The sequence below is a fragment of the Rhamphochromis sp. 'chilingali' genome (assembly GCF_963969265.1).
Source record: "Rhamphochromis sp. 'chilingali' genome assembly, chromosome: 13".
In the NCBI taxonomy this organism is placed as follows: Eukaryota; Metazoa; Chordata; class Actinopteri; order Cichliformes; family Cichlidae; genus Rhamphochromis; species Rhamphochromis sp. 'chilingali'.
The window spans coordinates 37,231,298-37,303,386 of NC_137940.1; the positions used below are offsets into that span (position 1 = coordinate 37,231,298).

Sequence of the window (72,089 nt, forward strand, 5' to 3'; positions counted from 1 at the left end):
CATTGTAGATTCTCACTGAAGGCATCAAAACTGAATGAACACATGAAATTATGTAGTAAACAAAAAGTGAAATAACTGAAAACCTGTTTTATATTTTTGATTCTTCAAAAAAAGCCACCCTTTGCTTTGATTATTGCTTGGCATTCTCCCGATGACCTTCATGAGGTCGTCACCTGAAATGGTTTTCCCAGAGATGCTGAGCAATTTTCGGCCCTTTTGCCTTCACTCTGTGGTCCATGGGATTAGGTCAGGTGACCGTGGAGGACTCTCCTTCTTGGTCAGATAGCCCTTGCAGAGCGTGGAGGTGTGTTTGGGGGCCATTGTCCTGTTGAAAAATAAATGATGGTCAACTAAATGCAGACTGGATGGGATGGCATGTGGTAGCCATGTTGGATTGGTGAGCCTTCAATTTTGAATCAATCCCCAACAGTGTCACCAGCAAAGCACCCCCCACACCATCACACCACCTCCTCCATGCTTCACAGTGGGAACCATAAATGTAAAGACCATCCAGTCACCTTTTCTGGGTGGCACAAAGACACGGTGGGTGGAGCCAAAGATCTCAAATTTGAACTCAAATTCCCTGTGTTTCTTTGTCCAAAAAAATCTCTTCTACTTGTTGCTTTTCCTAAATGTTTTTTTTTTTAGCATCTGTTTGACCATAAAGACCTGATTGGTGCAGTCTCCTCTGAACAGTTGATGTAGAGATGCGTCTGCCACTGGAACTCTGTGGCATTTATCTGGGCTCGAGGTGCTGTTAACTTGCAATTTCTGAGGCTGCTGACTCAAATGAGTTTATCCTCAGCAGCAGAGGCAACTCTTGGTCTTCCTTTCTTGGGGCAGACCTCACGTGAGCCAGTTTTGTCGTAGTGCTTGATGGTTTTTGGCAACTGCACTTAGAGAGACACAAGTTTAGCAATTTTCCAGACTGACTGACCTTCACTTCCTAAAGCAATGATGGACTGCTGTTTCTCTTTACTTAGCTGATTGGTTCTTGCCATAATATGAATTCTAACAGTTGTCAAATAGGGCTGTCAGCTGTGTACCAGCCTGACTTCTGCACAACACAACTGATCCCATCCCCATTAAGAAGGCAAGAAAGTCCACAAACGAACCCTGACAAGCACACCTGTGAAGTGAAAACCATGTCTACATCATGAAGCTCACTGAGAGAAGCCAAGGGTTTGCAGCACTGTGAACAAAGCAACGGTGGCTACCTTCAGGAATCTAAATATAAGACATATTTAGAGTTATTTATCAATTTGTCTTTGCTACAAAATTCCATGTATCTTGCTTCATATATTTGATGTCTTCAGTTTGTAACTATAATGTAGAAAAAAGTCAAAATAAAGAAAAACCATTAAATGAGGTGTATGCAAACTCTTGGCTGGTAGTGTATGAACTTGTTGCCTTGTGTAAAGAATATATACAGTGCTTACTAAATGTATTAGACCACCTGTCATAAAAACAAGAAAATAAACACTTTAGAAATCATAAATATTTTCAAAAATAAGTGAATTCATGCTTTTATAGTCAAATTTGAGCTGGTATACTGGATTTAATTAAGGTCCAGTGTGTTTAATTAACATTTTGGTCACTAAAAGTAATTTTTATGTTCAGAACTGAAAGTAAATAGCTGTAATTTGGCATGTTAATCAAATGTGCCTCACAATTTTTTCCAGGTTTATTTGCAAAATAGTAAATAAAACTCTCAGTAAATTAAAATAAGTTCAGTTCAGTTCATTTTTATTTCAAACATTTCAAACATGTGCCTTCACAATCATTACAAAATATCATTCCATTATTTGTTTGAAAAGGAGTAGGCTGAAGTATTTACTTATTTGTCCCTACCCCCTCAAGTTCTACCTCTCATTCATTTAATTTTTTTTTTGTCTTAAATTAAACAAACAACATATGAAACATATAAACATATGAAGTAAAACAAAACATAACATACATAAATCAAAAACAAGAAATTAGCAAGCCCCACCACAGTATAGTTTCTTTCATATGAAAAATACAGAATGTGTATATTTGCAGATACACAAGTTATGGAAAAACAACAAAACAAAACAAAACAAAAAAACAACCAAAAAAGAACCACAACACCATTACCAGCAACATTACTGTCCTGGGTTAACCCCGTTTTCTTCATTCTTATACTTATTTAAAATTAGGTTTTTATATTTTACTTTAAACTGTTTTATGTTTTGACTGTCTTTTATTTCTTCTGTTAGACTGTTCCATAATTTAACTCCTGCAATTGACATAGTTCTTAAAGTTGTTCTAGCACTTTGTATTTTTAAATTCCATTTCCCTCTTAAGTTATACCCACCTTCTCTTTCTATGAACAATTTACAGATTTCTTTGGGAAGCAATTTATTTCTGACTTTATACATTATTTGCGCTGTTTTAAGCTTCACCAAGTCTTGGAATTTAATAGCTTGCATTTTGACAAAGAGTGCATTTGTATGGTCCCTGTACCCTACATTATTTATTAATCTAATGGCCCTTTTCTGTATTATAGTTATTGTTTGTGTGTTACTTTTGTATGTGTTTCCCCAGACCTCTACACAGTAGCTCATATATGGCAGTAGTAAAGCACAGTATAAAATGTGCAGTGCTTTCTGATCCAACATATGCTTTGCTTTTCCCAGGACGGCAATGCCCCGTGCCAATTTCCCCCGAACATAAGTAATGTGTGGCTTCCAGCTCGTGGTCAATGATCACCCCAAGAAATTTTATTTCATTTACTCTTTCTAAATATACATTGTCAACACATATTTCTACTTCGATGTTTTTCTTTTGGTTTCCAAACAACATAAATTTGGTTTTATCGAGATTCAATGATAATTTATTTATATCAAACCACTTCTTTAATATCGTTAATTCCTGTGTGATCATTTCCAAAACCTGTGGCAATTCCCCACCTGCACACAGTATATTTGTGTCATCTGCAAATATTACAAACTTTAAAATCTCCGATACTCTGCAGATATCATTTAAGTACATAATAAACATTTTTGGACCCAGTACTGAACCTTGAGGTACTCCACAAGCTATATCCATCAAATTAGATTTATATTCATTTATTTGTACATATTGTTGCCTATTCCCTACATAGCTTTTTAGCCATTCCAAAACCACTCCCCTAAACCCGTACTTTTCCAGTTTTTTTAATAGAATTTCATGATTAACAGTATCAAACGCCTTCTTTAGATCTAAGAAAACTCCGAGCGCATACCTCTTATTATCCATACATTCCGTTATCTTTTCCATTAGATCTATCAGTGCCAAAGCTGTTGATCTGTTGTTTCTGAACCCATACTGACTATCTGTCATTAATTCATATTTTTCCACAAAACTGTCAAATCTTTTTATGAAGAGTTTTTCCAGTATCTTAGAGAACTGGGAGAGTATTGACACTGGTCTATAGTTTGTAAAATGATGTCTTTCACCGGTTTTGTAAATGGGAATAACTTTAGCAACTTTCATTTTTTGTGGAAAAACTCCTTTTTGAAACGACAAGTTGAATATATATTTTAATGGTTTTACGATACCATCAATAACTGTCTTTACCGTTACCATATCAATATCATTCCAGTCTGTACTGGTTTTGTTCTTAAGTCCTCTAACCATGTCATAAATCTCTTTCTCTTCCACTGCTCTTAAAAACATTGAGCTACTATTCCTTTCAATATTTTCACCAGTGTCCCTTTCTATTCCATCAACCTTTATTTCTTCTGCCAGTTTTGGCCCTATGTTTACGAAGAATTCATTAAAGCCATTTACTATCTCCTCCATGTTATTAATACTTCTTGTCCCTTCTATAAAGTACCCAGGGTAATCATTATTCCTTGTTTCATTTTTGATTATTCTGTTTAATACATTCCATATATCTCTTGTGTTATCTTTATTGTGTTCTAACCTTTTAATGTAATACTCTCTTTTACAGGATCTCATTATATTAGTTAATTTATTTTTGTAAGTTTTATACTTCATTTCAGTTTCTATTGTTCTCTTTTTTATGAATTCTCGATATAGGGTATTCTTTTTTTTGCTGGCATTTTGTAGTCCTTTTGTCATCCATGGTCTTCCTGCATAGTTGTGTTTCCTATTGATTTCAATTACTGGGCAGTTTTTATCAAGTAATGTGTTAAATGTTCTTAAAAATCCTTCGTAAGCTTTATTAACTTCTGTTTGTTCATATACAATATTCCAATCTTGCTTTAAAAGTTCATTTCTAAGACAATTTAAGGTCTTCTCTGTTCTTATTCTTTTGTAAATAATCTTATGTCCATCGTTGTTCACTTTATAATGGCAATTATACGATGCAAAGACTGGTAAATGGTCACTTATATCATTGATTAACAGCCCACTTTTTATCTTTCCTTCTATTATATTTGTAAATATATTATCTAATAGAGTTGCACAATGAGATGTTATTCTGGTCGGTCTTGTTATCAGTGGAAATAAACCGATGCTGTACATGGAATCAATAAATTCTTCTGTACTCTTATTATGATTTGGATTCAATAAGTCAATATTAAAGTCCCCACAAATAAACATTCTTTTCTGATTTATATTTGTAAATAAGTCCTCCATATTATCCTTAAATATCTCAATCTTAGATCCTGGTGTTCTATATATACAACTGACAATTAGGTTTTTCCTTTTTTCTATAATTATTTCCACTGATAAACATTCCATCACTCCATCAATAACAGTCGTCATTCTTCCCATTCTTTTGTACTTTAGGTTTTTATCAATGTAAAGTGCCACCCCACCTCCTTTCTTGTTGATCCTGTCTACATGAAGGAATTCATATCCATTTATTTTAAAGTCTTCTTCTTTTCCAGGAGTTATCCAGGTCTCCGATATGGCTATCACATTGAATGGCTGTTCAAACTGTGTTATGTAGTCTTTGATGGATTGAAAGTTTGCATATAAGCTTCGACTATTAAAGTGAACCATTGTTATACCCTGTTCTACCTTGAATTCCTTTTTAAGTTGCTCATTTGTATAATAATTGCATTCATTTGTCTTATTGTTAAAGAAATTACAATCAGGATCTATGTTGCTGTCATACATCAATGTCTTATTTTCAATATCTATATGAGTTGTTAGTTGAAAATTGTCAGACATCTGCGTTGGTTGTGCACTTGGACGGTCACATCATATTTAGCACTGCTTTGCATTTATCAGTTATATTTTTCTAGTTCAGTCATCTCTTTGATGACTAGAACCTTAGCCTGCTCTGGTGTTCCATTTAACTTAATGAATATTTTACAGTCTGACGTCCAAGTTGACTGTATTTTCTTCTGTTTTCTTAATATTCTTGCTTGTCTTGCAATGTCTGCATTTTTCTTGATTAGGTGTTCATTTAAATAAACATTTGTACCTTTTAGCTTTCTTCCTTGCTTGAGCAGTTCTTTTTTCTGTTTTCTATTAACAAAACGAATGATAATGGCAGGTATTTGATTTTTTCTCGGAAGAGGATGGCATCCTTCAATATTTTTACTGTCCATTTCTATACCTTTGCTTTTAAAGAAGGCCATTACCTGCTCTTCCAAAGAGCGTAGCTCTTGCTCGGGTGGCTCCCCTCTCTCTGCTGCTGCTACCCGTGCGTATGTCTGATGCTTGGTTTCCAGTCCTGTCACTATCACATCATTTACTCTTGAATATTGTTCCAGATCTGACACCCGTCCTTCCAGCATAGCAATCTTCTTGTCCTTTTCCTCGCTCTGCCTTCTTAGTTCTTTAATATCATCCATTAAATTGAGTATCAGTTTTTGTTGTTTTGAAATTGTTGTTATTTCTTCAGACATAAAGTTTAGGGATTTCTTTATGTCCTCCAGTTCCTCCTCATTAACGTTGCTCCTCTTAGGCGGCATCTTAACGCTCCTGGGCCTGGTGGAGCAGGAGGATCCTGGGCCTGGTGGCTGCTGGAAGAGCCTGGGCCTGGTGGCTGCTGGAAGAGCCTGGGCCTGGTGGCTGCTGGAAGAGCCTGGGCCTGGTGGCTGCTGGAAGAGCCTGGGCCTGGTGGCTGCTGGAAGAGCCTGGGCCTGGTGGCTGCTGGAAGAGCCTGGGCCTGGTGGCTGCTGCAGGATCCTGGGCCTGGTGGAGCAGGAGGATCCTGGGCCTAGTGGCTGCTGGAAGAGCCTGGGCCTGGTGGCTGCTGGAAGAGCCTGGGCCTGGTGGCTGCTGCAGGATCCTGGGCCTGGTGGAGCAGGAGGATCCTGGGCCTAGTGGCTGCTGGAAGAGCCTGGGCCTGAGAGAACCAGGAAGAAGGATTTTTCGAGGCTCGCCAAAACTTTGTTCCGTCAAGATCCTCTCCTTCCTCACCCTTCCTTTGTCCAGTTCAGCTTTTGGGATTACTCTGCTGCCATGAACTCCTGCACCAAGATGTTGCAATTGTCTTTCACACAGATGCGGAGCACTTTGATGAGGGACTCCGAGCATTAATGTCATCCTTGATGTCATTATGGCAGCTACATCCTTTAGCTTTGTGCCCTGTTCCCCTGATCACTTTGCAAACACTTTCAGCAGACTGTCAGAGAAAAACTCAGCTCCGTCAGAAACCTTGACTGTAAAGGCATGGTTGGGATGCACTGGAATGCTGCATTTTATCATAACACCTTGAACCCACAATCCATCAGCTGACTCCAAAAACGTAGAGTTGGCTGCTCCCAAATGGATTATCAAATGGATAATTACAAAAATTCTATTTAAGCATTGATAGTATCATTTTAATTCAAGAGCTTGTGCATACTGGAGGATTAACCATTACAAAAACATATTTTAAAAAAAGTATCTGAATTTGGCCTTTCGTAGTCCATGTTTGGATCAGTGCAGTTTCACTAAAGCAGATCCATGTTAATGACATCCATCGTCAAATGCAGTCAGACTCTGTACATCATGCCTTCCATTTCCTTATCCCTATGGATCCTCCTGCTCACCTTTCCTTGATCTGTGTAACTAGCAAAAGAAGGTCGCAGGTAATTTTACCTGACTGCTATTTTTGAAGTTAGTACCATCTTTTTATATGGTGATTTTCACAGACATTAAAGTCACGCTGCACAACAATTAAAACACAATATGCAAAGAGAACCACGGTAAAACTGAATAAAAATAAATTAAAATGTAAATAACAAAAAATGTTAGCAACCCTAACCCTAATGCCTGATTAAACAGAAAAGCTTAATCTTGGTACAATAGACTGAAAGGCTGTTACCCTGAGTCTTCAGTCTTCTATGAGAGACAACTAATAGATTTTGAGCTTAAGAAGTGTGTTTAATAACAAGTTGAGATAGGTGATCTGGAGCTTGTCCCTTTAGGACTCTGTTTATAAGTGTCAGACTTTTAAAAATGAATTCTAAAAACACTTGAGAGCCGATGTAAAGAGAATAAAATAGGGGCAATGTGAGCTCGTTCTGTAGAGTTCTGCAGCATTTTGCATTGCCTGGAGGAGTGACAGAGGATTTGTCTAAGCTGAAAAACAGTGGTAGAGTAATTGAGGTGCAATGATCTAAATGCATAAGCAATGTTTTATAGTTCAAAGAAAGACACTAAAGATCCCAAACATGGCCTCAATCTTGCCAGAGTTCAAAATAATCAGGTTATTGGAGAAATCCAGGATAAACCATCAACTGGAGTGGACAACCTATCCAGCTGATCAGGCTTAAAAGATGTGTACAGCTGAATGTTGTCAGCATACAAATTACAAGAATTGCCAGAAAAAGTTTGAATGATACTGGCTAGCAAAAACGTATAAAAGGAAAATAATAATGGACCCAGGACGGAACCTTGTTGAACCCTACAGGTTACGCAAACAAAGAAAGAGGATGTCACGTAATCATGTTGGTGTCACCAGCTTTGGACACTCATTCCCCCACCTCTCCCCCCTCCATAGAGCCATCACCACCTTCATACACTTCACCTACAACACCCCCCTCCTCACCCCACACAAAAGAGGATTTCACACCACCTCCTCCCACCACAACTCTTCATATTCATGAAGCAGATGTGAGGAAGCAGTTTAAGAGTCTGAATGCTCGAAAAGCTCCCGGCCCAGACGGTGTGTCTCCTGCCACCCGCAGACACTGTGCAAACGAGCTGGCCCCAGTGTTTTCTGGCATTTTCAACTCCTCACTGCAGGCATGTCATGTGCCTGCCTGCTTCAAGTCCTCCACCATAATCCCTGTCCCCAAGAAACCAAGGATCACTGGACTAAATGACTACAGACCCGTGGCTCTGACATCTGTGGTCATGAAGTCATTTGAGCGCCTAGTTCTCTCCCATCTCAAGACCCTCACGGCCCCCCTCCTGGACCCCCTGCAGTTTGCATATAGAGCCAACAGGTCTGTAGACGACGCCATCAACATGGCCCTACACTTCATCCTGCAGCATCTGGACTCCCCAGGAACCTACGCCAGGATCCTGTTTGTGGACTTCAGCTCTGCCTTCAACACCATCCTTCCAGACCATCTCCGAGGCAAGCTTTCCCAGATGAATGTGCCTGATCCCATCTGCCGGTGGATCACTGACTTCCTGACGGACAGGAAACAGCATGTGAGGCTGGGAAAGAATGTCTCGGACTCCCGGACCATCAGCACCGGCTCCCCTCAGGGCTGTGTTCTTTCTCCTCTGCTCTTCTCCCTGTATACCAACTGCTGCACCTCCACCCACCAGTCTGTCAAGCTAATCAAGTTTGCAGATGACACCACCGTTATTGGACTCATCTCAGACGGGGATGAGTCTGCCTACAGGAGGGAGGTTGAACGTCTGGAGCCACTATCAGGGACAAACAGAGACTGCAGCGTGTTGTGCGCTCTGCTGAGAAGGTGGTTGGCTGCAGACTCCCATCTCTGCAGGACCTGTACACCTCCAGGACACTGCGGCATGCAGCTCGGATCTCAGCTGACCCTTCTCACCCTGGACACAGTCTGTTTGACCTGCTCCCCTCAGGCAGGAGGCTCCGGTCCATTCGCACCAGAACCTCTCGCCATAAGAACAGTTTCTTCCCCTCTGCTGTTGGACACATGAACAATAACCACATGACTGTTCCCACCACTAACACATGACCCTACGCTGTGTTCACTGCATCATTCCATGTTTGGCACTGATCACCACCTGCACTCATGTATATATCTATCTACTTAGCACTTTTAATTCTTATTCTTATTTTTATTTTCATGTCTATTTAAGCGTAATTTATGACACTATGTTTGCACTGAAGCACCGCAGCAATTTCCTAATGTTGTAAACCCGCTCAACATTTGGCAATAAAACCCTTTCTGATTCTGATTTTATTCTTGTCCCTTAGGAGCTCACCACAAACTAAAAGAAGAACTTCAACATTTTGGCCCTCATGTTGAAGCCTTTCAGCTTCAGAGTTGGCTCACCCCTTTTTTGTATGCTGTATGTTCAGTTTTTTCCATTTTTTCAGACCTGAAGGGTTTCTTTTGTTTTTTTATTAAACAGTTTTTCAGGTAGTAGTGATCCGTGGTTTGTTCACAAAGCAACGTACAGTCCTCGCCTCACAAAATCTGATATATTTTGTAATGGTAGCCAGTCAAAAGTAAAGTCACTCCACCTCTTAATAACACTTGGGGAGAGGATGCCATTTAACAATCTGTTAACAACTGCAATCTCCCAACAAAGGAGGGGGCAGGAGCTGAGTGACACTATGCATTCACCATTTGCATACAGTGGGCCTGTTTTCTCTGGTGGGGCAATGGTGACTCTGTTGAAGAGTTAGTAATGTTTTGTTCAGACAGACATGGTTATCAAGTGCTGAATTCAAAATCAATCTTGTCGCATACAAAGTTGTACGTAACGGGGTACATCATATTCTAAAGACCTTACGGTATTTTATTATCTCAACAGAACACGTTGGTCTAAGTGAAGGTTTATTTAGCCCTCTCGTCCATTAGTTCCTACTCTGACTCGCCATGGATCGCTATAACTCGACTCGGATCGACTGGTTTTCCATTACAATCCTGCTACTTAACCTGTGTGGTTGTCGTCATAGCAACACGTCTAAGCGTCCCTTTACGTAATTAATAAGCAACACGAACGGTACATAAAAGTACCCGCTGATCGTGCCGAGTAATAGAAAAGGGCTTTTGTGATTCCTAGAGATTCTAAAAGCAGTGTTCAACTATCAAACCCCTCTCTTGGGGAGCCTTAGTTTGGGTGACAAACTTAAATTTAAAAACTTTAATAAAGCTTAAAGTTATGGCTGGATCATGGGACTGGTGGACTGATCCCTGCATACAGGCATGAACTAAAACTTTCTAAACTTGCTGCAAAGACATTTAAGGAGTGGATTAATAAGGCTATAAAGAATATGCAGGCGTGTCTGGACTTCACTGAATGGGAGAACTGCGATCCAACAGTCTGATTTAGTATACAAATGCTGTGACGTCCAACTTCCGTGATGACAGCTGCATACCATCACACAGCAGGGTGAGTTATAATAATGCCGAGCCCTGGTTCAAGGCTAAGTCAAGGCTAGGTTTAAAAACTCGAAGACACTTAATGACTACAACACTTTTCAGCTAACGACTGATCTGGAAAAGGTTCAGGCAGTTAACCAAATACAAGCCTAACCCTTCCCCCAAAATTCGACAAGAATGTGTCAAGTTTCACATGCTGCCTCCTGTGAGACTTTCACAATCAACAGGTACTTTCATGAATTTAAATACAGGAGGTTTTACAACAAGGTGCTACTCACTGTTGACACTCTAGAGCTAGAAGGCCAGATAAGATCAGACTTTGCCAGAAAACATAAAAGAACCTGCACAATGGGGCAGATGAACTAAGATTAATCTACAGAAATCATGGGAAGAAAAATGATGAAGAAAGAGGCAGCATACCACATTACCTGTTATACATGACATGCAGACATTGTTATGCCACTGGCATGAATGGCTGCCAGTGGAACCAGCTTGCGAATGTTTTCTTTGATGACCTTTTATCTGGTTTGTCTTGGAATTGACTGACAAGCAGGTCTTACCTGGCCATAAAACTGTTTGTCAGTCAATTGCTCATTTTTGAGCCTGAAAATGGTGCACCATGTATATAAATGGCTGTAACTTCTAAAAAATGTAGTGCAATGCCTTTGTTAGACTGCTTGAATCCACCGTGGTGGTCTAGTGAGGAAAAATGACAAAAACTGTGGCTTTCCAAATACCTATGGACCTAATTTTTGGCATCAACTGGGATACAAACATTGTCTATGTATAATTCTCCATTAGTGGTTCACACTCCAGATCTTCAGTAGCGCTCTAGGCCCAAATGTAACTGTTGATCCCTGGTGACATCTAAAATACTGACAGAAAAGGGAAGTTTATGAATACAGCAGGGGTTCCTATTAGAATCAAGTTCAAATTTTATTCGCCACATGCAGTGGAATGAACCCCCCCCCGCCCACACACACACACACACACACACACACACACACACACTACAATGGGAAAGTACAAGAGGGAAAAAAAAAGACCTCTGCTCATGCTGGGCTACAGGAGGACAGCATGAGAACAGGAAACAAAAAACCTCCTCTGCACAGAAAGCACATACATGTCAGGGCTCGCAAAATCGCTAGCCCGACGTCCCGGGGCTAGTGATATTTCCAGTCGGGCTACCAAAATCTATCTCAGCCCTGCCCGTCGGGCTATCATAGGAAGTAAAAATATATGACAATGCCTTTGCTTTCTTTCGCAAATGTAGCTGAGTAATTAGCTGAGTCCTCATCAAAGAACAGTGCTCTTTAATGAATGCAGCACATAACTTTACATCGTAGAGGTAACAGGGAGACATATCGAGTTATCAGATAGCCGTCTTAACTATATTCTAACTCCACAATTTCCCGACTGCACTTTCCTCTTATTTCACGACACCACCCTCTAGTGGTGCAATATGGTATAGTCAGACAGGACACAACATCACTCACTAGCTTACTCTTCAAACGTGGCACGTGAAATCTCCCGCAGCAAGCTTAAACGTGCTAGAGGTTGACTGCGCAGAGAATTAAAAAAAAAAAATCTCTGGCATGTGTAAAGACAGATGGATTTACGCAGGTATTTCAGTTCTGCTGAGCCAAAAAAGACAGGTCAGGATGAAGAAGGGACAGGCAAAGAAAGGCCTACCACAAAGTGGAAAAGTTATGATAAATCAGATTACGAGGCAAAAAGAAAGCGCAGTTTTTTGGATTCATGGACAAAAGAATTTCTGTGGCTGGAATATGACAAGGTAAATAACATGATGTTCTGCCGGGTGTGTCGTGAGTTTCCCTCTATTGCTCAGTCGACAAGCGCCTTTGTTACTGGGACCAGTAATTTTAGGAAAGACCCCATCAGAACTCATGAGAAATCTCTGCATCACAAGAAATGCATTGGTGCTCAGTCTGCAGCATCTGTCCCAGAACAAACACCAATTGCAAAAACCATACTAAAAATAAACCAAGCACAACAAGAAGTCCTGAAAAAGCTGTTTAGAACTGCGTACTATGTTGCAAAGAGTGAACTACCACTTCAGAAAGCAAATGGCCTAGATCTTGGTTCCACTTACCTCAATGACCATGCTTGCAGAGAGTTTATTGGAGCAATAGCACAAACTTCAAGAGACCAGATTGAAAAGGAAATTCAAGAAAGCAGGTTCTTATCCATTCTTGCAGATGGCAGTACAGACACTGGTATAATAGAACAGGAGTTGGTTCACGTCAGGTATGTGAGGGATAATGGTGACATAGCCACATACATGATCAAATGTCAGCCAGTCAAGAGTGCAAATGCTGCAGGTATTTTAGAGGCTATTGATGAAGCAGTGAACACCATGGGTATCAGAGAGGACACATGGAAAAAGAAAGTAGTGTGTGCAAATTTTGATGGTGCTGCAGTGATGATGGGTGAGAAAACAGGAGTAGCTGGGAGACTGAAACAGAGGATACCCCACATCATAACAATCCACTGTGTGGCACACAAACTAGAGCTAGCCGTGCTGGATAGCGTGAAAGGCTGTGAGTACCTGGTGAAATTTGAAGATACACTGAAAACCATCTTTAAGATGTACTACTATTCCCCAAAGAAGCGAAGAGAGCTGACAGAAATAAGTGAACTGCTAAATGAGAGGCTGGCACATTTCAGTGGGCTGAAGAGCACACGGTGGCTTCCAAGCCGGCTGAGATGTCTAAAGGCTGTGGAAAAAAATTACACTCCCACTGTTGTTCATATGGAGAACATGGCAGAAGGAAGTGATGTCAAAGCCGAGGATGCAGCCAAGGCTAAGGGGGTGGTGCAGGAGATGAAGACTGAGAAATTTGTTCGCTTCCTGCATTTCATGTTGGACTACAGTACCATCTTATCCAAGTGCTCTACTGATTTTCAACATGATAACCTAAACATCACATGAACAAATCAGTTAGTTGAGAGCACAACATCACGCTTACTCAGCCTAAAAACAAAACCAGGAGAATATCAGAAAACCTTGGACACAAAGTTCACAGCGAACCAGGATGGTAGCATTTGCTACTGTGGAACTCAGCTAACAAAAAGTCAGCGACCTGTTAGAAGAGGTGAGGGAACAGACAAAGACACCTTTGGTGCAGAGATCCAGAAGATTATTGATAACACAGTCAAGTACATGGACAACAGATTTAAAAATCTCCATGAAAAGCCTCTCTCTTGTTTCAAGGTTTTTGACCCTTCCACTCTTCCCTACCCCAGAGAAGAACTAGCAAATTATGGGGATGAAGAGGTGGATTATCTTGTCACACATTTTGCCTGTTTGCTAGATGCAGAAGAGAAAGAGAAAATTCCACAAGAATGGATGGATCTAAAAGTGTGGCTTGCAGAACGCCGGGGTCGCAAAGTAGATTGCTTGTACAGAGATCTCCTCTCTGAGAATCCAGAACATCTCTCTCATATCTTGTTGCTGGTGAAATTAATGCTGACACTTAGTCCATCGACAGCCATCTGTGAGAGAGGATTTTCTTGCATGAACCGAGTGAAGACAACACATCGTACCTCTCTACACCCTGAAACACTGAATGACTGCATGCAACTCTCCATTAATGGGGAAACAGTTGAATCTTTTTGCCCTGACAAGTCGATTCATTTCTGGATGTTTTCTGGAAAAGGTTCAAGACACCTGGATCATAAAACCCCGACAAGAACAAAGAGCAGTGAAATGGAGGGCAATGCACAGGAAGAGAAAGCTGATGAAGGAGATGCTATGCCCTCAACGTCAAGTGGCATTTTCTCATCCGAGACTTCAGTGGAAATTTCAGATTCAGGATCTGACACAGGCTGATTCATGTTCTACACAGTTCTAACAAGTTCACAGAAAATTCTGTTTAATTAGAACCAGATATTTGAGTTGATTGTAATGTTTACACAGTTGTTGTAATTTGTGTTTTAACAATTTTTTGATTGATGTTTTGTTTCCTTTACAATATTATACAATAAAAATAATATTTTTTTTATTCGGGCTACTCAAATTTATTTCGGGCTACCAAAAACTAAAGAGTGCCTGCCCGAAGGGCTACCAGGGATTTTAAAATTTTGCGAGCCCTGCATGTCCACAGTACAACATTGTAGAGCACGTGACCAGCAACAGGGTTGGGTAGGGGATAAGCAGTAATCCCAGGCAACACAGCAGCCATCCTGCCACTGTGCCGTCACTCCAGCGCGGGCTCAGACCCGCCTCGTGTTCCCAGGAGGCAACAAGCATCGAAGGCATCAAGCTTCTAAGATGTGTATTAAAGCAATCAAATGCCTTGTGACTGCTACACTGTACACTTGGCACTTATCAGGTTGGTTTATAATGGAAAACCATAAGATTATTGGATTATTGTAGGGTCTTTAACTTACAATATAAAACACCTTGAGTAGACTGTTGTTGTCACAATCAGCGTGTAGAGTGAAAGGTGGACCCAAATGCAGACGAAACGAAACGTGAAACGTGACTTGAATAACCAAACACGAGCCGTTTATCGAGGCTGGCAAAATAACTGCAAGCAAAAGGCAAAAAGCAAGACTAATAAAAAAACTAAACTGGGTGAGCTAAATTAAATAAAAACCTACAACAGGAACATGGCCCTAACATGAAACAACGTGACATGCACTCTTGGCCTGGAAACAACGCCGACGATCTGACAATGACACACTGAAAACAGAGGACTTAAATACACAGGAGGTGATTAGGGGAAGTGGGAACACATGGGGGACCAGCTGACTGACATGAGCCTAATGACAGGACAGGGGAAGTAAAACTAAATACAATGAACAAAGAACACAAAATAAAACAGGAAACACTGAAAATAGACATGACAACACAAGCTTAACAGACCTAACACATGATGAACGATACAAGAACCCAAACACAGAAACCAAGGAAACAACAAACAATGATTGCCTTTAACCTCATCTAAAAGCTAAATAGGAGTGACACATTTACCCTATCGCCTACTGGTGTTGGCCAGAGGGCCCGATGGCGCGATATGGCAGCCTCGCCTCTGTCAGTCTGCCCCAGGGCAGCTGTGGCTACAACTGTAGCTGCCTCCACCAGTGTGTGAATGTGAGAGTGAATGAATAGTGGTATTGTAAAGTGCTTTGGGTGCCTTGAAAAGCGCTATATAAATCCAATCCATTATCATTGATGCATGCTCAATCATCCAGGTAAGGAAATCCCCAAAAGTTGATTCTGGACGTAACGTTTTCAGTGGGAGAAACGTTTCATCATCATCCAAGTGACGTCTTCAGTCTCAGCTGACTGCAGGTTTCAATCTTATAAACAGCACATTTGCATAATGACTGAAACCAGCCCACTGAAGGAACAATGTGCTGCGAGGTCTGATCCTTGATCATTAATATGCAAATTCTCATGACCATTGATCAACAACCACTGATCAAAGCTCACTCATCAAAGCTCACTGATCCATGTCCATGAGTCCCATTCACAGAGAGTTGGGGAATGGCTGCAATCACAGCATTGTAAGATGGTGACAGACGTACCCTTAGGCCCCTCCTCCACTCAGAGATGGTCTTTCCCTTTTCACGTAAATGGCCTCCTTGACTCTGCGCTCAAACCAGCGTTCCTCCCTGTCCAGGATGTTACATCCTCATCCTTGAAAGAGTGTCTCCTGGCCTGTAGGTGTGAATAGACTGCAGAGTCCTGGCCTGACAATGTGGCTCTGCTGCGTTGTGCCATCCTCTTCGCCAGAGGTTGTTTGTATAAATCCTGGCAATCCTCCTGCACTTAACAGCGTACACTATGTTACTCTGTTTGTGTCGGGGGACCCGATCCTTGGGGTGGACCAATTTTTGTATTTTGTAGTTTAAAAGCCACAGAGACGCGGTGTTTAGAAAAAATGTGTCTCAACTGTTCCGATACTCCTGACACATGCAGTCGACGGCACTTGGTACACTTAATAATCACAGTCCTAAATGGGTTATCTCCTATCTACATAATGCAGTGTCTGCTTTTTGGACAGACATACGGGGTCCAGGGCCGTCCAAAGAGATCACTGTGACCTTCAGCTGACTTCTGCTGATGCACAACTATATGATCCATTTATAAATACGGTAATGAAGAATTAAACTCATACATTGCCAGCGAAGTTTTTCTGCTCAAGCTTAAGCTAATTCAGTTAACAATAGTTCTGCAACAATCATGTAACCATCACGACTAAGGAAGACTCTGGACCGGACCTATGCAGGTCAGATTTTGGGAAGTATATGACCTAAAAAGACGTCATTCATTAAATTGTGCATCTACACTATTAGGCCACAACTCTTAATCTTTGAAGTTGTTTTCTATCACATTAGTATAAGTGTATAAAAGCAAGCACGCAGCCATGCAGTGTGTCATAAACGTTTGTGAAATAATAGGTTGTTTCTAAACAGCTCACTGAATTTGAAATCGGTATTGTAATAGGACATTACTGTTGCAATAAGTTTGTGAAATTCCTAACTTCCTAGATATTCCACAGCTGTAGGTACTATTATTGGAAAGGGGAAGTGTTTAGACCCCCCCCCCCCCAAAAAAAAAAATCATGACCAGGGTGGGGGCAGTGCTGAAGGATACAATGCATAACGGGGTTCGCTGACTCAATAACCACAGAGCCTCGAAACCTCCCCCTCCTTAACATCAGCACAAATGCTGTGCACTGGGAGCTCCATGGTTTAGGTTTAAATGACGTCACTCTGGTTTTGTAAAACTAATGGAAAATTGTTCATATTATGCTCTCACAAGTTTACTGAGCCACTTCTGCACCTTTGTTTCTCTCCTTTGACTCTGCCATCTATCAATCGATCGATGTTTTTAACTTTGACTGCATTTCTCCATGAGCTTACTATCTGGTATGGCTGTAATTATGCATACCGGTTCATTATTTTTGACCATCTGCTCCTATCCTTCAAGGTCACATGGGTCAGCTGGAGGACTGTTGACTGTTGCTTAACCGGGTGAAACTCTCTCTCAAGTTGAACACAGGATACACACACACACACACACACACACACACACACACACACACACACACACACACACACACACACACGCAAATCTCCCATGTACACAGACACGCACTTACCCCCCCCCAATGCCTCCAAACGTTTACTCCCACCTGAAGTAGGCAGGCGGATCTGTCTAGCACTGGAAGGCTGGCTGCTGTGTACATGGACTAACTCCTGACTCCCCCCCCGCTGCAAGTCATGTGCTTTTAGGTTGTAAGATGTGAAGATTTATGTGCTTTCTGTGCTGAGGTGTTTTTTTCTGTTCTCAAACTGCTCTCCCCGAGGAGCTCAGTCTGCGAGGATATCTTTTTTCTCCTCCTCTTTCCTCGTGTGTATTTCCATTGTTTTTTTCGTACCTCCCCTACCTGTCTTCCCAGTGTTATGTTTGTGTATTCCATGTATGGTCAGAAAAGGTGCTCATGATGACACCGGATTGTCTGGTAGCCTTTTAAACAATTTCCCTCGGGATAAATAAAGTATTGTTACTCTATCTATCAATCAATCAATCAATCAATCAATCAATCATGTGACTTGAAGTAGTTTGTTTAGCCTTAAATTAGCTATTTAGTATATCTGTCATTTTCCCACTTATATTGTAAAAATTAGTAAACTTTAGCTCCATGTTATAAATGGTTTCACTTGCTATCTTTAGTTAAGTTACCAACAGAAATACTGCAGCGCACTCTCTAAATCAGGGGTCACCAACACGGTGCCCGCGGGCACCAGGTCGCCCGCAAGGACCACATGAGTCGCCCGCGGGCCTGTTCTAAAAATAGCTCACCATAACAACTTACCAGTAAGCTGCATCTATTTTTATTTTTTCTTGCTATTTTTTTTTAATCACAATTGCATTGGCGTTAATTTGTTAGAGATAATATATAAAAAAAATGTTTATTATTAAATATTAGATCATGATCTAATATTTAGTGCTAGCTGGTCTCCACGGAAACAGTTGCCGTGAAGACCAGCAAAGGCAAAGGTGAGGAGATGAGGAAAACATGGCGGAAAAAAGGAAGAAAACATATAATTTTCACAGTGAATGGGAGGAAGAGTTCTTTTTTACCACTGTGAAAGATTCATGCGTGTGTCTCATTTGCGGGGCAACTGTGGCAACGGCAAAGCGGCACAAGGTGGAGAGACATTTCCCAACGCGTCACACAAGCTACCATGCTAACTACCCAAAGGGCAGAACACTGCGAGCGGAAAAGGCCCGCGAATTAAAGGCAGGTTTGAGCAAACAGCAGTCTTTTTTCACGAGACCGGTGAAAAACTCTCAAAAAGCAACCGAAGCCTCATTTAAAGCTACACATTTCATGATTAAGAAAAAGAAGGCATTTTTAGACGGGGAGTATTTCAAAGAAGCAATGATGATAATTGCAAAAACTGTGCTTGAAGACGAGAAATATGGAAACGATGTAATCTCCACTCTCTCTGATGTCCAGCTGGGGGCAACTACAATTGTTAGAAGAGTGTCGGCTATGTCCGGGAACTTGGCCGATCAGTTGGATCAGGATCTGGCAAAGTGCAGTTGGTTTAGCATCCAGTGTGACGAGTCCGTCGACAGCAGCAGTACAGCACAGCTGATGGTCTTTATCCGGATGGTATTTGATGGTTTCTCCACAAAAGAAGAACTTCTGACACTACTGCCGCTAAAGACAACAACGAAGGGAGTTGACATCTATAACGCGGTGAAGGAGTTTTTCGCGAAGAAAAAGGTACTGTTGGAAAAGCTGGTATCAGTGACTACCGACGGGGCTCCTGCTATGATCGGCCGACATACGGGATTCATCGCTCACTGTAAAGGTGACACAGAGTTCCCAAACTTCATGCATTACCACTGCATCATTCACCAGCAGGCGTTATGCGCAAAGGTGATCGGCTTCGAGCACGTCATGACTCCCGTCGTGAAGATCATAAACAGCATCCGCTCCAGAGCTAAACAGCACAGAACATTCAAGGTGCTATTGGAGGAGCTGTCAGCTGAATATGGTGACCTGCTACTACATACGGAAATCCGATGGCTCAGCAGGGGACGGATTTTGCTTCATTTTTTGTCACTTTTGGGTGAAATCAAGGAGTTCATGCAATCCAAAGGGGAAGACACATCTCTGCTGGAGGACACTGAGTGGACACTTGACCTTGCGTTTTTAACAGACATTACTGGGAAACTGAACCATTTGAACTGTGAGCTGCAAGGCAAAGGTAAGACTGTTGCTGACATGATAAGTGCTTTAAATGGATTTAAAGCCCAGATGAACATTTTCTCTGTGCATTTACAGAGAAAAAAGGTGCTGCACTTTCCCTCTGTGCAGATGGTGCTGAAAGACAATGCTTCTGCATCTGAGACTTTTGACAAAGTTGCAGAAAAGTACACTCAAGTCATAAACCGACTTGGTCAAGAGTTTGAGAACAGGTTTTGTGACCTTGATCAGCTTGAGCCATGTGTCTCATTTGTTTCCAATCCTTTCATGAATGTGGACACAACATGCATTGCTGAGCAACTAAGTTCAATGTTCAGCTTGGATGCTGGACAGGTGGAAATCGAAATTGTAACATTGCAAAATGATGTCCACCTCAAAGCCTGTCAGGGTGCACCAAACTTTTGGTGCCTTGTTGACACAGAAAAGTACAGTGGTGTGTGCACAGCAGCTATGAAGGTTGCCAGCCTGTTTGGTTCAACCTATCTTTGTGAATCAGCCTTTTCTGACATGAACTTCATCAAGAACAAACACAGAACACGCCTCTCCGATGCACATCTGCAAGACTCACTCAGAGTTGCAGTGTCAAGTTATACCCCAGATTACAACACACTGGTGAACAGCATGCAATGCCAGGTTTCCCACTAACAGACAAAGAAAGCCATATTAGATGTTCTCAGTGGCAACATTACAGTGTCATGTCAAAGTTGAATTTAATTATTGAAAAACAAATGTGTTTGTTAAGTGTAACATGTGACAATTTGCTTTAAAATGCTGCCAATTTGGTGAAAAGTTCTGTAAAATTTGAAAGTTGATTTTTTGTATGTTACATACATACAAAAATAATGTATGTAACAGTGCATGATTTGTTAAAATTTGTTAGTGGTAAGTGAAAATGTTGTAGAAGTGATCACTTCAAAATGTAAATACTTGCAGAGATATATAGAAATAAAGCGTTGCATATTGATATTTATGTTTCCTACCTTGTTTCCTAATTGCATTCTTTATAATTATGGTGAAAAATAATTAACATAATTAGTGTCCGTACATAGATGAATATCATTAATTATTAATGATAACACATAATTAAGTTAAACTGAGGAAATTTGTTATTTGAGAAGTGTGTGTCAAACTGGTAGCCCTTCACATTAATCGGTACCCAAGAAGTAGCTCTCACTTTCAAAAAGGTTGGTGACCCCTGCTCTAAATCAATTCACTGCACTTAAGCCAGAGCCACTGAATGGCACTGAGTCAAGCTAACTGAAACCTAGCACTGGGAATTTCCCAACTCTTGTAATAATTTAAAATAAAATCGTGATAAAATAAAAATAAAATCTTTATAACATTTCGTGCAGTTCATGACTGAAAAACAGCATTGTGCTGGTTAAAAATAAGGACAGGGAAGTAAGTCTGATTTAAGAAAAAGAAAGGAAAATGTGAAGTAGGTATGGAAGTCCATTCCTGCCAAGAAAAGTATACAAGGAGGCGAAACACATGAAAATGCTAACTTTTTTATATGGATTCATGATCAGCGTTTAACTGAATTCCAAATCAACTGTCCAAAAACCAGATTAGTATTTAAGAGATTAATATTTAATATTTCTTTTATTTCTCAGTAGATATGTGTATATGTTTATACAAATATCCATATAAAGCAAAAAATGACCAAAGATTACGCTATTTGGTTCTAGCTTTTTGGTTTGTATAATTGTACAGTTACAGACTTTTTATTTTAGATTGCTGCTACAAAATATACAATTTGAAGACATTAAATTAGGATAATTAGGGTAGATCACTATTATCTGTCAGAGAGAAGTGGGTCTCTAATTGGGTCCGGGGGACAAGGGATCTGTAAAATAATTTGTTAAATTGCGCTAGATCATTAAAAAGTGCATTTTACAGATTGGGGACCATTTGATTCAATAACAAAAGCATATTTTATCCAGTAATTGCTACCATATTATGGAGGAACAGGAGGAACTGATATGATTGTGACTCACTGCAACAATGAAATCACTTGCTAGTTTATTAGCCTGGTAGCTAGCAGGTGTGGGAAGATTTTCGAATGCTGTGGCAGAACCAGCCAAATCGATATTTTGATTATAGGAGGTTTTGTGTCACTGGACCCAAAGAATTTGAGAACCACTTGTCTATGGGATTAATTTAAAAACCATTAGCACATTATTATTATCAAAATAACCAGAATTTATAGGTACGTCTGATCAACGTATATATTTTTCTTTTACAAAATCCATCCACCCCAACTTGCTCAGAATGACAGCGCTACAGTTTTTGTGGAACTGTGAACACACATGACACAAGAAGCACATTGACAAATCTTTGTTGGCAAGGTTCACATGTTATTGTAGCAACCGTTCAACATCCCCTTTTGTTATAGGAAATGTCAGCACACAGTTGTCTGGGTACTTGTTTCCCATCGCGGTTCTCCCACTGACAAGTGTTATTGGAAATATGGAGTGGAACTTGATGATGTCTGCCACAGAGTCAAACATCTGAGGAAAAATAAAGGGAATTAGAGTAAATATAGTGCGATTGAGGGTTCTTAATGAAACATTTTCTGAAATGTGTTCACTCACATCATTTGAACGATATCCTGTGCCCAATGCGTACTTTTTTGTGCTCTCGACAAACCGAATTTTGACATTGTAAACCTTCTTCTCATGATACACAACCAATACCAAGGGTTCAAAGTTGCTGTTGGTGGAGCAGTCTCGTACCAAAAATGCACCATCCTAATGGGAGGAGTTACAGAAAGAAAAGAATACTCCTGTTAAACTGTGCTTTTGGTGTGTTGTTTTTACACTTTCAACTGATATAGATCCAAATAACTATGTTTAACATCTGCCCAAGCTTAAGACATGTTCAGTTATATTTTTATATTTAGAGTCCTTATTCATATACCTTGTTCACCAGGTGCAAGGCGTGCTCAGCATCTGCTCGATTACATGTCCCGATGTACCAATCTTCCTCACAGGTCTGCCAGAAAAGTTCATTGATCAGTGGATTCAAAGCTAGTTAATATCACGTTGTGATGGATATCATTCTTGATTACAGGATTAGTTTGGGTTAATTATGGATAGTTGTGAAAAATTAGATACACCTCCACTGTTTCCATAGGAATTAAAGGGGTAATTAGCAGCCAGGTGATGCCAATACACTTGATTACCTGATCATCAGCACATGTGATCATCTCTAAAACACAGAAGCTTTGGCATTTTGCTGGAAATGATTATTCAGGTGTTTGTTTACACAATACTACAGTTTTCCCAGGAGTGGATTCCCCCAAGAAATTCACCCTAAGGTCAAACTGTGCATTGCTAGGTGCTGCAAAATAAGTGAAAAATACCCAAGAGCTACATCTTAGACTCTACAGGCCTCAGTTAACATGCTGAACCTTAAAGCTCTTGAATGTACAATTAGAAAAAGAATGAACATGTTTGGCCTTTTTGAAAGGGTTACCAGTAGAAAGCTACTTCTTTCTGAAGAAACGTAGTAGCATGGCTGCAAGTCTGCAAAGTTGCATCTTAACAAACCACAACATCTCAGGAACAGTCTCCTTTGGACTGATGAGACCAAAGTGGAGATATTTGGCGTGGCGAGGTGTAATTTCTTGGCTCAGCTGCTGGAGGGAAAGGTGGAGCAAAGTGGTTGAGGAGAAGTGCCAGCTGAAGAGAATAGTGCATCTGCTAATTAAGCTCTCCTACTGAATAATAGGTGTTAAAAACTGTGTCTATGCAATACTGAAGTGACTCATAGTAGCAAAGATACTTGCTGCTGCCACATGCTAAACATAGCATGTCAGTGCAAACACCTCTTACCAACTGGTGGTGGAGGTATGATGGCTGGGTCTTGTTTTGCAGACACAGGACCTGTGCAGTTGATCATAAACTCCGCTGCATACCAAAGTACTCTTAAGTGAAGTCTATGGCCATCTGTCCAACAGCTAAAGCATGACTGAAACTGGATCATGCAACCGGGAAAATCATCCCAAGTACAGCAGCAAATCTACAACGAATGACCCAGTCAAAGTCCAGACCTCAACCTGATTGAAATAGACGGTGGGACCCTAAGAAAGCTGCACATGAACAAATGCCTGCAAACCTCAATGAACTGAAGCAATGTTGTAAAGAAGAGTGGGCCAAAATCCCTCCACAATGACACAAGGGACTGGTAAAGTCCTTTAAAGTCATTCTTGAATCCTGAATCACTTAACCTTTCAAATGTCTTTTTTAGAGTTCTATGAAAATTTTAAGTTTGGAAAGAAAAGCATCTGGACTTCTTTAAGTTTCCTTGAAGACGTTTCTCCTCTCATCCAAGAAGCTTCTTCAGTTCTAAGAGCAGTTGGTGGAGAGTCCCAGATTTTAAGCCCTATGGGAGCGTCCCCAAGAGGGTCATGGACCCCCTCTTGATCCTCTACCGAATCACACGAGCCAAGGTGTGAAAGTGGGTGTGGGTCACAATCAGCCAAGGTTTCAGGTGAACCCACTATGAAACCTATCCCCACACTGTCATGTGATTTACTGAGGTTAAATGGCCCAGGATGTGAGTGGGTGTTAAGGTGTCTGGGGAGGGAACTCAAAACTGGATTATAGATGTCAGTTGGTGTTGTAAGCCACCTTCTCTGTTCAAAGATGGTCGTTCACAGTGGACATAGATGCTTCTTTCACTCCTCTTTCAAACCCTCTGTCTTCTCTGTCCAAAATGTGAACATTGGCGTCCTTGAAGCAATGACCTTTGTCCTTTAGATGCATGCGAGTTGTGTCCCGTGGAGGTGGCTCTTCCATGTTGTGAACCCATTGGGCTAGTTTTCACAGTGGGTTCACCTGAAACCTTGGCTGATTGTGACTCACACACACTTTCACACCTTGGCTCATGTGATTAGGTAGAGGATCCATACGGGGCACATGACCCTCTTGGGGACACTCCCATAGGGCTGGGAATCTGGGACTATCCACCAACTGCTCTTAGAACTGAAGAAGCTTCTTGGATGAGAGGGGGAAAGTCTCTTAAAGAAGTCCAGACGCTTCCTTCCAAGCTCCTTAGAGTACGATGACCTGGATGACTGAGAACCTTTACAGACATACTTCAACAAAAACTTTCTTTTTCACATGACTGTGGCAGCACATGTACCTGTTGAGGCTTTTCCATTGGGACAAAGTCGTGCTGGTCAAAGTCTTCTTTCGTCTGAGGCCATTCATGGTGATGGCGTTTTGATGGGACCCTTTCTTTAAGTAGATGTCAGGGGGGACTTATTAAGTCAGTAACTGTATAATGACTGATAATGATGAGCCCAAAGATACTTACCTAGACTTTGATGGGTCCTAAATAAAAGACAGAAAAGATGCATGTAAATAAGACATTTAAAAAAGCATCTTGAGAAGCCTGAAAATATAAAGTCAGACCTTCTTTCTAAGTGAGACTCCAAATCCAGTGAATGCCTGTAACTGCCAGGTGTAAGACTTTCAGAACTGAGTGGACCTAAAAATAAAAACCCTTTATGTGTTAATACAGTTGTAAACAATTATTGGTAACGCTTTATCACAAGAGGCTGTGATTTTTATCTTACCTTTCATATGTGAACTAAACTCTGCCTGTTAAAAGTATAAAAAGAGAGTTAAACGACAATGCTTGGTGAAATTTGTAGAATAAAATCAAATGTATATATGAATAAGGAAAGCATGTTTATTTTACAGTATTTCTCATAGGACTTAGTTTGTTAAGAGATGGTGAATAAAACGCAAACAACACCTTCTTATAGGTTCAGCATTTTCAGCTACTTACATTTCTAGTGGTCCCGTGCTCTCTGCTGAAATCAAATGACATTAAATAACATGTCAGAAGAGCCTCCAGCATTTTCTGTGATAATCTTTCCAACCAGCAGATGGTGTCATCGCTACACTGTACAAACTGTGGGGTGTTGTTTTTGCTTTACACCATTATTGCAGGGAAAACGTCACACTGGGTTATCGTCAACTCCAGCAAATTAAAACCACAGGGAACTGGGACAAGTGTCAGGTTCTATATGTAAAATAAAACAGTACTCACTCTCTCCTGCAACCTTGCTGTGGAGCCTTTCCAGACAAGACATTGACCAACTCCAGGGTAAAAGGTGACGGTGATTGCAAACTCCTGCAGGAACAAAGAATCAAACAGTAAGTGCATAAGGCAGATAAATACAACAATGAGTAACTTAAACAATAATTTAGCAAATTACCTTTGTGAGTGCTGTAATGTTAGAAAGAGAAAAAGTTGGTCACCTTTTTGATAGTTTGTCAGCATTACAATTTATTGAAAGATAAAAAAGCAAACAAACAGTAGTACAGTAAACTGTATTGTTTGGCAGGTGAAGTTACCTGGTCTCCTTTTGGCACAGGTGGGATCCTCCTATCTGTAACTACACCACGTGAATATACAATATGAGATTTAAACTGTGACCCAGAAAGGCAAAACAATTTCAGTCAGCTGAGATGTTACCTGTTTTCATCTTTTGTCGGCCAGGCTTCAGATCTCTATTTATCACAGGTGCTGTGTTTCAAACACAGAAGACAAAGGTGAAAAGGTTCTTCTTCTGGGACAGAATCAGCTTTTACTCAGTTTACGGAAAACATTACAGTACATTTAACTAAAGACAACCAGCATCCTTCAATTAATCTGTAATAATCAGCTTTAGTATTAGAGGATGCCAAATCTACTGAGATCAGAAGCTGTAAATCTATGAGAAAAAAGTATTTTATGTTAAGCTGCATTAAATTAAACAGAAAAAAAGAGTCGCCAAAGACTGCACATCACTAGAGGCTGAATATTTCTCACCACACCATGCATGGATGAGAGGTATATCTAGATCCTGCTTAGTTAAAAAATATTCTTAAGAATTTCAAGACAATGTCTCCCATTTTTGAAATGTTTATTAATTTTAAATGTTTGCCCTTCCCAGTGGTGCAGTCACCTCTATGCCGCCCTCTGTGCCATCTCTGGTAAACTTTTCATGTCAACCTATCCATTCGTTTCTGAGCATTACCACAAACAATACAACAAAAAGACATACAGACTGATGAAATGAACTACATAACTTCATGTTATCTGGTTGAGTTAAAAACTAGCTGAATATCGACAGCTACCACTAAATCCCCAAGTTGTTTAGGTGGAGTTGACTTTCCTACTTTGTCAGTCAAGTGTAAAACACAACTTCAGATTTCTTTTGAAGTACTTTCTTTTCATTCTTCTTTGATTTTAAGCGACAATTAGAGCTAGTATTTGCTTCACTATGTTCATTAGCTAGTCGCTGCCCACTCTGGCAGTGCAAAGGTGCAAGGGCAGGCAGCAACTAATTAATGAAGTTAGTTGCATCATATGGGTTTTCAGCATGAGTAATGCCGTCTAAGTGACTCTGTGCTTTGATGAGCAGCAACCAAGAAGAGAGAAATTATTAAGCCATTGCAAAGACTAAGTTACCTTCAATATTTATCCAATGTTTTCTCATTTTCATTGATCATATTTGCCAGCACAAGCTGCTGTTACCAGGCAAAGTATGGATGTGCGCGATTATGTAATTAAGTTATTTTAACTGTTAATTAACTGTGATTTAATAGTTTTGTTTTTCAAGGTAAACAAAGATGTCTCTGATTTGAATTTCACTGTTACTGTTCAGTATCTTTACCACAATAATCACTCAATTTTAAATGCGTTGTAGGTTTACCTGTTGAAAATGGTGTTTCTCTGGATGGACATCTTGGGAGGATGTTTGAGTTTCCCTGATTGATTGAAGAGCACAACGAAATGTGGAGTACGGTCAGTAAGGTAGTTGCATTCAAATTGTATATTCATTAATGAAGACCAAAAAAGAAACCTTACAGGGGAGAGTGATGAAAGGTTGTGAGCTGATGATGACCTTGGGAGATCCCTGTCTTAAGAGCCAAAGAAACACTCTCATCAATGACTGTGATGATAGTACTTTAAGAAGTTCCAGTGTAAGCTGACAGTTTAAACACCCTGTGAGTTTGTATCATTCCTGTAAGTCGGTCGATGTCGGTCCCAGTAGTGCACTGCAGCAGCAGACTGTATTGATTACAGAGGGAGAATGCTCCAAGTGTGAACAAATTTAAAAGCCACATTCACTATAAAGTTGTAGACATGCAGCTGTGAGGCCCCTGGCTGCGGGCCACATCCAAGCAGGAGAGTAAAGCGAGCTTGTTCGCACTGCACATTTCCCTCTCTTCCCCCTCAGCTGCTGGATAATTGTAATCTCCCGCAGTCTGACTCAGCCAACAGATGGCCCTGGAGACCCACTGGCAGATCATGCTCACTCAGCATGAGCTCTTTCTCAGATCCAGGCTGCTTTCATTCTCACCACAGTTTGTGGTAGATCTGTTTTTTCCCCTGCACCTCATTCAGCTTCATTCTAATTACATTCATGAGAGCATTTCTGTGTAGGAAGGTAAAATAGACTCAGTGTCCCTGTGTCAAGTACAAATAGTACTTTAAGTCAAGTTTGAAGAAGTTTGGGAATTATTAAAATCATTTTAGTGGTTTTAGATTAAGATAACTGCTTAACAATTCATTTAATAATTACTTGTGGACGTATGTCCTTAATCCACTGTATATGTATACATTTAAGAAATAATGAAAAAAGGAAATAATAAAACACTATTAAACATAATAATAATAATAATCACTAAGCTCCTCTTACTTTCATGTTTTAATGTGCTTTATTAGGACCAAATAAACAACTTTTCTCAGTGGTCTCATTAAAGACGCTTTAAATACATTTTCAACTCATGAAATTAAAATCAAGCTATAGCTGAGGTAGTAGCAGTACTAGATGTTAGTATGAACAAAACTAACATTAAAATAGAAATGAAAGACTTTCTTTCTACCTGCATACTCTTGGTCATCATTTATGGGCCTCGCAGGAAGAATGCGTACACTAAGCACTTCTTCCTGGTTATCCACCACGTCGTACTCTGGTTCCTCTACGTCGTTAGCATATCTTTGAGTTCTGTTCCTTTCTGCTCTGCTGCGATCCTGTGAAAAGAAAATTGCAGCTTCTTTAGAGTGGGAAATGACACTGGCCTGCTGTTATTATTGCCATTATTTTTGTTTTTTGTTGTAGTTTTTTTAACTTGCCTTTTCTTGCCCTCAACATCAGTATAAAGTAACATATTCTGAGCAGGCAACTCTTTGCAGTTTCGATGCACATACACTACACTAAGCACAGGAAGCAACTATGGTGATATAACCCGCTGCTTGCCCCCCAGGGATTTCCTCATTTACAATTACACAGGCACCAAAGCCAACACATCATAGAAAAAGAGGTGATAGCTTGTGACACAGTGTTAAAAATCAGCAGCGTCTATTTCTGGGAGTTAATGACATATGACACAAAGTGCATTGTGACCATGTTTGGTATTTTGTTCCTGCTGTTGCAAATTTGGAAAGATGGGTGAGATTACGGTGAATACACAGTTAACGGGTGCATTGATCGTGCCGAATCAAACCTGCTCCTCTCCTTTAGTTAAAAACCTCCTTTGCTTTTAATGAGGAGAAGTCAAGACTGACTTTTCCACAAGGAAATTGATGTTTGTGTCCAGCAGGTGCAGTGTCACCATTAGACATTTGTGCACCACCCAACCTGAATATTTTGTGGAAACCATGTGTCCATGTTTTCTGTCTCTAATGATGCACCCTGAGACTTTATTTTAAAAATACTGGGCTGGAAATGTATTTTTTTAATTCCCCATTTATTAAACTAATCTATCTAAACTACCTGACTAACGCAGTCTTAATGAGAAAATTAAATTGCAAGCAATCCTTAATCGACATTTAAACCAAATAAAAAAAAGTAACAGTATAGGTTTTTAAACAGATATTAGTCCTCCTCAGCTAAAAACACTTTTATGAAAAGAAAACATTTGAGATATGCAACATTAGATTTTACTTCAGGTCTGTTACACATTTTTGTAGTTTGCTGTAGTTCATGATACAATGTTCAAAATAGTTTTTCAGAATATGATTGAACTATAATGTTTTTGTTGTAGAAATCAACTCTAACTCGACATTTTCAGTCTTTGAATCATCATATAGATCATAGAGTTCAATAGAGTTCAATAGAGTTCAATAGAGTTATCCAGATGAATGAGAAAAGAACAAAAACATACGTTTAGGTTTTTAAGTTAAGATCAGATTTCGTCCCTTTCTGATGTACATGCAAGCCGTTTCCTCTTTCCAGAGGACTTTGGTCATTACGTTTGAGTGTTAGCACTTTGCGCCATGCAACGTCGTTCTGCTCTGCACTTCTGAGAAGCATCGTGAACCTAAGCGCTTAGGAAAGTACAGAAGAAGCTTTCCTCTAAACACAGAGCATTTCCTTGTAATACCTTGGTGCTGACATTACATAGTAATCGCCCAAACAATACGTTTACCTAGAATATATAACAACTATTTTAATTTCTTTAAACCTCTTATGTTTTTAAATGATAGACGTATAATGTATTAATTCATTAACAAGTATTATTAATAGTAACCAACACATGTCAGCAGAGTGCATGTAAACTTATGAGAAAATTATTGTATAATTGGTGACACTAATATAAAATATTTCACAATTTCAGTTTAGAAATGATATTACTAAATCACAGAGAACAATCCTTGTCGCCTACAATGTGTTGTTTTTACAATGCACTAACAATGACAGAGCAGAATCTCACTTCAGTCATTTCTGTGCTAAAAGGTAATTACACAGGGGGCTGCAGACTCCCAGCGTATCCCCTGGGAACATTCATGTGGAACCAGCAGCGAAACGCTGTGGATACGGCCGCCATAACTCACCATTATCACAGCAGACTCATGGCTGTTCCCTCTCTCTGCAGCTAACGAGGGGGTGAAACAAAAATGAAAAACATCATTAGTTGGGTGTTCAGCAAAAGAATGTGGCCTTCCAATACAGTTTGTCCTTGGACTTTTCTTACTCAACAGTTACACATGCAGAGGAATGAGGTCATTATATACAACAAAACAGAGCCGTTTGTGGCCTCCTGCTGCTGTCACTTGGAGCCACGATGTTTTCTTTCGGGTGTGAATTATATTTTTAACATAACAGAAACTGTTCAGCAATTTTTTTTAACACTTTTTAAAAAAATGTTAACTCAATCCATCCATCCATTGAAGGTTGATCATTTGACATTTGACATTACCACCTAGGGGTGGGGGAAAAAATCGATACTGTGTAGTATTGTGATATTTTGTTTGCTAATGATGTATCGATACAGGGACAGCAGAAATCGATATTTTGTTACAAAAAAGGTTTTTGTGCTCTGACTTCAGAGCATGTTGATCCTTTTTCTGAGCAACAATCCTGACATTCCTTCACTGTCCAGATGTGTTTAACTTGTTTTTGGCAGCAATAAACATGACAGTTTACTTATTTTAATTTAAGACATGTTTTATTTTAATTAAGTTTAAAACTTTTTTATTTAACGCAAAATTATGTATTGTTTTAATTTACTTTCAAATTCTTCAGTTGCTGAAGGGGCTGCATAGTTTTCATATTGCATAGTTCAGAATAGCTGTAATTGTACCAGATGGTTGCATTCAGTTCAGTTGGACTAGACTGTAATACAAACCGTTCAGTTTGTCAACAATAAAACTGAAATGAGAGAAAGACTGAGTGCGAGACTTTGATATTAGATAAAATGAATATTGATAAAGTTTACCTTTATGTATGTAGAATCTGAATATCGCAAAATATTTTTTAAAATTGCAATAATATCGTATCGTGCGTTATGTATTGTGATAATATCGTATCGTGGGATGTATGGTGATTCCCACCTCCATTATCACCTGGCTTTGGAGTTTGTTCTTCAAATGGAAGGACTGATGATGCCAAAAAGCAAAAAGCAAAAAACAAACAATCAAACAAACAAAAACAAAAACAAAAAACCAAGCAAAACAAAAATACCAGAACTATTCAATTATTCTTATCTTATGTTAAGCACGCTGAGTTTACATGTAACAAAGTGTCATTGAAATTAACACTGACGAGTTTTTCTTGGTCATAGCTGAATTATGGTCAACAGTTCTGACCCCCCCCCCCCCCCAACACCCAAAAATCTAAGAAACAAACCAAAAAACTTGTATTAGTTAAAATTCATGACGATGATCAAGTTTGCTAATGATTACATTTGACTTTTTAAATATAATTGTTCACATATTAACATTATTCCTACTTAAAATGAGGTTCTGCAGGATTTGAAGGAAGAGACGTGACCTGGTTTAGATTTATGGAGGTGCTTATGGAGGTAACTCATATTAATAACTGAGGACACTCAGTTTATAACTTTTCTAGACCAGCGTCAGTGCTACACACTCTTGCCTTCACTCTTGGCTCAATCATACAGATGAGTTTACCTAAACTTCAGTGATGACTGTTTTATATAACTTTCTTTTCTAAAAGGTTCGGTCAAGTGTCATCAGCATAATGAGCAATAAGGCTGTATTGGCGGATTATGGGAGGCAGAGGAAACGTGATATTAGATTTTGGTTAAATACGCAAAGTAATTAGCATCCCGAACAAGTTGTAGATCACCCAAATAAGACCAGATCAAACACGATCAAACGTGAGCCTTCCCTGCAACTCGGTAATATCACTGCATGTGTCTAAAAGTATCTCTCTGTATGGTCAAGATAATGTTGCTGATTTTTACAATTTTGTTTACAGTTTTGTCTTAAAAATCTAACAATTAATTCATGAAAAATCCATAAAATTTAAACTCACAACCGTATACAATGTCAGAATTTAATCCATGAATAATTTAACCGGTCAACACTCCTTACCCCAAACATGCTGGTGCTGGTGTATTTTGAATCAAATAAACTTAATATACGTTAAATCTGATTAACTTTACACTGTTTGAAATACACTGTATTTCAAATGGTTAACACATCACTAGCGAGAGTATGTCCAAAGTAAAAGTCTTACTTCTTCTGTAATTTAGAGGCACATACTTGTTGAATCACAATGTGCCACAGACGGTTTTCTCATTAACAGTTCAATAATTAGGTGCTCCAGAGGTTTCAGTCTTTCTTAATGCCAAAAAACGGGGGTTAAAGTGAATAAAAGTGAGCAGATTTTACGTGGTCCACAAGTTCGTGAATATCACAAAGGTGGCTGTGAAATCGTTTTAAATTTGATCACATTAGATCACTCAGATCAAATGAACTGAAATCCAATCTCACAGTGAAACAGCTGAAGGGCACAAAGACAGTTGTTATGCTTTTGCATTAGCACGCTGCACTGAGACAGACTCGTGCAGTCACAGTTCCTTCACTTGTGTAATTTTCAAATTTTAACCTCCTAGGACCTGCGTCCACATATGTGGACATCACATTTTGGGATATTTAGACCAAAATACTAAATTTTGCTCTACAAGGGCCTGACATCCACTTACGAGGACATTATTCTGCTACCGTTCTATCAAAATTGTGAACGAATATCCTCAGATGTGGCTCTCATTTTTCCTAAAAACAAAAATAAGGTAAAAATAAAAAAATCTGGTAATTCTTTGTGTTTACATTCATCGTGTCCCAATCAGCCCAAATATCAAAGAGAAATTAAAAATGCTGCCGTGGAAGAGTTCGGGTCTTAGGAGGTTAAAAATATTCCATGAATTTTAAAATCCTGTTTTCAAAAAGGGCACAAAGAGGAAAAGAACCACATCCTCACGAGTTATCCACCAGTCTTTGATTGACAGCTTTTGATAGTTTTCTTTGGCCATGAAGGAAAACAAAACAGAAAGCAGGAAGGAAACCTGCCCAAAATAGAATTTAGGACATTTCAGCAATTTGAGGGATTGTGAAAATGCCAGCTGACATTAGAGGCTACCGACTCAAGAAGCAGCAAACTCAGTATTGGATTTGGCACTGTGGTCTAACACTCTGTGGGGCTGCCTGACTGCTTTGCAGAGCTTACTGGGCCACGGGAAGTGGGGTGGGGCGAGACATATGAAAAAGGAGATTAGATACATGGAGCTAGCATCTGAGGTTAAGCAGTTAGTCTGGAAAATAAACTTGTGCCCCATGGAAATTGGGTGCAGAGGATTGTGGCAACTCAAACCACCAGCCTACTTAAGGATTTGTGACCTGGCTTTGCTACGGAGATCAAGAACGTATCAACTGCAGAGAGCAAGAATAAGCTCAGTGTGAGGAAGCGCCATCAACAAATTATGATGATTATCATTAAAAGTTATTTCCCTCTGTTGACACACGTTAATCGATTTGTATCGATTTGCAGGTAGTTAGAAGCAAGTAGATTGGTTCGCTCTTTGTGCATCTTTTATCAAACTCACTTAGCACACTTGACTTTTTAGGTTGTGCAATAAAAGCGCTCGTTGACAGTTTTCATTTTATGACTGTAATTTGGTTACGCAGTGTGAAATATTTCAATTTTGCTCTGTGTAATTATTTTTGTGAATCAAAATTAGAGGCACCTTATATTTCTAACATACATATATATGTATTTTTAGAATTGACCATAATTAACTTGACACGGTTTCAATCACACTTCAGTTTTAGGAAGTTCAATGTTCATAATACAGAATAAAACGACTTTTTAATCAAATTTAAACCAACTGAAATCTTGTTCTTGAATTTTAATCAAAGTGAGTTTCTCATCTTTTGCAGCAGCTCTTGCCTTTTAAAGACCCCCTTTCCTATTCACACATTTTCATCTATTTTTAGCACAGAGAAACATCTGCGCTTTGTTCTTTTGTAGCATTTACACACTCACAAATGCAGAATTTCAACATTCAACTCAAAGTGAACCCACCTTTTCTGAAGATTATACAGCAAGCACACCTTCATCAGTAAGTGACCAGCAGTTTTGTGCTTCTTTGGTTTGTGTATGGTTATAGAGAGAAAGTGTCTGCAGTATGTCTTCCTTCCCGGTGTATGCGCAGAGACACTGAGGTTGCATCAAGTCTCTAAGTCTCAGAGTTAAGCAGCCCACTGTAACCTAAAATAACTTCCTGTGTGGTGAGTAACTGGCCTATAACTCAAGGTCTTCTCTGTTTTAGACAATAAAATGGTTCTTTGCAGACAGTTTCTACTTGTGCATCTGTGCCCTGACTTTATTGACACTAAATTGTCAATTCAGAAAATGAACAAAATATTTTGCAGACGCATCCTTTCAAACACGAGTCTTTGTTTAAGTTTCTTTATTACTTCTGTGGCAACTTTTAGCTCTGTGCGAATTATTTCCTGTGTTGTTTCGCCCTGTGATTTTGACAGCTTATTGTTTGACACTATTTTAAAAGCATGCATAAAGCTAAACACTACACCAGATGCTCAGTAAATCAGGGTCGAACGAATCTTTACTAAAGTAGGTTTTTCTGTTGATTTTAAAAGGAACATGATGACATTTCGACATCTGCTCTGCCAAGCGGTAAAGGAAGCACGGTGACATTTACCCATTCTTCAACTGGCTTCATTTATGTAACAACCATATGGGTGAGCCCAAATTGTAATCTGAGTAAATATTTTAGCACGAAATTTGACTTCAGTGCAATATTTACTCATTTTATAGCACCTAATAAAGTATTGAGGATATACTTAGGAAGCACTGCTAAAAGAAAAGCTTTTGTTCACACATTCAACCCTTTAGCATTTAATGTGATAGTTATAAACCCAGAAACCCAAACTGGACAGCTGTAAACATGTAACTAACTAATATTAGTAATGTAATAGCTCAAATGAAGGAAATCTGCTGAATCGTGTTTTAAATGCGTCATTGTTGGCCATGAAGTGACATTGGAGTGAAGCTCCAATGTCACTGAGGATAGCTCACGATAAACGTGCAGACAGTACTTATTGTTTTCTTCTTTTTTAAAAAAACTTGATCTGGAACAAATCCAGGAAGGTATTTAACGAATGTTCTCTTTAAATGCCTCATTTTCTCACATTCAGAAAGTGGTGACCTGTGCACGCACTTAAGATGACCTTTTAGCTCAAGAGAAATGGAAAACTTTTTGGTCCTTCAGTCCCAAGATTGCACACATTATTAGAGCTTCGCTTTTATTGCTTTGGCCATCTGTAAATGGTAAAGCCTGGAATCAATGCACTGCTGACGTGTAATTCTGCTTCATTCTTAGATGATAACTGCTATTTTTCTGTTAATTGTGACTTTCATGTACTTTGATCCAAGTAAATATTTTTTTATAGGGATCTAAGTAGTTAACTTGCAAACTATTATGACAATACAAGCAATAGAACCAAGACTTCTACAAAATAAATACTTTTTAAAAGAAAGTAGTTATATTAAAAGATGTAATATAAAAGCGTAAATATTTTTTCACATGTTTTTCTTTTCCGGGCCAGCTTCTTCTGTTCTTCCTGTTCATGCGAGCAAGTAGTTTTTGTGTCTTTTTAAAGTTACTTCCTGTTACATTTTGAAGAGTTTCATGTGTTTGCTTTAGTCATTCGATCCTTTTCCTTTTGTATTCATGAATCCATTTTTATCCTTCTCTGTGTTCTACCCTGAGCTTCTCACCTGACTCCTGATCCCATGTTCTTCCTCTGTGTATAATAATTCTAGTCATATTTACCATCCTGTCAGTCACTGGGTCATGCTAAAGAAAACTTGGCCATGATCAGTGCAATTTTAACAAAACAGATCAGGTTACACATAATTTATGAATATAATTTGTTTTTGTTTTTTAAGTAAACACAAAAGGAAAGAAAAACATGAAAGAAAAACTTATTTTTTTTGTTTCTGGTGAGTTCGGTTAATAAGCTGTCAGTGGCTGAGCTGAACACCCACATTCACAGTAGTTCACATAGTCTGTGGGCACATAGTAACCCTACTGCTAACCTTTGTACTGTTTATTTTAGTTGCTTAGGTTAAAGAAGCCACCTAGAGCAACTGAGTAAAAAATAAATTACATCATACATTATTGGGGATTTAAATGCTTTTAATGCTGCCGTTATGAAAAACTGAAATACTGAAGTTTCAGACGACTTCTCAGCGATCAGCAAATCCATTCTAGAGCTGACCTGCCTGTCTGTTTAAACAGAGTAATGCTACAGCAAAGTGTCTTCCTGTCTGCAGAGGGTAAGAGGCCTGGTCCCCTCTAAAAAGCAATGCAGCAGAGCACGAGCGCACAAGGTCAGTCTCTCTCCTGTGGTTTCTTCTGCAATGGTATAGCCTGACTTCCTGTGAAAGATTACCATCAAGCCTCTCGTATTCTCACTGATGCTTATCTTTTGAGCCACAAATGCCAACTCCCTGAACATCTCTACACCTTGGCCCCCAGTGACAGCTCCACTGGCCTGTCAATCTGGCAGTCCATCCTGTGTCCTCAACCCCCCCCTCATCCTCATCCCAGCAGCCAAAAAATGAGCCTCCTCTATCCTGGACCTGTCATCAAGAAATAAGATCCAGAGTCCCAGTCTGGGGTGTGATGAACACAAAGGCTGAATATGGGAGAGATTTGTGTACGTGTATGATCAAAGTTTCAGTTTAACCCTCTCAGGCTCAAATTGAGTTTTTGTTGCTAATGCACAAAAGAATACCTGCAGTGGTACTTCTGAGTACAAAAAACTCATAAAATATGTATGTGGGGGAATCAGGTTGTTAGCTTTTAACTGTTGCAAATCTGCAACGCCTGCCTTGAGAGGGTTAATATCACCTAAGCTTCAGTGTATTTATAGTTGTCTTGCTTGAGTTACAGATGTTGAATTCCTAGCTCCACAGGAAGGATGCATGTGAGTGCGCTGATAAACCACATCACGTAAAGAAGCATCATTGAACAGCTGCAGAAGTAGTCTGTATCAGGAGGCCCTCCTCTACACAGAAGAACCACAAAGTGACAGTAACTGTGGGCTGACATTTCCTGCAAAGAAATTACCTAACATTCACAAATGGATATTTGTGAATGTTTCCCAATAGATATTTATATTTGGGTTTTTTTTCTGACCAATCAAAAGATTTATTTAGCTTTTTTATGTCTCAAAAGCTGAAAGAATAAAAAAGAAAACAGACAAGACTCGGTGTGTAAAGCCGTCTTAGCGGAACTGCGAGGCTTAGGCAATGCTGCACTTTGTAATGACAACTCACTGAAGCCCTGTTGTATAAAACCCCCCACAAAAAATAAGTTCAAGCATTTAACAAAAATGAAGCTAAAAATGCCAACGCAGTGTGGAAACCTAAATATAACTAAACCTGATCTAATAGAACTCTATTTAGCAGAACAACTTAAGTTAAGTACGAAGCATGACATTTTGTGTGTGACCTTATCAGTCTCCTCCATCGTTGCGGAGGAGTTTTGGGGTATCCTTCTTTTTCAGCGTTCAGTTCATTGAGGTTTGTGGGCATTCATTTTAGCACAGATCTCTTAAAGTCACACCACAGCTGAGGTCTGGACGTTGATTTTGCCTGTTTGCAAGACCTTGATTCTTTTCTTCTTTAGCCCTTTGGCTGTAGATTTGATGCTGTGCTTGGATTTACTTTCCTCTTTCATTGGCCGGTTTCAGCCAAAGCTTTAGCTATGGGACAGATGGCCTCATGTTTGACTGGAAGGTGCACAAGTCCTATGGCTGCAAAACAAAAAGTAAAACCTCAACCCGTGTGCTGACAGTGGGTATGACATATTTGTGCTGGCGTGGTGTCTTTGGTTTCACCAAATATGGCAACTTTGGTCTTATCTGCCGAAAGGACTTTGTTGTTTGGTCAGATGCAATTTTTCACAGACCTAAGCTGTGCTGCCATGTTCTGAGAAGAGCATTTCTCCTGGCAACACTTCCTGTCGTGAAAATTTAAGATATATCTGCAGTCCCCAGGTAGCTACTGAAATGATAAATGAGGCCTGTAGATGTAGCTCTTGGGGTTTTTGCAATTTCTCTAAGCATTTCTCCATCTGACCTTTGGTGAATTTGCTGGTGAATTTGCATCCACTGCTAGGAGACTGGCACGTTTCTCGAATGTTTTCCACTTTCCTACTGTAGAATGATGAACGTCAAATGGTTTGGAACGCCTTTACAACCCTTCCCAGATTAATGGACAGCAAGAGTTGCTGTTTTTCCTCCATTGCATTGTGTTAACACCCGAATGTTCCAGACCTGTACAGCACCAACACTTCTGCTTTAATAGAGGTGGTCACTTTTCAGACGATTAATCAAGTACAGGAGCACCTGGCTGCTAATTAATAGACGTGTATCTGTTGTTTGTTTTAAACAAGTGTTGAAAACAAATGTTTCTACATTAGCTTTTGCTTCATCTTTATTCCATTAATTTTCACCATTTTAGATCTAATGCATGTAGGGAAGTTTATATGTGTGAAGAATGTAAGACCATTTGCTTGACTGTGTCTGTGTGCTGGAACTGAAACTACCTATAATTATATGAGTGTATGAGTTTGAAAAAGTGCTATGCAAATATTATTATTATTATTATTATTATTGTTGTTGTTGTTGTTGTTGTTGTTGTTGCATTTTGGCTTGCTATTTGTGATCTATTTTAGAGCCTCTTTATTTTCATATGTTCAGTTCCTTTAGGTATTTCCCAATAAACTAATAGTGAGATAGAAGTGAAAAGTCTTCATTTCAGTCTGGATTCTCACCTATTCCACATTTGACTGCATGCTTTTAGAACAGTCATTTTTCAAAGTTTCAAAAGTTGTCAATAAAGGTCAGTGTTCACCATAATAAGCACTTAGCTTGAATTATGCTTCAATCTTTAATGATACAAAAATGACACCATGTGACTCTTTCTTTGTTGCATTATTTGTCACTATGGAAACAAACTTACTTTTATCGCCACGCGTTATTTAGTTGACATTAAAAGCTCTAGATTTAGCAGTAGATGGCCTTTATGCAAAGAAGACACATGTTATCTGGAAAAGATTGAATGACCTGCAGTCAGTGAGTTCTGAGCCTGCTGACAGTGTGATTGAAAATGGTTGTAAACACGCTGTCAGTGCCCATTGATGATGAAGGCCAGCAAGGACATCACAGAAAATATGTTGGCAGAACATAAAATATGAAGACGGTTCATCCAAATAACTTCACACATTTCTCCTCTTTTGATCCCCAACAATACACCCACTAAGTGTGGTGTACACATACAGAGATACATGCAGAGAATCGTTCCTTTAGTTAGATAGAGGAGAAGGATGAGATAATTTCAAACAGTCAGATAAGATCGCGGAGAGGGAGAGGGCAGGCAGTCTGACCAGTTTGGCTATCTCTCCGATGAGCGTGTGATTCAGTGGCGTGAATAATTAAAGCTGGGAGCAGAGATAGGAATCTGTAGACGCCAGGCTCGGATAATACTGGACGGATATCAGGGGCCTTTGGTGCGGGGAGGTGGCAGCTGAGATGACATTAGTCACTCTCCAGTGTGCCCTGGGCAGCCGTCAGGGTACAGTGCTGAAGGTCAGAAGATGATGGATGGACAGACACCGGCGGTGGCTCGTCGCTGAAGTTGACTAGAAAACGAATGTCCTGTACATGAAATATTATCCTCATGGAGGAAGATACCTGATCTGATACTGCAGCGATGTGTCATGGTTATGTGAACTTTGTGAAAGACTGTGGTTCATCAGCTTCAACTGAAAAATGTGGAAAGACGGATAAATGTATTGTGTTGATTATTCAGAAATGCATAAAGGTGATGTTAATTCACATAAGAACGCTTTCAGATTGTCATGAAAATGATTCGTTAGACATTCATCTTGCTATATTAAGTCATTAAATTATTCATCATAACTACAGATTAAAGGATGTACTGCCTGATCTGTGTCTGTGAGCTGAATTTGAAGGGCCATAGTGACAGATTTGTTTTTCTCCCCTCCTACATAGTGATTTTTCATTTTCCTCTCTCTCATCTTGCTGCTTTCTCTGAGCCAGATGTCTTTCATGTAAGCTGCACAGAGACACAGTCAACTGTTAGCGTAAACTTTACTAAGAGTTTTTTTTTTTGTTTAGTCTACTGCAAAAGGCACAACTGCCCACTCACTGATTGTTTGCATGTTTATAGAAACTAATATTGTTTGGCTTGCAAATGAAGCTACTCTAAATTTAGCTTGTGGGTAGATGTCACAGCATGCAAAAGTTGTTCTGAAACAAGCATCTGTATGAACCTAACCAAAAGAGCGTCCTCCTCCACCCTGAGCATCAGTGTGACTGTACTCAGTCTTTTTCTCTCAATCTTGCATCCATGCATCGCTCCATTCATTATAATGGTAGCAGTGTGTCAGCAGAGCCTCCAGGAAGGAACCCCATATTCAGGTCAACTCACAGTCAGAACGATTCCTTGATTATTCCTTATTTATCCCAGTCATTCCCCCTGCTGTGGTGTGGAGTCTCTGGAAGATGTGTGTCTGAGTGAGTGGAGCCAGGGCTAATGAGCTGAGAGCTGGCCTGCTGATTGTTAGTAGGCTAGGAGCTGTGCTACAACCCACTCAGAAAGCACATTCAAATCATCAGAAGGCCAACCCTGCATTGAGATTGATGCAGGCCAGTGACGCAAGTCAGTAATGCAAATGTGTAGGTGTTTACTGCCTTGTTTTATGGTGATAAAAACACTCAATATGCATGTAACTCGAGGTTGTTCCACTGGAGAGGTGATTCAAAATCTGACAAGGGAAAAAAATGGCTATATCAACAGCACTTAGACAAAAACATTCCAGTACTGTCACATACAATCTGCAGCCATGCTATCAGTTCCGTGAGGCTTTAGGCACAGGGTTGCTTTGATTTACAAAGCTCAGATTAGCATGTTAGCATGCTATTTGCTAATTGGCACTGACTGCAAAGGTAAGATAAAGCTGACTGGAGTTTGTTATTCATTTTGTAGTAAAAATGGAGATATACACACTTTCACCAAATAACAACCCTAGATGTAAAGGCTAAGAGACTGTATGATGGAGGTGGCTGTGGTGGTTGTTGAGATAGTTGTTTCCTCTGGGTGTTTGATTCATATTCACTGGAAAAATATAGCACTGACATAAATACACAGCAGTGATCATTCTTGTACCAGATGCCATGAAGTTACAGCCAATACTTGTTAGCATATTTAACTCAAAATCATAAAGTTTGTGCTGAGACATTGAAGGGAAAGTCAGGTGTTTAGCAGGTTCCGAGTCCACTGTCCACTGAATTTCTCCTTCCTCCTAATGTCCAGACACAAGCAGTTTGTGGGGTCAGGTTAATTGGTGATTCTAAATTGCCCAAAACTGTGAATGTGCATGCAATTGTCTGTCTGTCTCTCTGTGTTAGCTCTAGTTTAATTGGCAACCGGTACAAGGTGTACCTGCCTCTTGCTATAAGGTGCCTATCCAAGTGTTGGATTACAGTACAAGACAAAAATAGATTAGTCTCTCTCTTACTTTTTGCAGTTAAGCTGTAATGTAACGTGTTATTTTTAACTTTCTAAGATTAGCTTGTATGAAACCAATAGCTTCTGTACATACATATTTAAGAGAGGTGATACTTTTTTTTCTGCTAAAGTATTTAAAAAAATACATATGATGAGCTTTTGTGTTCAGTGTTTAATTTGATTTTGTATAAAATAAAATATGCACTGGTACTGCCCACACACACCCCACCAAAAAACTAGCTATATATATATTTTTAGTAACATATATTTATTAAAAAACGGTATAGTTCATACACGGTAGTACTGAAGTAGGTATAACATTCAGATAACTACATTAGTGAAAATGCATTCAAGAAGCTGTTGAGAAGTTTAGGAATTTAGCACATCCGTGTCTGCAAACTGTGCAAATTATACATTTATGTGTTGTGATGTTAAAGTCGATTTAATTTACTGTCTTAACTAGAAAGTAATTTACTAATTATTAGTTGTAGAAAGTTAAGTTACAGCAAATGCATTTGCTTTAATCAGAAAAGAACAAACCCCTGACAAATCTCAATTTCTTTAACGTTTCGTATAAAGCACGCTACCAAAAGCCTGACTGATAAAAGCTGCTCATTTCTGGAAGCATCATAGCTCACGCATTCATTTCCTATTGATGTGGTGCACCTGGCAAACAGCTGTACGTTTCTCATCATCTGCCTGTGGCGAGAAACATTGATAGCATCAGCATGTGTTTTTTTCCTGTTAAAATAAAACAAGTAAACATGTTCACCACTTAACCTGTGAGGAAAAATTACAAATCATCTTTACTATTATGAGCTGTGTTTCAGAGCCACGATTTGAGACGGTTTTTTCTTTGTTTTCCATTTTATTTCTGGTCGTTGTCGAACCATTTTAAAAATATGCTTCAGTTTTAAATTTATGTTTGGAGTGCTTTTAAGTTTGCAATTGTAATGTCTGTTGGTTTTTTGAATACCGGCACAGTCTGTTTTTAGATCTCTCTCCATCAATATTAAAGGCATTCATTCCTCCAGAGATCTAAACCTGATGTGAATCATTGCAGTCAATCACTGACCCAACGCCTCAGTAAGACACGTTATTGTTGTCAGTATACATAACTCTATAGTGTTAAGTTCAATTTTGCCTCATATAAATGTAACACAAGATAGCTGCTTATCATTGCCTAGCTTCTTAGGTAAACTTACTTCATCTTTTACACAAAAAGTGACTTTATCTTATCTTTTACATGATTTGTGTCTCATTTCCTGTCGCCCAGATTTTTGTTACAAATGATATCAAAACCACAATATAGCAGAACTTATTTCAGCAAAATCTTGGCTGCCATCACAAATTTCAAACGGTGAAAACATTTCAAAAACTTTCAAAAAAACCCCGTAATACGGTGCATTATTTTATTTAAAATTGAAGACATTAAAGGCATTTAATGTCTAAAATATACCATTGTGGGGAAAAACATTTGATGGCAGGAACATATCTAAAACAAGTTTGGGCTATCTTAGCAAATAGGCTGGAAAAGTTAGTGGTGCTAAAATAAACCACTGGAGGAACATTTTGCAGCTAATTAGGTTCATTGGCACCAGGTCAGTAATATGGTTGGGCATAAAAAGAGCATCTTAGAGCAGCAAAGACTCTCAGAAGCAAAAACAGGTATAAGTTCACCAATGTGAAGAAAACAAACAAACAAACAAACAAAAAAATAATAAACCCCCCCCCAAACTTTATCTACAAATTGTAGATGAATTTCTCCTCAACATAAAAATGTAAAGACTGTGAATATCTCTTAATCTACAGCAGGGGTGTCAAACTCAAACACACAGTGGGCCAAAATTCAAAACTGGAACAAAGTTGCGGGCTAACTTTAATATTTATTGAAAAAAAAATCTTCCTCCAGATTTAAGAATGAATCTTTTCTTATGGACTCAAACAAGTTTTGCTGGAAAACTGAATATGGAACAAGCAAAGCTTAATACTAAACAATATATATTAGCTGTGTAATACCAGTAGGCCAGCTCTGATAGTAATCTGGTATGGCTTTGCGGGCCAAATGTAATTAGGCTGCAGGCCAAATTTGGCCCGCGGGCCAGAGTTTGACACCTATGATCTACAGTACAGTACAGAATTTAGAGAAATCTCTGTAAGCAAAGGACAAGCCCAACAATCAGCATTGATGTCGGTGATTATTGGGCATTTGGGCAACACTGCATTAAATACAGGCGTGATTCTTCATGAAAAACACTGCATGGGGTCATGAAGTACAATTAAGCACTCAAATGCAGACGTGGGAGGCAGGCTGGATTAATCAAAAGGTGTGCCTGTTTATTGAAGTTGTTTGTAAAATCCATAACATGAAGCCAAAAAGGCAGGAAAGCCAGAGAAAGACAAAATCAATATGAACACGGAGGGAGGAACGCTTAAGGATCACAGACGCTCTGACGAAGAACAAAGGGGAGGCAGTGCAGGCAGCCGGGGGGAAACGAGGCCATCTTGTTATCTGAAGAGAATCTTGATAACAAGATGGGGGAAAGTACAACCAGATAAACAACGCAGGAAACAAATGTTACAAAATAAAAAAGGAAGTACGTAACATTGAATAAACACAAACACATGAAAATAACTAAAAACAACAACAACGACAACAAAAATGGTTTTAATACTTAAAAAACCCCCACTAAGATCTCCAACTACACAAAGATGGCGCTGGCATGGCTGGCAGCCTTAACCTAGTTAAAGTATTATCAATCAATCAATCAATCAATCAATCAATCAATCAATCAATCAATCAATCAATCAAAACCACAAAGACCTTGGGACCATGACACGCTGGTCCAGGAACACTTCCATATCTCCAAAATCAGAAATATCCTGTCTCAGAGGGATGCTGAACAGTTCAGGCATTTATTGCTTCAATGCTGGTGCATTGTTATTCATTATTATTAATGAATAACAATGCACCAGCAATGCACCACCTAAAACAGGTTTAAAATTGCTTCTAGCTAAGGTAAGATGTGTTTTGGTTTAAAGTGGGTGGGTTGTGTTGACTGAAAAACTGCAGATGTCATCATGTGGTTCGTATGTTTATACCACATGTATGTGGCTGATCATAGCTGGAAACAAAGCTCGCAGGTAGTAGGGATGACATTAACACCGATTCAAGAAATTACTTGAATCGTAGGGGGAATCTTATCCCTGAATACATGATGAATGAAATCAAATCCATAATAACTGGATTCAAAAACTGCATTTTTAATGTAAAGTTTATGCAATTGTGTGATTGAAATAATTCTTCAGACTTTAGTTTGCAAACACTGTGGACTGTTGAACTACTCAGAAATGATATGCACACATAGACACATACCACCATTCACTTGGGAGGAAGGCGTTGCTCTAGCAATTATAAATAAGCAACCGTGAGTCCAAGAATAATGCATAAGCAGTAGCACGGTGGAGTCTAAATCCTGCAGTCTTGTGACCACTGAAACCTGGTCTTTACTCTCCTGGCCACCTCTCGTCTGGTCGTGTGTGTAATACCTTTTTGGGAGAGCAGGTTTCAGTCATATTGTGACACTGCACTTTAGCAGGCTATCAGTTCAGGTCCTCACCCCAGCTGCAGCTTCCAGTAAATGTGGCAGTACATCACCTCGGACGCAATCCATCCACATTAACTTTGAGCAGGAGGAGCCTTTTTCATCCTCATTGGCTACAGTGTCTACATCCGACAGCTACTTCATTCATATCAGCCAAAGATCTCAATGTGCTCATGAGGTTCAAGTGGTTTAAAGGGCACGGCGGGGCAGAGAATGGAAGTTAATTGACTGTGCGATGACTGTAATGATTTGATCCCAGCCTGAGTGTGAAAACCATCATGAGTCTCTGCAGACTGTGACTGTCCACAGCTGGAATTAGCTAACAGTATTTATCACTGCGGCTGAAAGGAAATGTGTTATATAAACAGGATGCCCTCATTCCAGTTGTTTGTTATACTGGTGAGGATTAAGTCATATATAATAAAGGTGCCCCACACGGAAGATTGATTGCGGTTTTTCAAACAGCTGTATATTAAATATTATTGCCATAATTTTGAACCTTGTGTACCACATGCCCTGCTTTTCAGTTTTTCTTATATAACCTAAAATCTGAAATGGACCTGAAAGCAGCACTACAGCCAGACAATTTGTAGAAGCGGGGCCAGGCTGAGACTACTTAAATTGCTGTGCAGGCCAAAAAGTATGACAGCTATGTAGAAGTACATCAACTTGTACTGTATATAGTAAGAGTTTTATGTAATGCTCAGTGGATAAAAAAGTAAATTAATATGGATGCTTGAGGAATTCTTTTTTAATTGTTTATAAGAAGATGACATCGTAAATGGTGTTAGTGCTATTAACCCTCTCAGGCTCAAATTAAACTTTTTGTTGCTAATGCACAACCAAGTCCTGCAGTGGTACTTCTGAGTAAAAAAACTCATAAAACATGTATGTGGGGTAATCAGGTTGTTAGTTTTTAACTGTTGCAAATCGGCAACGCCTGCCATGAGAGGGCTAAAGGGTGTCACTGCGGGATTAAAGCCATAAAATAAGAATGGTGAATGGCCTGTAAATGGCCTGTATTTATATAGCGCCTTACTAGTCCCTAAGGACCCCAAAGCGCTTTACATATCCAGTCATCCACACATTCACACACTGAAGAAGAAATAGTTGGTTTACATTTAGTTGTGTGGAGAGGGATAATCGCTGGACTCTAAAGCAAGAAATTAGCAACAGTGGAGGGATCCTTGATTTACAATATGCAGAAATTTGTTAAAAAATATAAATAAATGAATTTAAAAGCAAAGAAAACAATACCGTACTTATTTTAATGGAAAAAACTGAAAACAACCATGGTATGAAACTCAGAAATCCTTCGTTTGTCATAAATTTCTATTATGTTAACCAGTCAAATGTATGTTGAACTTGAACTTGTTGCATTACACACTTGAAAAAAGGATAATGCCGCCTGTTTAAAAAAAAAAGTTGACACTTTTGTAATTTCCAAGAAACTTCATGAAAAAGACTGAGACCAACAATGACTATTGAAGACAAAACCTTTTGGAATTTGGCACAAATTACTCCAAATTAAAACAGATTTATGAAAGGAAAATCATCTCCTAAAATAGACTCCTGCGCCTCTCATCGAGTGTCTCGAGCCAGGATGGTAAAGCACTGTTTTCAGCCACACTTACACAACACAGTCTTTATATAGTTATGCAGTATTCATGGCACCCCCCCACACACACACACATATGTATTAAGGACAATTTCAGGGGTTAAGACATTTGTTCACAAGTAAGAGAAATAAGACACTGCAGACCGACTCAGAGAGTATTAAGACATGCGCATGGGTGTGTGCCTCTCAGCAAAATCACACACACTCAGCGCAGGCTGGTTGCTTTATTTATAAGGCAAAATGGGTTACATAGTACTTCCTCTTTTAACCGAAAGGGAAAAGGCCAGACATTACCTAAGCTTATCTGACCTCTGCACACAAACTAAGAATAAAAACATAGAAGTATATCACACTTATCTGACATCACACACACTGGGTTAAAGAATACATACTTGTATACTTGTCAAACATCTCAGACACTAAAGTAAGGAATGCATTATGTTCTCTTTAACAATAAACTTGGTTATGTGAAAATATATGAACACTCGATTATAAGGCACACTTGATTATACTTGATTTCATAAAAATCCTCTCACAGACAACCATAAAAAACCAAAGAAACCAGAATATCTTTAAACCTCTTTTTTAAATTAATTCACGGCAACTAATCATTTCTCCTAATAAGATGCATTTAAAAAATAATCTTTTCAACCACGACATCCTTTTCCTGTAGCATTTGCTTGATCGAATTCAGCTATGTTTGCTTCAAATGCAAAATCATATCAGAGTATAGCATGCGGAGCAGGGAGAGAGATGCATGCCTCAATCTTCGCTGTGGTTTCCTTGCGGAACATGCAAACAGCTTGCGATCAAGACTCATCCTATTTATCTCTGTTTTATCATACTCGCCGTGACGTATTGCATTACCTTGAGGTGTTCATTCAACTGAAAGAGGAAGTCATAAAGGAAACTACTATCTACAAGTGTTTCAATCCCTTGGTTCGCTTCAAAATATCTCACAAACCCATAACATATGTGTAAAAACAGACTGTGTATGAATGTTGAAATTGTGATTAAAAATGCAGCTTCTATGGTTCCTCTAACTGTGGGTCTCATTTACTTACTAAAGTAAAGAAGTAAAGGAGTGTGTCAGTTTCTCTTCATGTACAGGTTTTCTTTTTAAAGCCACCACTTGGTGGTGCCAGTAATCACACATCTTTCATTTCCCCGTGCGTGAGTGACTTCATCAACAGACAATGAGAAATATGGAGTCATTTGGATGTCATGGAGAAACACAGTGTAAGAAAAAATAAAATAAAACTAAAATAAATAAAACTTTAAAATACATATTTGGTTTAGAGAATGCACACAATGAATGGTAGCATGTGTATTGCTGAGGTTATACATTTTCTTTTTCCTCTGCAGTAGATTAAAGGCAGAAAAATAAAACCTTTATTGAGAGTTTCAGCAGAAAGGTTTGTGTCGTCTCGTCTCTGAGACAGAGCAGCTGCGAGACTCCTTCACCTCTAAAGATGAGACCATCTTTTTACTCTCCTGCAGAGACCAGATGAGGCTTCGCTTCCCCATCCAGCACACACATGCGTGCGCAAACACACGCACACACTGGCTGGCCTCAAAGACAGAGCCATTTTGTCAAATTTGAAGCAGGTTTGGTATTTCAGGTCCGGTGCTTCTAAATTGGAAAGGTCGCAGTGTTACAGTTATTTTGTTCACCCGAGCCCCTTGTGGGACAATTTAACGACTCTGGGCTGAGAATGGAAACAAGCCGTGACTGGCCTGTCTCATTTTATTATCAAGCCGCTAACTGCAACTCTTAATTTAAGCAGTCACAATGAGCATTTCTATTCTGAAAAAGAAGTCAGTGCAGGGATTTTCCTTTATGCAAAAAATGTCTATCTAGGGACAAATGGTGAGTGAAATTCAAGCAAAACTTCTTCCTAAATGTAAACATGTGGAAATAATGTGGCAAGGGTGGGGTTGGGGGATGTAACCTATGTAAGCTGATTTTTATATATATTTTAATCGCAGTTTCTGTTCATACTTTGCTTATACTGGGTATTAATTAGAAGAACTTTGGAGTTTTTGAAACTGGTTTTATCATTTGTTGGGGAAAAAACAAACCCCATTTTTCTGTTACCTGAATGTTTGCGGGTCTTATCAGACTAGCTTGCTTGACAACAGAAACAATCCACTGAACATGAAGGTTAAACTTTTCCTTTCAGTGGAGATTTCAGTAAACAAAAAGGTTTCTAAAGGATGGGGGTGGAGGCCATCGGCAGCATGGTTTGGTCGTTCTTGTCGTGTGCTAAATAGGTGTTGTGAAAACAAATATCATCATACCTTTGGCAGAGCACCGCACAGATAAAGCTCTCCAGCCTGGGCTAATGGAAAAACCCTACTAGATGAGACAAGTGATGCCATTCACTAACACAGTAACCATGATACTTACAGCATTTGGCTATCTTAGCGTAGCATAAAGATTAGAAGCAACTGAATAAGCTCATCTGTCTCACACAATCACCAGCTCACTTTTCCCCTTTTCTAAATGTTTGTGCTCAGCTGGGCTAATTGGATATTGGCTGCAAAAATTTACTCCACAGATGTGAAAAAAATATTTCACGTGTTAGAAAATGCTGTATATGGAACGTTAGAGTCCCAGCATTTCGGGGCAAAATGGGTGACTTAAGTCTTGATTAAATCAAGTAACATTAATTTTGTGATGGTGACCTTGAGGGTTCGCCTGGATGACCTCGTGACTGCCTGTTTTTTGTGCCCATCTGCAGGGTCAGGTTTGATGATCGACTCGAATCCTAGCAGAAATGCACACAGGGGACATATGATTAGGGGTTTGGTGAGAGGTTTGTAGGTAACTGAAGGCTTTGCAGGGGGATACAGCACAGTGCACTTGATCAGTGGTTCTCAAACTTTATGCCTCACTAGTGGGACCTAAGACCAGGGAAAAAATAAAGAGTGAAAGTAAGTCAGATTAATTGAATTGTTGTGGGGAAAGTAAATGAACGTCTCGATGCGTGTTAAATCATCCATGTAAGTAAATCCCAAAAGGTTGATTCTGTTGATCTGGACGTAGAGCTTCCAGTGGGAGAAACGTTGTGTTACTCGTCCAAGCGACGTCTTCAGTCTCAGCTGACTGCAGGTTTCCTCAACAAAATCAACCTTTTGGGAAAGTAAATAAACTAGTGATTGTGCATCTGTCGTGGTGACCTTCATCTTAGTATTATACAGGTCAATTTTTTAAATGATTAATAAAAAGTGTGGAGTGTGGGTGCTAACCTTTTAAGGCCTTCTAAAGCGAAGCACACCAAAAAGCAACCACTTGAAAACTACTGTCCTGACAAGCTAAAAAACATGGAAGATTGATCTTTTTCTTAAAATCAGTGGAAAAAGCTAAAGTTGCTTGATTGTTGTATTTTTCTTATTTTGTTTTTGATTTTTGTTTGTTTTGCGGGTGGACAAACCTGTAGCTTGTTCGAGTTGAGTGGAGATTTTGGATAATTTTCTGAACGCATAAACAAAAAGACAGCGTCCCTTTTGCATTGACGCTGTTTTTGTGAGATTTTCAAACACCGTGCTCCGATGCAGTACTCCGAAATCCCAAATGGACATCACTCGACGTGGATGCTGATTAATTGATAAGGCTCCAGAACAGGAAAGAGAGTGACAGTGAAGGAGCAGGAGAATGTGATCAAAAACACAGCATGAAAAGCACACACAGTGACTGCAGTGGACACTTCTCATTATTTTTAACACTCAGTCTCACTTCAGCTCTTTATATGTTACGACTTTGCTCTTCTCCATGGCTGGATGATGGACCGACAACAGCTCAAGCGAGAATAGACCACAGACTGGCTGTATCGCATACTTTGTGCACTGCCTTCATCGACTACAGACGCTCTCTGCAGGTAGATGGGCTGTCCATGGACTGCCGCTGCTGAACCACAATTTCAGTTTAATAGGTACTGAAGATATGTAACACTACTGCCATTATGTGTTGAGATGTTGTTCTCTCAATCAGAACTCTCTTGCAGGTATGTTCCTGCTGGCTTCATTCAGATATTTCCATGACAATAACAAGGAAAATCACTGGATGCATGCAGGAATTACCACAGTGTGACCACTGTTACAATGCCCTTATAATGCCCAACAGCAGTTGGCTTTGTTTTTATTTAGTTTTTTTTCCACATACAAATACTGGAAATTGTTTAATGACTCAAGCTTGGAACGCTTTCCAAAGTTGATTTTTCTTACATGTAACACGGCATAAATTTTGTGTGAGCAGCACTCACATGACTCTGGATATTCAGTTTGGCGTTTGTTAAGGTGCTGCTTGAGCAGAGCATGGAGGACGCGGGTTAAAGATTGTTTAATGTCTCATCTGGCTGCCTCAGACATTTCAATCCTCACATGCACGCTTGTCAAGTAAAGTCTAGAAAGGTTCAGCTTCTGCGAGTGCGTGCCACACAGGGCTGTCTCCAACACTCCCACAGCTTCAGTGAAGGATTATCTTTTTTAAACAGACAATTGTGGAAACGCATCTTGTCTTTATCTTATTGATAATTAGAAACTGAGCTGTTGAGACCATCATGATACTTAGAGAGGCCACATGAGACACCAGATTAATGTGTGTCCCATGGAAGACTCTTGAGTAAAGAGAGGCATAGACTAGATAGAGGTAAATTTATGGATCAAAATGAAAAAGGATGACGAGAAGATACAGAATATGCACCAGTGTCTTAAACTCTTCTTTCTGGTAGGTATTTTGTGTATGTTTTTGTTTTGTATAAAATTGCTTAAACTGTACACTTTGGCATTTATGAAAACAGTCAGTCACTCACACAGTTTGAGAGGCTCCAGCATCTTACAGTACATCTCAGATGAATTAATACTTTATGAGTTTCCAAACTGCTTCTCCAGGGAGTAAAGTAAAAGTGCAGCAACAGTGCAGCAATCATATAAAACACATTGTGTTACAATGGCTTCATTGGCATATGACAGGCTAAAGAAGAGTTTTTGAAGCTGACTGCATATAGACGTCTTCCATGCAAAACCTTGTCCTACATATTCAAAACAGCTCCGAGCAAGGCGATGAAATTATTACATCAAACTGAGACAGTGCCCTTTTTCTTAGTTCAGCTTGTATATTAGGGGAGGAACTTTCGTTAAAGAACTAATTCAGAACTTCTGGAAATATGCTTATTTTCTACGATTTTCTTTCTGTCTTGTACCAAGTCAGATGAGGATGCTGAAAAACTCTCATATCTGATCACTAAATATACGTCGGTGTCTTGTGGTTACTTTTACAGAAAGGTGAGCAGAGTCGATTTCCTGTAGTAAAAAAAAGCAATACCACACTGTGAAAACGCTGCACTACAAGTAAAACTGTTTGCTATTAGCAAATGTTGCTGCAGAACAATGTTCCTGGGTGTGGTCTTCTGTGGTCTTCTGCTGCCTATTCTCTTAAACAGAGGAGCTAGATGAGGACATTGAAACAACCCTGCATACCAATACACTAAATATGTAGCGACGACTTGTAGTGATCTTTAGAGGAAGGCGAGCAGAGATGCTAATTGATTTCCTGGAGTAAAAGTAGCAACAGCACTCGGTGAAAACTCCCCTTCACAGACTGGTGAACCTGTCCCTGGTGGTCACCTCATAGTAGCTGGGACAGGCTGAAGTCCTCCCAGGACTGTCAATTGGACAAGTGGAAGAAAATGGAAGGATGGGTGTAAAATGGCCCACTACTATTAAAATTATGTGCTATTCATTGTTTTTTTTACTGAAGCATAACTTATTCTGTAGAAGAAGAAGAATATTCCATGTCGGTGTTTTATTGTTATATGTGATGCTTATTGATTTTACTGTGGCATTTTGGGATGTGCATAATGCACTTTACTCCTGTTACGTCCCTCTGCAGCCCCTAATGTCCTCAATGTTTTCAGCTGGTGCTAATTGGCCACACCTAGTCAGGTGTGGATAAAAGCATACCTGAGGCAAGCTTCCCAGAGAGCTCACCTGTCGTTGCCTTGGTGGCATCAGCCCCTTTAGCCAACCTGGTTTTCCATTTTAAGATGAAACCTTCTCACCCATACTCTGGTATTCGTCTCCTTTTTTATGTTGCGGCTTTGAGCCGGGTCGTAACACTCCAGAATTACTTGTGTTAAATAATTGACTGGAGGTTTCTGATTATCGTACTTTTAATTCTATTTTTTGATGTTTCTGTTGTAGTCCCCATCTGTCTTCCTCTTCTGCTCACCAGTTACTTTGATAGATACACTGTTCTAATACCAGGTTGGACCTCTTTTTGCCCCCAGAACTGCCTTAATTCTTCACAGCATAAATTCAGCAGGGTGCTGGAAATATTCCTCAGAGATTCTGATCTGACATAGCAGCGTCACACAGGTGCTGCAGATTTGTCAGCTGCACATCTATGATGTGAAATTCCTGTTACACCACATCCCAAAGGTGCTCTATTGGATTGAGATCTGGTGACTTTGGAGTATTTGAGTACACTGAACTCACTGCCATGCTCAAGAATCCAGTTTGAGTTGACCTGAGCCTTGTGACATGGCGTGAAGCAGTTATCATAAACTGGATGCACAACGGTCATAAAGGGATCGACGTTGTCATCAGCAATGCTCAGATGGGCTGTGGTGTTTAAATGATGGTCAGCTTTAACTAAGGGGCCCATAGTGTGCCAGGAACATGCCTCCCTCAACCATTATGTATCACTAGCTGAACCATTAATACAGCACAGTATGAATCCATGCTTCTATGTTGTTTATGACAATTTTTGACCATATTGAAATACATCAGCAGAAATTGTGACTCATCACAACAGGCAACGTTGTTCAAATCTTCTTTTTTCCAATTCTATTAATCCAATCCAAATGATAACCTCGACTTTGTTTTACGCTGATAGGAAGGGTTTCTGGTGCGGTCTACTGCTGATGGCACCCATTAAGGTTCATGATTTTAATGAGTGGTTATTTGAGTTTTCATTTTCTTCCTATCAGCTTAAAGAAGTGCTCTGACCTCTGACATCAGCAAGGCATTTTTGCTCAAAGAACTGCTGTTCCACAGATATTTTGTCTTTTTCTGACAATTCTTTATAATCCATAGAAATGGTTTTCTGGAAAAATCAGTAGATCAGCAGTTTCTTAAATACTTAGACCAGCCCATCTGGCACCGACAAGCATGTCAAAGTTACTTAAATCACCTTCCTCATGTGATTCTCAGTTTGAACTTCAGCAGGACATCATGATGACATATATGTCAGATAGATAGATACACAGAGGAGGTGGACACCTGGAGGGCTCTCAGTTAGCACAACTGTCTCTGATCTTCACTCAACAGCAGTATTTGGGGCGAGCGTGGCTCAGGGGGTTGGGAATCGCATCTGTAACTGGAAGGTCACTAGTTCGATCCCCGGGCTCTCTGTCCTGGTCGTTGTGTCCTTGGGCAAGACACTTTACCCTACCGCCTACTGGTGTTGGCCAGAGGGGCCGATGGCGCGATATGGCAGCCTGGCTTCTGTCAGTCTGCCCCAGGGCAGCTGTGGCTACAACTGTAGCTGCCTCCACCAGTGTGTGAATGTGAGAGTGAATGAATAGTGGTATCGTAAAGCGCTTTGAGGGGTCCTGAAAAGCGCTATATAAATGCAATCCATTATTATTATTATTATTATTATTATTATTTAGGCCTGGTCCTCTCCTTTGCTCTTTTCCAGACTGTTGTCCTACATCATGGAGTATCATTGCTCAGGCCTTTTATTGCAATGTGAACGTGTTCGCATACTTATCTGTTGTTTGCCGTCACCCTTATCCTTGTCTCTCCTTTGCCACCCCCTTAATCCCCCTAACTGGAAAACCCCTCTTTGCACGTATTCTGGATTGTTTGCTTACTGGCTCCTGTCAGTTAATCCCCTGTTGATGCAATATTCTCTGGTGACTGTCAGTAAAGCCTGTTAACTTTTTAACTATTGCATCCTGTTTTCAGGTCCAATCTGAAAACCATAACAATTTGTCTTTTTAATGTTTCTGTCTTTATTTTGGATTTATTTGTTTTTATGTATGTTTAGTTTATTATTTCACTTTTTTTTTCTTTTTTTTTTAATTCTTGTACTTATTGGCCACTTTAATCGCTTATTATTGCATATAATGTGTTTTGTTCTATTGCTTATGACGTATTGGCTTGTCCGTCATCTGTAAAGCACTTTAGATTGTAACAACCTGCATAAAAATAAAACCTGACTGCAAATATTTAACGTTGAACTCATTTTAAATATTTTATGTCCTTGTTGTGGTTTAATTTCGGGTAATGTGATATATATTTTAACAAATAATGAAAATTGTTTGTCATTCTTTGCCGACAAAACAAAGCAAAGACAAAAACGAGCAAAAAGAGACGTTAAAGTGATTGGCACAGTGATGCTACTTTAGAAACATGAACAGGCAGAAACAGAGGCTGCAGCCTGACTGTACATTACTACTTTTGTTACCTGTGGAGGTGTAGGGTCTTGCTGCTGGGCTGGGGTCTGCACTCACTTAGCTTTAACATCACTCTGGGTTCTTGGCGAGCTTAGCATTAGCATACTATCTGTGCAGGGGTTGCAAAGAGCTTAAGTTGCATTAGCAACATAATGCCGTTGTTTCGGTCCTGGATACAGTTTCCACTTTACTATCATGCTCTCAACCTTTCTTCAATAAAATATAAATGAAATATCCATGACATAGACTACACTATTTTCTTCCTCCAGCACATGAACTGAAATCAGCTGATTGTAGCACAAATGCAAGAGGAACCAATAGAGGAATAAGAGGGATCAATAGGCAAGGAGACCATCAAATCAAAGGAACTGAACTACTGTGAACCAGTTCTATACCAAACCCAGTTTTGGATCCCCATCCTTATTTGAAGGACCATGCATAGCTGTCATCTTGCTTTTATTATAACCCATTTGTGATTTTATTTACATTTCCGTCCCTACTATTATTATTATTATTATTATTATTGTTATCACTGAGTTATTTATTTTTCTTCCTCTTTGGTTATTTCATGTTTTGTTGGGGTTTTCCGTCTTGCTCTTGTTCCTGGTCGTACTTGGCCTCATTAGTGTGCAATTGTTCCCAACTGGGTTTCATTTCCAATCTTCCTGAATTGTGGCAGCACGGTGGTTAGCACTGTTGCCGCACAGCAAGAAGGTCCTGAGTTCAATTCCACCATCAGGTCTTTCTGTGTGGAGTTTACATGTTCTCCCCGTGTTTGCGTGGGTTCTCTCCGGGTACTCCGGCTTCCTCCCACCGTCCAAAGACATGCAGCTTGTGGGGATAGGTTAATTGGATAATCCAAATTGTCACTAGGTGTGAATGTGGGAGTGAATGAGAGTGCGAATGGTTTTCTGTCCCTGTGTGTTGGCCCTGTGCAGATATAGTGTCAGATGTCTGATTGCCTTTTGGCCTTTTATTCCTAATCTTTTGTGTCTCATTATCCTTTTTTCTGTGCATTTTTGTTTGCATTAATAAAGACGATATTTTATTTAAATGTTTTTTTAACCTGCCTCTTAGTCCCACAGGTCCTTTGTCCCCACAACCTGTGGAAGTCTGTTTAAAAATAAATAAAAAATAATTCACGGTGAGAGTGGTTGTACAACATGATGGATCGGGGCTGCATTTCTGCCACTCGTCAAACTGGAGGAATTATGAATGCAGAAAAGTATGATCAGTTTGATCCACCATGTACTTCCACGTGGAAAACCATCTTATTGGCTTTATTTTTCAGTGTGACAGTGATCCTTAAAACACTGTCAATGCTGTAAAAGCAAACCTGGATAGAAAAACACACAGTGGAACAGTGCCGATCAGTCATGGATCAAACTGCGCAGAGCCTGGAGCGGGATCATCTTAACAAGAGAACAAGAGAAGTGAACAAAAGGTAGCCAACATATAAAGAAGAGCTTTTAAATGTCCTTCAGGAAGCAAGAAGAACTGTTCCTGAGGACTACTTAAAGAAATGATAAAAATATCTCTGTAATTATATAATTATTTCCCATATTATGAGTATAATATAAAGAAATTAGGGTTGGCTGAAGTATAAGTGAAGCATAAGCATATTCATCATTATGTACTTTTTCTTGGACACCTTGTAGTGTCATCTCAGAGGTTTCTGTGTTTTGTGTGTTTTAGATGCAAAAATGCAAAACCTGTGTCAGAAGGAAGACTCTTTATACGCATCACGATTATAATGCGTTGGAGGTTTGTGTAGGTGGAATGCATGTAGAAGTTTTACGATTTTATCCCCATTTTCTATCTGTATGCTAACTCAAGCTAACATCTGCTTGCTATGGACTTTTTAAAAATAAATATTTATTGTTTACAAGCTACAACATTAAATAAATGATTTACAAAGCAAACCCTCAGTAACATCTCAGTGAAATGCTGCTCAGCAACCTGCTGGCTGTAGGCTATGTACATGCAAATAAAGGTGAAGCACTGCCAGCTGTAAAACCAAACATGTCCACCCCCTCGCCGTGCGGCCTCACACATCGTCGGGGTCAAAAGTGAAATTTTCCTTCAAGCTCGGTGAAGAATCACGAATGCATGTGGTTTGACAGCAGCTTTGGTTCTAATATTTCTCTCACTAAACAGCAGCAGGTTGTAGAGGTAGTGTAAGAAACTGCAGAGCACTGCTGAGAAAGAAAGAAACCACAAGCCGGCTCTGCCTGTGCCCTCCTAATCCCTCCACCCTTCTGTATTCATCTCTCTCCATCACCAGAATTCCAAATGGGTATGAATGTTTTTCTGCTCGCTTTTCTCAAAGCTGCGTGTTAACAATTGTATCGTGCTGCAAATGGCATCTCCAAGGTAGGGGCTGACCTTCATCCCTCCGCAGAGGGCATGCCAGTAAATCCATTTCTCCAGAGATGCGGTTCACTGAATAACAAATCACGGGGCAGACGTGGCTTTCTTTCCTGTTAAGAAGCCCATTGCTAGAAGCTTCCTTCTCAGGGCGACTAAGGAGTTTATTATAACGAGAGGGGAGTAGACAAATACAGAATCTGCAGCCCGGGAGCTATACCTGCAACCATTTCTTTTTGTCCACTTTCTCCTCCATTTCTCTGCTGATTATAGCCTTGGTAAATTACACATCATACCATGTGAAAAAAAGCAATAAAGGCTTGTATATAAATAAATAAATGTAGTTCTCGCTTCTCCCTGGAGTTCACACATTTAAGAAAAACCCCACAATGATACTGACAACACCCTCAGTGTCAAATGCACGTTCCCATTTCTGCATTGATATCTCATGCATTCTGCATGTTTCTGTATTTCATTTCCGACGCGCTCCTCCGTGAACCAAATATCATCCACCTGTCAAAATCTGTTAGGGCTCGCATTTCACAAAGCACCTTATCTCACTTCCTGACCAATGTAACGTTATTTACACCTTGCAAACAAAATGGCTTCAGCCACTGTCAACACTGATAAGCACCTTTTAGTTGTGGAGTAAGGTGACAGCAGCCAGATTACAAGTTGCTGATTTACCTTATTCATTTCTGTGACCTAGAAAAGAAGACCAATTTCAGTAGACGCTGCTGTTCCCTTGCAGACAGACTTGATTTACTGTCTGTGGTGTTTTATTGAATCCTCCAAAGAACCGTTCAAGCAACTTTCTTTTTATTTGAGAAGAGATTACCCTGCAGATTGGAAGAGATACTATTTACAGCATTTGCGGTACCCAATTTTTGAATCCTTGTGGAAGTGGTCTGAAGTGAATTGCATCTAATTTCATTTTTGTTGACTTATAGAAAACTATGTTTACTGAAGTTATCAAGCCATCATAATTGTCACCATTGTGACTGCAGCTATCTGCACCAACAGTGTGAAAACCTGGAAGAAGCTACTGTGGCAGTGAAACACTGTAAAGTTTTCATAGTGTACAGATTTAATCCTATTATTCATTTTTCCCGAGTCTGACAAACAAAATAAAAATGGAAACTGCCTCTATAATGTAGATCACAAATGTACTTCTGGGGAGCATGCGAGCTAACCATAGTATCACAATAATCAGCACACACCATTTTATTTCACCGGTATGTTATTTTTGAGCCTGTGTGAGTGAGATGTTTTTGGCATTATCTTATATGGAAACAAGGCAAATCAAGTGCAGTATATACTGAAGAAAAATGTATCCACTTATATGATGTAATTGTTGCCATTTTATCTGGCATACATACTTGGTTGTTACATCTTTTTTGTATTGAATCCACCATTAAAACCAATTTTTGGCCATACATAAATCAAACTTTTTTTCAAAACCTTTGAGCTGATAAGTTGAAGTTTTTAGGGTTGTGACCTGAAGTTTCACCTTATGAATGAAGTTTTTATTCTTTTATGTTTTTGTTCGGTGGCGGGAACAAACTTCCATACCGAGTGATGCAATATTTTGATTCAAAGAAATTGACCCTTCAAAATTGTAAAAAAAAAAAAAAAGAAGTTGTGAGCAGATAAGACTGAAGTTGAACTACAATATTAGTTTGGCCACATATTGTGCTTTTCAATCCAGATGCTGCCATATTTGCCATGTTGCATTGCATGCTGCAGTATCATCTTAGGCCAGTTAGCCTAGTTTGCAAGCTGCAAACTGCATAAACGCATATACCTGCTTATTAGTCCCATCTGACAGGCAAATAAAAACATAATTTGACTCAACAGAACTTCAGCAAATGTTTCTGGGCTGCACCACACAACAGAACATGGCATTTTCAGATGTACTCAAATAACCAGCAACAGCACTAACATGATTCAGAGGGAAACTTTAAGCCTCAACAAAATCCAAGCTGTAAACAAGTTTATTTCTGCTGTGAAGCTGGCCATCTTAACATGAGGGTTCATAGGGATTAACTAGCTTTTGAAGGGCTTTTTGCGGTAAGAGAAATAGCAGTAAGGCACACATTTACACATGTGGCAAAACCATAGTTACTTCTTTAATTATTCATAACTGCTGATAGATTTGGAGAGACAGAGACGGGACTGGTCAAATGGTAAATTGCAGTTTCTGCTCTTCTCCTCCTCAGACAGATGTGTTCATTCAGAGTTATAAAGGTCAGTTTACAGGTCAATTTGATTGTTTGTTTTTTCAGGTTTTCTTTTTTCAATTTTGCTTTTTTTTTTTTTTTTTTTTTTTTTACAGTGGAGGCCATTAAAAAGTTTGAAATTCTGCATACATTTCAGTGTGTGTTGTTGCACATTGCTTTTTTTTATTCATATTTATTCATTTATGGATGTATTTATGCGAGTCCACATGGTAGGAGGCAATAATCAAGTAGCACAATTGCTGAGGAAATTCACAGCATTGGTTGTGAACAAATCTTTATCATCATATGTGAGTCACTGGCAATTCTAAGGTGAACACGTCAGGTTTCTGGTATGAATTAGCCAGCCACAGATAATGCACAAAATCATCTGTAAACTCGTCCTGTGCAACCAGAAGTTGGGCAAACATGCTAAGTACACAGATAGATCTTTGGACTGCGGAGGGTCATTTCTATCAGATCTTATGATGTCATCATGTTGCCAAGTAACCATGTACTACTGGACAAAATGATACATTTGTAACATTTATTACACCATGGCCCTTTATTAAGTCATCAAAAAAATTTAATACATTGCACTAACATGTAATTTATATACATTAAACTACATTATGAATTTTATATTATGATATAATATTTTGCCTAGTAATTTGCTGATTGGTCTTTTCCCCTCTCCTTTTCTTTTGCCAACAGCAGCAGAGTTTCTGCTGGTACTTTGTTGGTCAACAGCACCAGAGGAGGTCATTGCTAATGCTGGGCCTGGACAATCCAGTATGGAAATACCCCCATTGCTGGGTTACATACAGTGGCAGAAACCCTGATCCTGACCAGTAAACAGTTAAAACCACAGATCAAATGTAACACTTGAAATTTCTCGCTTTGTTTGTCCAGCAAACCAAATCTAATCTTGTTTACTGTTTAATGTGTGAAATAACAGGGAAAAAAATTAGCTTCAGGAGTGCACATTGCTTTAGAACAACATATCTAGTTATTAATCATAACATATAGTGACAATAAAAAAATGAAGACATTTGAAATTAAGACAAATCGGTTCCCCTCTAGCAGATCATTGCATGAAGGAACCTTTTAATACAAGCGCGTCCATGCTCACAGGTGTACACACGGGTGCTCACACACACAAACTACACCCTTTTTGGCTCCTACCTCAAAGCACAGTGTGTGCTGTCGATCTTACGTGCTGCACAATAATGTTTAATATTTAGTATTTACTGTCATATTCCCATAGATCATCGTGATGTTGTTTATTATTTTGCTCTTTTTTTTCTTTCCCGCAGTCAAATCTGTCCCATATTTAGCAAGTGAAAATAAAATAAACAATAAAAGGTGAATCAAATAGACCATTATGGCAAGGCTGGGATGGTCCATTTGGTAAAGTAAATCCGTTGGGCATCTTTCTTTGCCTTTAGACAATAATTCTGATGCAAAAGAGCCAAACGGGACAGGCAAAAAAAAAAGAAGACAAATCGGTTCAAGAGAGTAAAATTTTACCTTTATGTATTAATATATATCCAGACCTTTAGGACATTAAAGGTCTGGGTATATATTAGTACTTGTATTGTTTACCTTATATTCTGCATTCAGGTGGCTGAAACGTGTTCCTCTCTACTTGTGACTTTCTGCATGAAATGTTAAAGTTTGGAAACTTTAGAAAAAAAGAGAGTAAAGGAGTATTGATTTGAAGGCTGAGTACACATGGGATACAAAGGTGCTAAGAGCCTTCAGAGTGCATGCAGGATCAGTCTTACTTTTCTTCTTCTCTCCTCACACAAAGCATGCACGCAGTCTTGGGATGCCCACAGCTACAACCTGATAAGTGCATCAAACAGCCACACTCCCATGTAAGAGGCAGGTTACATATACGCACGAATGGGTGAGAATGGGCCTCATACCAGCTTATTAGATAAGTGGAGGTCCTGCATGGTGAAATGGAGCAGCGAGGAAGAGTTATATGCACTGCCTCCTCTGCAGTGTTGGTGGACCGCCAGCATCACCATAAACAGTCAGTCAATAGGCTGACTCAACAGTGTGTGAAATTAAGAGGGAAATAGAAGTAGACAGACATTAAGCCTCTCTCCCACTTCCCTTCACCCTCACAGACGCCAGACAGCAGCTAATGCACGCACCCCCCACCACCCTAACCCCCCAGAGCCCTCACACATTGCTATCACACACCAGCAGCACACCCGCTCCACTTCTTGTCATCTGCTCCTCAAAAAAATAAATAAATAAAAAATCCCACCAAACGCAGAAACGCTACACTGACCTCCTTTCAGAGCATTAATGTAAATATGACACTGAGACAAATTTCATGAGCATCTGTTTCTGTGAGTTACAGGTTTAATGAAACCTGCAGAGACGTAGTGTGAACATCTCTTGATGGCAGAAGGCTCAAAGCTGCTTCGTGCTGACGAGGTTTTGTTTGGCGGCTGTTTGTTTATATATGGAAATGGTGAAGACGTGAAGTCAGTTTGTGACATAAAGCTTAAAAAGCCTCAATTTCTGACACTTGAGGAATAAAAAAATAAAACAAAAGCAAAACAAGAAAAGCTCAAATAAATGAGAAATATCAAAGAAATACAGAATATTATGTTTGAAATTCACATGGCAGGAAAAAAAAAAACCCTGCTGCTCCAATAAAACCAGACGTCTATTGTCAGAAGTCCACTGGGAAGATGTTGAGAATATCTCCCAATCTTTTCTCTTTTTCTTCCGGCTCCTTGATATGTTAATATGGGTCTTGTTTTTGAGTTCGAAACAAAATCCTTTCTGCTGAGAGCCTCATTTTCTCAAAGCAGGGAGGAGTCTCATTTCCATACGAAATGTCTGGGTTAGAATGAAACTACTATTAAGGAAATTTTGAACAGTGGCCCAATGATAAAATAGGCAGTTGCCAAGGTAATATGCAAAATAGACTCATTGACTCCAAGTTGAACTATGAGAACCGCCTCTAACATCGAGGCTGGAGAGTTGAACTGAATACTGCTGATGGGGGGAGTAAGATCTGCTACATAACATTAATCATCACACAGTAACAAAATGCTGTAAACTTGTATGTTTCATGTGCTGCTTTTGGACAAGTCATTGCAACAAAGTAACTAAACACAGAGCAGTAAGCACATTTTTTTTCTGCTTTATTAGAGTATCTCTATTGCTAAAACAGCAAAACAGCTTTGACCTGCCAGGACATGCATATGTGACCACTGCAGGTATAGTGTAGTGTCTGTCTGTGTGGGTCCTGTGGGTTTCTGTGAATTGGGCCTGTTCTAGGAAATGTAGTGAGAAGCCTTTGGGTGGAGTGTGAATGCCACAGAGGAGAGTATGCAACAATGTTTAGGTTGCACATAGTTGATCAGTGTATGCATGTTTTATTATATGCCATGTTAAAAATGAGCAACCATATACAGATCAATTAACCAGCCCGGGCCAATAAATGTCCCTTTAAAGTCTAATAGAGTTGTTAGGCTCATGTGCTGCATATGCCACACATTTCTCTCAAGTGGAGCCAGTATGGATAATTAATTGCGTAATCAGACACTCCTCCATATTTTCCCCCTTTCTTCAGTGTAAAGACGACAGGTTGAGAGACCTGGGCCAGAGCCAAGATTAAATAAGATGAAATTAATAGAAATCAGCATGTATTCGTTCTGGTTACGTTTTTTTTTCATTTAATGAGCAATCCATTTGCAAAACAGATGATACAATGATGTAGTAAGAAAAAATAAGGACATTTCTGAATTAAATCTCAGTTTTTCCACATCCACTGAGCACGTGTCCTATTAACGGATCACAGCTGAAAAACACAAACCCTTAGAAACAACAATATTATTCAACATTTTAAAAATCTACATATGTTCCTGTGTAGTAAAGCTAGAGTCATCACAAAAGGAGCAGTAATGCATTTTACTGAGAAAGATTTAAAAATGTATGACTTGCAAAACAACCCAGTTTAGACCTCGAGGCTGCATGTTTGTGACCCTGTGACCATGGCGTACATCAGTGATGTTATACATCAATATATTAACTGATATATCAGGATTAATAGTTTGTTGGAAATTTGAAAATGGTGTCTGATAGACTAACTGTTAGAGCACATTTAGAAACTGTTTTTCTGTTACAGTGTGATCCTGGTGTTTGTGGACCAGCTCTGCTATTTCCCTTGGTGACTGTGTTTGGCTACCCAATGCCTGACAGTGATGAGCAGGACCACATCACGAAGTCTCTAGTTCAGACTACAACAACAGTAGTTTTCTCCTTTTCTAGAGATTTCTCGTGCTTCTGTTTTGCTTAGGCCTGTTCTGTAGTATTTCAGATTAAGTTGTGAATTTTATAGCATTAACCATACGAGTGATCTTTATTTTGTTTTATTGTCTTTCTTTAGAGTTATTAAGTTGTTTCTGTTTTTTTCTCTTTTAGGGATATTTGTTGGGAGGCTGGGCACCTTTGCTGAAGTCCCTCCTCACGTTTATGCAGGTGAATGAAAGCACTGGGAGTATAAGAGACACTATTTTGGTCCGTTGTGAGATTTGAAACAGGGATTGCAGTGAGATGCATCAGATCAATAGTTTGTAGCACCTCTGGACACTCCTCAGTGTAGACTGCCTCCCCAAATGGCCCCCAGTTGTATTGATTTTCTAGCTACACAGTAGAGCTGCTGTTTTTAACTATGTAGTGTTTGTAGCTGTTATTTTTTTTTTGTTATAACCAAGTTTAATTTAACCATCATTTAAATTTTCTTTTGTTGCAGAGCCGATCTTATACTTTATTTGTCAAATAAAATATATAAATGGGCATCCATCATGCCTCTACCCATGCTTTTGCAACCAACTGGTAATGTAATCAAGGTTTACTAGTTTAATATTGTCAGGGTGTAATTTCACTGACTGTGTTGCTGGTTTTCTTCCATCCCCTTCGTCCTTCAGGCTCGCTGGGGGAGTCTATCCCAGCTGTCATAGACAGGTTGCTAGTAAGGGCTTCATCAGTCCTTCAGCAATGATTTTTAGCCCTAAATTCAACCATTATATTGAGTGTTTATTAAATTGTTGTGCTGATACTTTAAAGTAAATTTGTAAAAAAATCTGAGCAACAAATTGTTTCATCACAGGCACATTTTCACCTTCAAGACCGAGGAGACTCAATAATCCACTAGAGGGAGCATAAACAAACAAACAAACGCAAAGTATTGAGACAGTGTCAGGATTCATATCATCTTCTGTGTGCAGCTTACAGACTCCAAATTGATTCTTTTATCATTTGAGCAGGTCGGGATGCTTTCTGGATATTATTAGTTGCCTACTTACATCATCCGTAAAGTTAATGGACTGGAGACTTTTTCCATTGAGCAGGTTTTGAAGCAGACGAGTATAGAAATACAGGGAAAAGGTGTCTTATTTCTCTGTAGTACAATGTGCCCACTTTTTCTTTCCTCCAACCTGCAGTCTGATTCTGTCCTATCACTGAAGGCAGGCGGCTGAAGATGAATACAAGTGGCTGAGGGCTAAGAGAAGACAATGTGTGTAGAGACTCTTCAGATAGATATTGACCAAAGGGAAGAAAAGCTGATGGAATTTCATTGACCTATGGCAAACTGCACAGTGTTACACAACCAGATCAATGTCCTCTCTCTCTCTCTTTTTTCCTCCGTTTGCATCTCTGGGGGACTTTTAATGCTCAAACTTGCTCTGGTTGGAATCGCGAGGGCGGTGGAGCACCTGAAAATGTTGACAGATGTATGAGAAAATGTTCTGAGGCTCCTCAGGATTGTTGGCTACACCGTTTGATCTGCGAGATTGAAGGATGGCAAGCCAAGGTTTCAGCTGCTGTTGTATATTCCTCCTCTGACTTCAGAGGGAATGTAAGAAATAGAGAGATTCTGTGATGTGGAAGATACTGCACAGATGCTGCATATGCTTCTCCCGCTCTGAGAGACATTTTGTATTCATGCAGTGGATGCGCTGCCTTTATGTTCTGTGACCAAGGTCAGCGGTTGAAAATATCTGATTAAATCCGTCTGGCTGATTTGTGATTCAGAGTTTTAAGGACACGCTTGCCAGGTCAACATCTCTGACTTACAACAGACACAACAAAGATGATGTCAGGGTTTAACGTCGGCAGCAGTTTGAAATATGTCGCGCCTGAAGCTGAGACCAATAGAGAAGTTTGACTAGGCAGGCTTTGAGTAATTCTCATTCTATTGTTAAAAAAAGAATATGTGCTTATTTAACAGCTGCAAATACAACTGAATGAATCGAAAGCCCTTCATCTGTGGAAATGCAACTTAAACAATACTTTTAAACAAAGTTATCCTCTCCTCTCACTAAAGACCTCGTGTCTTTACTGCTTTTTTTTACCCTTCTCAAGGTCTCTGTCAAGCCTGTTTTATTAACTGTAATCTGAGCTCATGTCTGATCTGCTTTCAGTTTCTTGTTTGATCAGTAACTGTCAAAGTTTTACAGCTTTACAGTTTGTTGGAAAAGAGTTGAAGTCAAATGTTAAATAGTTTTTTGATGAAATGTCGAATCATAGCAAAAATCAATTGCATAACCCCAAACCTTATGAATCTCAGTTGATATAATTCTAAACCTTACATGCCATCCTGTTGGCATCCTTTCATTTTGGACCAAATTGGTGATCAATACCTTCATGCCTAAATGCAGAAGATACCGTGGCTAAAAATGATGAACGGACTGGTACTCGGAGCTTTTCTACTCTCTCTGAGCACCACAATCGCCAATTTACAAAGCACTTTATTCTATGCTGTTATCAAGCACACACTCACACACCAGTGGATGTGCAACAAGGGGAATTTGGGGTTCAGTATCTTTCTTTCTCCTCTAGACAACCCACTCTGGTTCCCGAGCTAAAATAACAAAACAAAAAACCTTCCTATGATGTGCCAGAGAGAATTTCTACAGCTGATGTTAAATGTTGACCATTCTTTGCTATCTAAAAAGCAAAGTGTGACCAAAGGGCATGCATGTGCAAATAAAAATCTATAAAATTACAATTTTATTTTAAATCACCAGAGAAAAAATTTCTTTTTTTTCACCACAAAAGAAAACAGGAACTCACAATGTCAATACACAGTATTAATGGGTTTTAATTGGTTGTGTTAGAATTAGTTAAAAGAATACATTATCATTCTCTAGGTGAGACGCAATATATCAGCCTTGCAGGTCATTGGATTTCAAGACTCGCAGGTGAGGGCATTTGGTCAATCATGAAACAGCCAATTGATTTTTGTTGTTTTTATTTGCAGAGGTTGGCATGAGGCGGGGGAAATTTCTTTCCCCGAGCATGCTGATTGAATGTAATTTGGTCTTTACACAGCAAACACACTCTCCACCTGTTTTCTTTTTCACAGGCTGACATTTGGGGAATATGAGATTTTTTTGTTAAATGTTTGAAATAAGAAAACAACTGTAAATAGTATAGGAAAAAGTTTTGTTTGACTGGGGAAGCGTGTGTTTCTTCTGAGAAGCGTTGCACGAATGTTAGGAGGAGATTATAAGGAGAAATATTTGAAGTGTGCCAAATGTCAAATCAAATCAACACAGACTTTATTTATAAAGAAACTTTTTTTCTTTTCATAAAGCGCTCGGCTGTCTTTCTTTCTGTAATCTCAGAAATTCAGGCGCAACATCCAGGGGTGGGTTTAAAAACTTTTGAATGCTGTCGGGTGAGCTGCAGGAGGCGCTGGGGAGACAGTCATAAAAGCTGATCATTTTTTAAAAAAATAGTTACAATATGCACATCAGTGTAATAACTGTCAAATAAACATTACATATTCTTCTGTGACTATCAAAAAAAATCTGCGTTTTGTAGCACCAAATATCTCAATATCTCATAATTGGCGCAATCATGTGATTCTTATAGTCATTTTGCACTTCATTTTTTTTTGGTTTGGTAGCTCTTTGAAGTTGAATTACATCATTTTGTGGGTTTTTGTTGCAATATTTGATGATCATTTTGTATCTTGTTACATTTGCTGTTGTTGTTAGTCTTTTTTATGACTGTTGTTGTATTCAAGAATCAGGAAATGTTCAAATCCATCTCATACTAGAACCAGCCTGATTCTAAAGGGTCCAATTTAGCCAGCTGAATGGCTTTGCAAAGCATGAAAAATTGCACTGAATTCAGTAATTACTTCAATGTTTTCAGTAAGAAAAACACACAAAGAAAACCTTTTGGGAGTGGCGCTAACATTACACAAGAGTAAAAATGGGTGAGTAAAAGTATTTCCGGATCTATAAAAGTCGTGAGTCAGAAAGACATTAAAGACTGTGACAGTTTCTTTCTTTTCCACTCGGAGCTATAAACTTTAATGTAGACGTAGAGTAATCAGCGCTTATTTTTCTGATGACGTCTCAGGCTGTTTTGTAAATGGGTTACTCACTGAATGAGTAAAAATGATTTAACAAGAAATAATGCCTTCTGTTGTCTGGCAATTTTTATTGTAAAATCCAAGCATTTTTCACTTCAGTGTGATTTCAGCAGAATGTACTTCTTAAATCTAGAAGAAAAAATAAAAGGCGTGCATGTTATTGCTATTGATCTTTCTCTCTTGAGATCAAATTAGGCTCTAGACTCACTGGCCACTTCATAAAGTACACCCTGGTACTACTTACCAGGCTGGACCCCCTATTGCCTTCAGAGCTGCCTCAATTCTTGATCAAGAGTAAATAAGATGATGATGCCGTTAAGAGCAACAAGATGATGGAAACATTACTCAGACATGCTGTTGCTGCATATCCATGACATAGTTTTTCATTCCACCACATGCAAAGGTGCTTAACTCAGATCTGGTGTCTCTGGAGGCCTTTGAGTATGTTCAAAAAACTGTTTGAGATAATTTGAGCTTTGTGACATGCATATGTTCCTGCTGGAAGCAGCCATCACAAGATGGGTACACTCTGGTGATAAAGGTACATGATCAGCAACAATACTCAGCTATGCTGTACCACTACACCATTACACAGCAATCACCAGCCACAGACTAATCAGATCAGGTGACACTTTTCCAGTCTTCTGGCACAGAGTGTCTTCTGCTCCTGTTGCCGATTTAATTAATTCAGAGGTGCTCTTCTGCATATCTTGTTTGTAATGACCAGTGATGGAAATAACAGTGTTACAAGTAACGGCGTTACTAACAGCGTTACTTTTTTCAGTAACGAGTAATCTAACTAATTACTATTTCTATCGTTACAACGCCGTTACCGTTACTAACAAGAAAATGCGGTGTGGTTGTGTTACTATTTTTCAACAAATAGACGGTTGAAGCTGCGTTCAGCTTACCGTAAGTAGCTGTAATCTGGGCGCTACAGCTTTAAGCAGCTGCACGCGCTCCCGCGGGCGGCAATCACTTTCTGGTAGACGATCACTTTTTGGCACAACACCTGGAGCTAGGGGGCAAAACAATCATATGTTTTGCCCCCCCTAGCTCCAGGTGAAAGTAGTCGTGGTAAGCCAATCACACGACCACTTTAAGATGACAAACCAACAAGGTGATATATACCAGTTTATAATAGGCCACGTAACACCAGAGTCATGATAGGTGGTGTTTTTTCCTCAATAGTTTCGTCATGTTTGCTGTCTAAGGACAGCGCTAGCAAGCACTCTCTGCACATGACCAAAAAATTAAAAAACAAAAAACAGCCCTTTGGTGTTGGTGAAAAAATGTACCATGTCAAACAATCAAAAAATGATATGGCAACATGACATTTTGTTGTTTAGGAAGAGGGGGGAGTTTTAGGAGTGACGGCGAGAGAGAGAGATAAAGACAGCAGAAAAAGAGAGCGAGTTTTGAGATGTGAGAGATTTGTGACGTTTAGCCTGTTTGCAGTGTGTAGTTAATGTGTTGTCTTGTGTAGTTAATGTGTTGTCTTGTGTAGTTAGTGTGCTGTCTTGTGTAGTTAATGTGTTGTCTTGTGTAGTTAATGTGTTGTCTTGTGTAGTTAATGTGTTGTCTTGTGTAGTTAGTGTGCTGTCTTGTGTAGTTAATGTGTTGTCTTGTGTAGTTAATGTGCTGTCTTGTGTAGTTAATGTGTTGTCTTGTGTAGTTAGTGTGTTGTCTTGTGTAGTTAATGTGTTGTCTTGTGTAGTTAGTGTGCTGTCTTGTGTAGTTAGTGTGTAGTGTTGTGTAGTTAATGTGCTGTCTTGTGTAGTTAATGTGTTGTCTTGTGTAGTTAGTGTGTAGTGTTGTGTAGTTAATGTGCTGTCTTGTGTAGTTAATGTGCTGTCTTGTGTAGTTAGTGTGCTGTCTTGTGTAGTTAATGTGTTGTCTTGTGTAGTTAGTGTGTAGTGTTGTGTAGTTAATGTGCTGTCTTGTGTAGTTAATGTGCTGTCTTGTGTAGTTAATGTGTTGTCTTGTGTAGTTAGTGTGCTGTCTTGTGTAGTTAGTGTGTAGTGTTGTGTAGTTAATGTGCTGTCTTGTGTAGTTAATGTGCTGTCTTGTGTAGTTAGTGTGCTGTCTTGTGTAGTTAATGTGTTGTCTTGTGTAGTTAGTGTGCTGTCTTGTGTAGTTAATGTGCTGTCTTGTGTAGTTAATGTGTTGTCTTGTGTAGTTAATGTGCTGTCTTGTGTAGTTAATGTGCTGTCTTGTGTAGTTAATGTGCTGTCTTGTGTAGTTAGTGTGTAGTGTTGTGTAGTTAATGTGCTGTCTTGTGTAGTTAATGTGCTGTCTTGTGTAGTTAATGTGTTGTCTTGTGTTAGTGTGTTGTCTTGTGTAGTTAATGTGCTGTCTTGTGTAGTTAATGTGTTGTCTTGTGTAGTTAATGTGTTGTCTTGTGTAGTTAATGTGCTGTCTTGTGTAGTTAATGTGTTGTCTTGTGTTAGTGTGTTGTCTTGTGTAGTTAATGTGCTGTCTTGTGTAGTTAATGTGCTGTCTTGTGTAGTTAATGTGTTGTCTTGTGTAGTTAATGTGCTGTCTTGTGTAGTTAATGTGCTGTCTTGTGTAGTTAATGTGCTGTCTTGTGTAGTTAATGTGTTGTCTTGTGTTAGTGTGTTGTCTTGTGTAGTTAATGTGCTGTCTTGTGTAGTTAATGTGCTGTCTTGTGTTAGTGTGTTGTCTTGTGTAGTTAATGTGCTGTCTTGTGTAGTTAATGTGCTGTCTTGTGTAGTTAATGTGCTGTCTTGTGTAGTTAATGTGTTGTCTTGTGTAGTTAGTGTGTTGTCTTGTGTAGTTAGTGTGTTGTCTTGTGTAGTTAATGTGCTGTCTTGTGTAGTTAATGTGCTGTCTTGTGTAGTTAATGTGTTGTCTTGTGTTAGTGTGTTGTCTTGTGTAGTTAGTGTGTAGTGTTGTGGATAGTTTTGTGTTGTGTGTCAGAACAATGAGGCGACTGCTGTCTCCAGGTAGAAACAGGAGTGATGCACCTGCTGCTGTCAGACCTGCAGGTATCAGGCTGTGACAGAAATTATGTTTTTGGAGAGGCACAAATAATTTGTGGCATCTTATTGAAGAACAACTGATTGTTCTGTAAATAGTTTGAAATGGTTATTTAAAAAAAGGGTAAAAGGTAAATGGATGCAAATAACTTTGTTGTTTGCAAAACTTGTGCATATGATTTTAACATTGACAATTTATATTTGCATTTATGAAATATATTAAAATATGAAATATAATCATTAAACATGTTTGTGGTTGTTACAGTAAAAAATATAACTTTTTCTCCTCGGATTTT

The 72,089-nt window shown here is 39.3% G+C and overlaps 2 protein-coding genes across 2 annotated transcripts; one reads left to right on the forward strand and one right to left on the reverse strand.

Moving 5' to 3' along the window:
* Nucleotides 1-18,886: 18,886 nt before the first annotated feature.
* On the forward strand, nt 18,887-20,365 carry LOC308408807 (general transcription factor II-I repeat domain-containing protein 2B-like; the record flags this gene model as incomplete). The annotated part of the gene is made up of 1 exon (XM_080901215.1): nt 18,887-20,365. One exon carries the CDS (start codon nt 18,887-18,889, stop codon nt 20,363-20,365), a length of 1,479 nt encoding a protein of 492 aa, XP_080757341.1.
* A 1,175-nt stretch (nt 20,366-21,540) lies between these two features.
* On the reverse strand, nt 21,541-34,675 carry clnk (cytokine dependent hematopoietic cell linker). The gene is made up of 17 exons (XM_080901612.1): nt 34,557-34,675; nt 30,563-30,603; nt 28,612-28,759; nt 27,590-27,642; nt 27,435-27,489; nt 26,213-26,263; nt 26,092-26,132; nt 25,953-25,963; nt 25,784-25,867; nt 25,520-25,544; nt 25,305-25,329; nt 25,141-25,216; nt 25,043-25,059; nt 24,869-24,963; nt 22,640-22,714; nt 22,315-22,470; nt 21,541-22,230 (listed from the first exon to the last, which is right to left on the reverse strand). The coding sequence occupies exons 2-17, from the start codon at nt 30,563-30,565 to the stop codon at nt 22,078-22,080; spliced, it is 1,068 nt and encodes a 355-aa protein (XP_080757738.1). The 5' UTR covers nt 30,566-30,603; nt 34,557-34,675; the 3' UTR covers nt 21,541-22,077.
* Between the last annotated feature and the right edge of the window lie 37,414 nt (nt 34,676-72,089).

Excerpts from the sequence above, each read along its gene's own strand:
- clnk (XM_080901612.1), bottom strand. Across the intron at positions 25,545-25,783 it reads CAGCAAGGTTGCAGGAGAGA|CAGAGAGCACGGGACCACTA; the intron begins GTGAGTACTGTT and ends ATTTGATTTCAG. Across the intron at positions 22,715-24,868 it reads CAATGGAAAAGCCTCAACAG|ACCTGTGAGGAAGATTGGTA; the intron begins GTACATGTGCTG and ends CTTTTCTGGCAG.